The sequence below is a fragment of the Zosterops lateralis genome (genome assembly GCF_965231275.1).
Source record: "Zosterops lateralis genome assembly, chromosome: 11".
Taxonomy (NCBI): domain Eukaryota; kingdom Metazoa; phylum Chordata; class Aves; order Passeriformes; family Zosteropidae; genus Zosterops; species Zosterops lateralis.
In genome coordinates, this window is record NC_139771.1 from 4,224,359 (window position 1) to 4,295,486 (window position 71,128).

The 71,128-nt window shown below is 42.8% G+C and overlaps 1 protein-coding gene and 1 long non-coding RNA gene across 3 annotated transcripts; both read left to right on the forward strand.

Annotated features, from left to right (window-relative positions):
- Positions 1-505: 505 nt before the first annotated feature.
- On the forward strand, positions 506-48,018 carry MAPKAPK3 (MAPK activated protein kinase 3). 2 transcript variants are annotated; one of them, XM_083869140.1, is made up of 11 exons: positions 506-582; positions 1,319-1,677; positions 34,419-34,558; positions 35,398-35,462; positions 37,535-37,614; positions 39,003-39,126; positions 40,578-40,653; positions 40,833-40,957; positions 42,799-42,884; positions 45,499-45,579; positions 46,944-48,018. In XM_083869140.1, the coding sequence occupies exons 2-11, from the start codon at positions 1,444-1,446 to the stop codon at positions 47,100-47,102; spliced, it is 1,170 nt and encodes a 389-aa protein (XP_083725266.1). In that variant the 5' UTR covers positions 506-582; positions 1,319-1,443; the 3' UTR covers positions 47,103-48,018. The 2 variants fall into 2 exon arrangements, with proteins under 2 accessions (XP_083725266.1, XP_083725267.1); XM_083869141.1 differs by having other exon boundaries at positions 514-578.
- A 3,553-nt stretch (positions 48,019-51,571) lies between these two features.
- LOC310913874 lies at positions 51,572-52,839 on the forward strand. Its single transcript, XR_014590914.1, has 3 exons — positions 51,572-51,600; positions 51,828-51,916; positions 52,643-52,839. It is a non-coding gene; the product is annotated as an uncharacterized lncRNA (long non-coding RNA).
- The last annotated feature ends 18,289 nt before the right edge of the window (positions 52,840-71,128 follow it).

Here is a 71,128-nt window from a genome sequence, read left to right on the forward strand (position 1 = left end):
GACTGCATGTAGTGAGAGCAGCCTTTCGGTAAGCGAGCGCCTGCAGGATCACTGCCCGCTATCAAGTCTCATTGGAACAGCCTGTTTAACACCGCCTTTGGAGCGAACGTGGCGATTCCAGCCTGTTTAACACGGGGTTTGGAGCGAGCGGGGCGATTGTTCCCGTTCCCAGCGGAGCCCCCGGCGCAGGGCGGGCGGTGTCACCGCGCGGGCGCGCTGCGGTACCAGCCCGAGCCGCCGCAGCCTCGTTTCCCCCTGTAATCAGAGCCGTTTGCCCCAATACACGAATATAGTGCTTCAAATCACCGCCCTGAATCACCTTATGATGCCCGCGGGGGTTGTTCGGGGGAAGCCGAGCAGCGGAAGCCTCACCCGAGGCGGGTCCCGCTCCCCGCTGGGGCCCGGCCCGGTCCCGGCCGGCTGTCGGGGGCTCGGGCCGGTCCCGCCGGCGCGGCTCGGCTCGGCTCGGCGCGGCTCGGGGCGGGAAGGCGGCGCGCACCTGCCCGGGGCGGACCCAGGCAGAGCCCGCCTTCCCCGAGCCGCTCCGGGAAGCCTCGGCTGGGGCCGCGCCGCCACAGGCAGGTAATGGAGCTCCGGCGTGGAGCTGCCCCCGCCCGGCTCCGGCCGCCGCCGCCCCCCGCTCTCCTCAGGGCCTTCCCGCCCTCCGCCCCGGCGCGGCCCCGAGCGAGCGGCCCCCCCGCCCGGGGTAACGGCGCTGCCGCCGCCGGGCCCGCCCCGGGGATCCCCCCGAGTCCCCGCGGGACCCGCTCGGCTCCGGGAGCCGCGCCGTGCTGTCTCCGTGGACTTCAGTTTGGGGTGGTTTGGTGGCCCTGCCCCTCGCTTGTGGACCCCGGCAATTAAAGGACAGCCCCGGGGTTCGGTGCCTGCTCAGGCAGTGCCGATCTGGGGTTCAGTCCAGCTATTCGTGGGTCTCTTGCGTAATTTGGGAGTGTCGGCATGAGGCAGGGGACCATTGTGAGGATTTCTGCATGAAACACTGAGGCAACAAGTGGTTGACGAGGGTTTATAAGCTCGAAGCCCTGTTCTGTCGCACAGAGCTTAGCTGTAGTGTTACTCCAAGACTCAGCACTTACTCAGGTACTTTTTGTTGCAGTAAAAGCAGTGATTTATACCTGCAGACCGAGAGCCGTGTGCATTGGAACTGGAGTGACTGGTCTGTAAAGCCACAGCGTGCTTTCCTGAGGTGACCCTCCACTCCTGTTCTCTCTGCCACCTGCTCATCTTGTTAAGAGAAAAGTGAGGTGGGACAACAGTTAGTTGGCATCAATTACTAACACTTGTTTACATTTTTACTCAGGACTAAATGGCGAGCAAATGGACTGTTTGAAGCACTGGGTTTGATTGCTTAAGAGAAGGGGCTCTGCTGAGGATACCCCACAGGAATCTGCCGGATATCTCTGCCATCCCAGACTCTTCCCTGATATGGAACCAAGTGAAGGTGAATCTCAGGAACAGGAATCCCAGGCAGAGAGTCACGTTGAGAGCAAGAGCAGCGTGAAATCCTTGCCTGGGGGAACAGCCCATGTCAAACTAGAGATAAAAAAACATGCAGTTACAGACGACTACAGACTCTCCAAACGTGTGCTAGGGTTAGGAATCAATGGCAAAGTAGTGGAATGTTTCAACAGGGAGACAGGCCAGAAATGTGCTTTGAAGGTACGTGTGTTTTGTCTTTTTTTCCTTATTTGTGGTTTGAAGGCCATAGTTCACTTCCAGAACTCTGTAAAAGCTACTTCTTCTGTCACTTACCTTTCACAAAGAGTGATGTGTGAAGAATATGAATATGTGGAAACATTTGCTATTGCAACACTGGAGTCCCAGCTTGAGCCATTTCCAGAATATTCTGTGTAATTTTCAGAATCATGTTATCAGCTGTGAAATTCTTGTGTTCATATTTAAAAGACAAGCAGGGGTGAGAACAGTGTCCTGGTGTGTTCTGGGAGTAAACTTGCTAGATTTTGAATGAACATGTTATCCAGTACTCATGAAGGAAACTGTTTTGGATCTTGTGCAGCGAACAGGCCTAAGCTGTGAAATACGTTAGTGTTCATTGATCTTCAGTCCTTCCTCTGTTTGAAGACTTTTCTTAAGCATTTCTAGGGGTTCATTTATTTTCCTGCTTTATTTTTGCAATCCATTTACCAAAGGATATTTCCTGGGAAAGCACTGGTTACACCAGTAGGGCAAGTGAGTTTAGTAAATATTTATGGTGATAAGTACCACTTAAATAAATGGAGCAATAACCATTCATTAGAGAGCGTAAAGCTCACTTGCCTTTTGTTCTGCAGCTTTTAAACTTGAAAATTTCCCTGATGCTCTTAAACCACATTATTAGGAAGAAAAAAAAGCAGCCTAAATTAACCAGGATGGTTCAATACCAGAAGACTGAAAGTAGCTGAAATAAATGTCATGAGAATTACTTATGGGTGTTACAGATTCCTTGCTGGTGTTAATCTGATGGGTCCAGGAGGCTCTCAGGTATCCTTCCTTTCCCTAAACACACTCCATGTGTGCTGGGAGCAGAGTGGATCTGCCAGTGGTCAGCTGGAGGCTCTGCCAGGGCCTGGAGATGGTCTCTACCAAAGAGAACTGCTGTCCCCACCACAGCCTTTGCGCTGTGATAGAGAAGCCTGGAAATACCTGGCAGCTTTGGGTACTGAAAAAAAAAAAATTAATAGCAGAACTGGAAAAGCTTATAATATAATAATTTGCTGATTAATTCACATGTTTCCAACACTCTCGTGTTCTTTATCACACTCTTTTGTATTAGCTTCACGTAGCTGACTCACAGAAGTTCATCATAGGGAAACTGGAGGTTTTGACAGACTGCAGGTTCTGGGGTACATGCACCTGTCATGGGGAGTGTCATGTCTTTGCATCTCTGAGGTGATCCATTAATCAGGTCCTTCTGGAGTGATAGCAACACTAATTTCTAAATTTAGCATACTGTGATGAAGGATAATAAGTTAATGCTGAACCTGATCTGCTGTTTCTGAAAAGTTCAGTGGCTTTGTTGCTGGTTAGAGATCATTCATACTTCAAAGGGTTTGCAGTCATAAGGGCTGGAAACATTTTGAAACAGAAGTTGACTTTCCAGAACGTTATCCAGTAGCAACAAGTATGTTCCAAAGCAAATTTTGTAGCTCTGGAATGAAATAGAAATGCATTCGAAAGTATGTTAGCATCTGGAAAATCCTTTTTTATTTTAGCCTTCAGAGTGGGGAGAGGGGAAGAGAATGGAAATTGCTGTGCCCTGATAGAATGTCTTCTGCTTGATGGGTTGGAGGAACCTATGGTGGAACCTTCTCCAAAACCTGTTTGTGTTTAGCACCAATTGAGTTGGCTGATTTTTTTTTTCAGAACTTTTAATATATATTGAGGACCAAAGTTCCCGTTCTCCAGTCATTACAGGTCAGCAATAGCTGATGTATCACTGAACTTACCCTGTAAACGTGTTTGTCATCCTGTCTCCCATCCAGCTGTGGAATCCACTTTTCTTCTGAAAGGGACAGAATTATGGCAGCAATATTAAGATGTTTATGAGTTCTCTAGGGAGTTTGAATGGCAGATAATAGTCTGCTGCTTGCATGTGTGCATTTCTCATCGTTATGGGTTTCAGTGCTGAATAAAAAGTTAAACATGCAATTAAGTAAAACTGCCAGCAGCCCAGAGAGAATCCACTGCTCCCTGCAAAGATGGTCTAGTGAGAAGATTACCCAACAAGGAGGGATATAAACTCTGCTGGGTTAATTGAAGAATAGAAAGATATTTTCCCAGCCCTGAAGATATTTGCAAGGATGAAAACATTCAGAGGAAGTTTTTCCTTTGTTTCTTGTGAAACCTGAAGTGGGCCATACAAGTCCCAAACCTGCTCCAGGTGACACTTCAGAGCACATAATCCAGTCAAAGCAGTTATGTAAAAGCGACAATAAGCTTGGGAAAAAATATTCAGAAACGGCTTCAGAGCAGAATTCTCTGTTTAGGGACAACAGGGCCTTGCCACTGCTTGTTCTTCTCAGGTGTGATGGCAGGGTTATCATTCACTTACAGGAATAGAAAGTGGAGGCTGATGAAGCTGTCACAGAAAAAAACCCAACTGGTGTGACAGGGAAAGAGGAATGGAAAGACTGAATTGCAAGTCAAACATGAAAAAAGAGGGATGCTGGATGGATTTTTTTTCCAGAGGTTGCTTGCAAATATCCATTGAGATTTATGTATTTTTGTGGACAAATACTTCAGGCATGAGAGTGCTTTCTGTAACCTGCTCCTGGGAAAGGAAGAACATCACTCCTGCTGCTGAAGATAAAGTGTAATAGGCTGTTCCCCTTCACATAAAACTTGCCCATTAAGGCAGCTCCTAACTGGGCAGATGGCACTGCTTTCTGCCTGCAGGTTTTCTTTTAAATGGGAGCAGAGCCAGCACAGCCAGGGTCTGGATAAAAATTACTCAATGAGAGGAATTTTAGCAGAGGTACTCAAGAGGAAAAGGCTTGAACAGGCAAAAATATCCATCCCCAGAGCCATACATCAGTCAAGCACTTCATGCTGTAATTGGGAGGTCCCTGTTGTTGTTGTTAGTCCATATCCATAATTGGAACTGGTTAGAATTTCAGTAATAATTTTGGAGTGGGAAAACACAGGACATCCTTTTGGAGATACTGCAGAGTTCTGGTTATTTTCCTAAAATACGGTGTGGCATAGTTTACTGTGCTTGGCATTGTCATTTGCAGCCCAGTTTACAATGTGCTGTCAGCTTTGTTTCTGTTAAATTGAAATGCCACATGCATTGCTGTCCTGCTCCAGAAAATCTCATTTGGTTTCTCACTTAGACACATAATGACGTTTTGGCTGAGCAGCACCGTTCCCAAATAACGAGAACACGGGGATTTAGAAAAGTAGAACCATAAACAAAACTGCTGTGCAGGACTGTGGCCTTCTAGAAGGTAGCTATGTTTTGGTCTCTGTCTCCCTTACAAATAGAAAATCTTCTCAGATCTCTTTCCATAGTTGATCCAGAAATAGCTGTCAAGTGAAGTCTAGTCACTCTTCTATTTTTATCTCCTCTCTGCCATCATGCCCCCTTCTGTTCACTTTACCTTTTGGGGCTTTAGGGCAAGTTTAAGCTCCACTTCTTTAACACTGACATCAGCCTGAGTGTTCTCTGCTGGTGTTTGCACTCCTCACTGTTTTTAGGGAGTGGAGGAGACCAAAATAGCTGGTTACCTGTGAGGATAAATGTGAACTCCTGGGACTTGCCTTCCATTAGAAAAACCCCAACCTACAGCTCCTTGTTCTTTCTTTCCTTCTCCCTCATTTCTTTTTTGGCACAAATTCTTGCTAAATGGTGTCAAAATAATACTTCAATGTATTTGATAATCTCCTTTATTTTTGTGGAAGATGGTGGGAAGGGCTCAGAGCTGGGATTTAGAAATGATAAGAATAAAGAGAACAGAGGTAGAGACCCTCCTGCAGGGTATTGGGGCTTCTCTGCATCTGCAGCTTCAGGATTTTGGTGGATGTTTCAGGATGTAAAAACAGCGTTACACGTCACTGCCATACTATTCAGCTTCAGTAAACAGATGGTGCTTCTTTCCAGAAGGAAAGGAAGGACAATTCAGGCATCCCACAAAACAAAGACCATTGGAACTGTAGGAAAGCTGAGTTATGGTTATGGGTGCATTGGCACTTTTGGGATGAGCAAATCCTGAGCAGCAGTGGTAAAATGCTTCTCCCTTGAGCACTGGGCACATCCCCTGTGTTGTGCAGATGCCTCCAGCCACCCAACACTTCCAGGTTCAGGTGGAGTGTGTATGAATGGCCCTGCTACTTCATGGAATTGTTTAGGTTGGAAAAGACCTTAAAGGTCATCAAGTCCAACCATTAACCCAGCACTTCGAAGTCCACCACTGAACCATGCCCCAAGTGCCACCTCTATACAGACCTTATCTTCTAGAATAAATAGTGAGTTAAGCCATCCTCTGCCTCATGGAAAATGTGTTGTGTTGCTGAGTGCCAGCAGAAAAGTGATTGTAACTTGCTGATTTGAAGACAAATAGGCATAGCCCAAATGTTAAATAAAGCAAAAAACAAACACAAAACTGAACGCTTTCCTTGCCTTTTAGGTTTGAAGAATGTTTAGTGAATGATAGAGATGATAACTGTAGAGTAGGAGTCTCTGCTGTTACGCATAAAAGTATTAGCATAACTTTCTTCTCAAAAGGAAGGAAAAGAGGTAATGGAGAAATAAATTTTGCAAAAAAACTCCTTCCCAAAATGATTCTTGAGACCCATGCATAGGACTGTCCAGAGAATGTTGTTCTGCTTTCTACAGCTGAATTGCTGTGGACAGAGACAAGCATTCTGCCTCAGTTTCATTTAGTCTTGAGCTGTGATTCTGTCTCTCATTCAATTTTAATGTTTCTGATTACATTAAATAGTTCTGCATGACAAAAGCTAATAGGAGGATAGTCTGTTTTCAGTTAGTTTACCCTGAAGCCAGGTCGTGATTGCTCATAAACAGGAGACTGTACAGTCCAAAGTATTTGTTTTGCAAGTTATCTAAATAGCTGGTGCTTGTAAAATACCCTGCTTGCTGCCTGAAGTAAGATGATGACCAAGGAAAATGATGCAGCAGTGGAGAAGTGAAGGTTATTTTAGGCTGATAATTGCTTGTGGAATAGGAAATGGTGACAATCTTCTTAGATGCTGCAGATTGCATTTTTAGAAGAAAATTATGCCAGATTAGGAATGAAACATTTCAACATTTTTGGCGTGAGAAGGAATAATGGTGTGCTAAGCTTAGAACTGTGATGACAATTTGGGGAACTGAGTGTAATGGTTGGTTAGGTTTTATCCAGGGTGAAGCAGCTCTATTGGAACGATTTTGTGTTTCTGGAGGAAATTAGTGCTTTCCAGTGAAGTATTCTGTAGTTCCCTCTTACCTACCATGTTTCCGGCAGAGTGTTTATGCTGGTTTATCTCATGCTACAGTAAATTCAGTGTCAGTAACACAGCTTAGTCTGAGTAACAAAGTCCAGGAGCTGGATACAGCATAGAATGAATATGGATTCAGAAGAGTTCTAGTTAAATGGCAGCCCTGTCTACAGAGGAGTGCCTAGAACATGGATAGCACCAGGCTGGTCTTGAATTTTATCCTTCAGTGCCAGTCTTGGAGACTATTACGTAAATATGCATAAAATACCTAAAATAACTTCCAGTCGATTAAAAAGTGGGTCGTTTCTACTGCTAGAAGAATTGTTTTTAAACCAGTGAGTCATTCAGAGTCTTTGAGCACTTTGTAGTTATTGGGGCCAGACTGGCACCTTTCTAAGTGTCAGTTGGACTAGTTAATTTTTAAAACACGAGGACTTATCAATTTACTTTGAAGATCTGACATTCTTGGCTGGTCTGCTCTTTATTTGAAATGCAGCAAATAATTTAAAAACTAAAAAGATGGGCTCGCTCTGAAATAATGAAACCATATATAATAAATTATTTTTTTTCCAATGGCAATTCATTAAGCCTAAAAAGCAGAACCAGAAAGCCAAATGCTATAAACCATTAAGTCATCTTGAAAAAGCAAAACTATGTTGATGCTGCTTTGCACCTTCTCTTCTCCCTCAATCTCTCAGCAAGCTGGCACAAGTTATAGCCTGACTCGAGTGGCAACAAAGCTCGGGAAGATCAAGGCGCGTTCCCCGCCTTGGCAGGTTCAAAGACCTGATAATGTTCCAGATAAATGTTTTACTGCAGCTGCGGGGAAGGTGCTGAAAGCAGAGCACGTGTGTCGCCTAACACCCTGCTCGGACTAGAAGGCTCTTCTCTGTCCCCCCGTCCTCGCTTCAGAGTATAAATCCTCCTGTGCCATTTAACCAAAGGAAAACCTCGCTGATTTGTGCTAGTGGGAGTCTCGTTACAGGTAACTGGATTTTACAAATCAGCTTAAAGTCCAAAGGAGCAATATGCAAGAACTTTAAACTTAATTTACAATGCAAGTGTACTTCAGGTGCATTCACTTATGGTCATACCATGTACGGAGTTTCCCAAATTGGAAAAACCTGATAAAATTTAGGAAGAATCAGGTCCACTCCTGATTGTCAGGGCTCGCACACATCCCTTTTTCCTTAGTGTGTTTTCCTCTGGCTGTGGTAGCACCCTGTGGGTCATCTGGCCTGAGAATAAATGGCTTGTTGTTGTCATTTTTGCCAGTTCAGTTTCAGCAGAAAGCAGAGATTATGTTCATGCAGTGACAAATTCATGGGAACACAGAGAAGGAAGGTGTCACCGTTATTAGGAGCAAGAGCCAATGTGAATTTGAGGAAGTTAGTGGATCAATATCTTGCCTATGAAGACTATTCCATTTTAATCCCTTCACTATATACAGTGATTTATCTTTTTCTTTAAACAACTGATACAATCTTTGATTTATTTACAGCATCATGCAGCATTTTGCATCCCTAAGTATTTTTGCATTGCTTGACCCTGAAGAGAAGTTCTCATTTCTCTTATGACCTGAATATTTCCCTGTTTTGGAGGTTTTCCATGATAAATGTGCCTTTAGAACAGCTGACTTCAGGATGGTGTGTAATATTCTATTAGCAGCAGTACAGTTGTCTGCAGAGCTTTATGTCTTTTATGTCTTTAGGTCCTGCAGAGTTGTTTGAAGTGTGTGTGGCTCTCACACTCTCCGAAGATACAGTGACACTGATGGGAAGGGAAGTGGCCCGTGCTGGAGGTGCAGAGTAGATGACCTGCTTAATTAATCAGAAAGCCGTGAGAACTTCTCTCCATCAGCAGCAGTGAAAGCTGGTGGTGTGGCCTGTTTGGATTAGGGTATATAAACTGCAGGGATTGTGGTGTTTTACACAGACTTCCTAAGTATTTAAGATGATTCAAAGCTCCATAAATGAGATTAAGCTGTAACACTGCAGCATTTTAATACCACGGGAGTGAAGGGGGAGAGGATTCTTGCTCAGCATGTAAATCACGAGTGGCGTCCGAGTTCCTGAATCTTTGTGACACCTGGCATTTTGCACTGGAGCTTTCATGGCCTGTATTAAGAGAAAACCCAAATATTAAATTTGTATGAAAGTTAAATCTTCCTTCAGAGAAGTTTTCTTGCTGAATTTGTTTTAAAAAAAAACCCAAAAGCCAAACAAACCACTCTGAGTGTGCCATCTTTATGAGTAATTTCAGATGATCTGGATAAGGAGCCAGTCTTATTAAAGTTGCACTGTGCACAGATCTTAAGTCTTGCCAGTTCAAACTCTGGCTCTTCTCCATGAGTTTTTTCCCAGGATTTTTTTTCTTGAATACTCCCTTAAGGATGCTGGCATTCCAAGTAACAGGCCCTACAGAAGCTCCTGGGATCTGAGTCAACAAGGGCTGAGGACAGATTTATTTAAGACTGTTGTAAGGGGAGAAATCAGAAAAAAAAATGGATTGTTTATGGGTTTTCTGGATGGCATTTCTGAGATATATAAATTGGGAATGGCAGGGTGTGGAGCAGCTCATGATCTCCACGGGCAGGACTTTGTTGTGCTGAGGTTTTGGCTGGGTGGGTTTTTTTGCCCGGGTGTGAGTCAGTCTGTGCCTTGCGAAAGCCTCTCGGTGCTGGTTTGTACCAGCCTTGGCTTCTGTTGTACTGCGGGGTGGGGTTGGGTGTAATTTTGTTTTCAAAGGAGAGCAGTTAAAAACTGGATAGGGAGGAGCTGCCTCGCACACCTGCGTTCGGTGTTGGACTCATGTGTACTCCTTAGCCCTGAATCTACCTTCTATTTCAGGGATGAAATGTCCTTAAAATCCCTTTCCAGTGGCACAAGCCCTGGCGTTCACCAGCGTTCTCCTTGCCTGTTCTAACGCTGAGAAATACTCCCCTTTACTCGCTTCAATTTTTTAACCAAAATCGTATCTATTTTCACGTAAAGGATTAATTTCTCTCCGGGCCTTCCATTTTCCCACATGTTGCTTTTAGTCAATGTGGCTTTGTCAGAAGCAGCCTGGTTTCCACAGCAACGAGTTGTGAGCACCAAAGATGTCAGAGCTCCAAGGTAGGGAGGGGAGGGGGCCGCGTTTTCTGGCTCAGCCGCTGTGCCACGTACTGGCCTTGCTGCAGCCACGCCACAGCACAACGTCCCCATTGTCTTCGTGGAGAGTAAAAGCCTTTCATTTTGTTCCCCTCTTCCCTTTCCAATCAATTTACAGTCAGAATTTGACATTTGGGAGGTAGATGGGGCTTGATGGTTCCTTGATGCTTTTGAAGCTTCCTGTTCTTTCAAAGCCCTCTGTTCTAAGGGCGCTGCTGCGTCCTCTGCTTTTTAAAGAGTTTTTCTGTGGACAAAATAGGGCTTTTGCATACATACAAACCCTGGAGCAGTAGGTTTGTGATAAAGAGGAGCAGAGCACTATTCTTTCTAACCCATGTTCAATGCCTGCCCATGAATGAGAATGCAAAAAATTGTCAATCCTTTCACCTTGCCCAGTAATGTAAAACCTGCTCCAATTAAACCTGTTTGGTTGGGTTTTGAGAAGCGCCCATTTCCTAAGGGTGGGAACTGAGCCTCCATGCTATTGACCTTGGAATATTGCATTATTTAAAAGAAATTTCTAAAACACAGTTAACCTGTGAAATTCATTGCCCCAGGAGCTGAGCGGTTGTGATGCTGTGAAGATCTTGAAAGAAAACAGGGCTTCTCTGAGCATTTCAAATGTGAAGAAACCCCCTGTGGTTTTAATATACTGTACAAATTTGGCTGTGATCTTCCAGATCCTGTTGTTACAACTGATAAATACAAAACTGTCAGGATAAATAATGAAACTTTGAGCTTCAGAAGGGATATTATTGTTTCTCTTGTGTTAAGTGTACTGCTGCTGCAGGGGTACAATTTCCTCCTGTCTAAGGAGAGGGAAATGGAGCTGTGGCCTCAGCTCTGCTGGTGGCTGTGCCTCTGGGTAATGTCCATCCCTTGCACAATAGTTTCATATAAGGGTGTGTCTTCCGAGGCAACTCGTACTTGTCTAAACTTGGGTGTAAACATAAGGTGAAATGGGTTTTTTTTTTTGCAACAGCTGTTCACATTTAGATCCCTTCCCCCCCCACCCCCCGCGCTTCTTCTGAAGGGCAGGGCAGGAAGATACTTAATGAGACTTGGCCTGTGGAAATGCCAACAGTGTAATGTTTTTGAAACTTCTTTTCAGGTACATTCTACTCCTTATTTTCACCTTTAATATGAATTAGGGTAAAACCTAATTTAAAACCAGAAGCTGAAACTTTAGAGACATGAGTAGTTAATACTTTAAACTGGCTTAAATATATGATGAAATAGTGCACCCCAGTGTGGGTTTTAATTCAATTTTTACATGTCTGCCATTGATTTTAAAGGCTAAGCTTTGTATCTGGAACTTGGAATAGAATTGCAAACTCCTTTGGTAACTGGTTGTGTTCTTACTCTTTATTTGTCTTTCTTAACAAGTATCTGGCTTTGCATCAGAGTTCATGGTACGTTAAATTGTGATTACAAAGGGCAAGATACCTGCATAGCTGTTCTGTGTACTGGAATTAGGTGGTTTTCCAGGTTTATCATGTTTAGTTGAGAGGGTTCAAAGTTGTTGTTGGTTTTTTTTTAATGTTTGAAAACCTACAAAGTAGCATCTCCCAAGACTGCTGGCACTAGAGTGCAGGGAAGAGGGAAGCAGACTGCCAAAGAGTGGTGTATGGGGAAAGTCAATTAATTTAGAAACAGTCCCAGTTCTGGTGGCCTGGTATCAAGTAGATTTTTTCTCCAATCTCTTAGCCCTGTAATAACTTTTTCCTGGTGCTGAGATGCTGTTGTTAAAGGCCTCTTGAAGGTGGAGGGAGTGTGAGAGTGACTTTCCTTTCCAGCTGGATTTCAGAAGCCCTGCTTGCCAGGGTGTCTCTGTTGTGACAGGTGTGACTGCCTTGTCTTGGGCTGGGCCTCTGTGTCTGTTACTGTTGAAAAATGGGACAAGACACTCAAGATTTGCAAAAACTGACCTCTTGCTGCACTCTGGAGGAGGAGAAAACAGCAGTTTACATTATTGATAAAACACCTTATACAAGAGCAATTAGTTCTGAGTTTTCCCCACCTCTCTGCTATCTGAATCAGTTGTGGAGGTGTGAGGGAGGGTGAATGCTGTGTTTTGTGTGCACTAAAGCCAAGTCTCCCAGGGAAAATAAGGAAAAGGTTCTCACAAGCGTTGCTTCAATAAAACATCCAACACAGCAATAGTAATTTATTGTTAAATGGTTCTTGCTGTTTGTGGCAGTCTTCATTTTTGGCAATATGCAGTAATAACTTTGTAGGACTGCTTGGGTCTAGAACCAAAGCAGGATTTTCCCTCCATCCCACAAGAAGGGAGCAGGTTTCACAGGAGGGCAGTTCTGGGGGAGGAGAATGGCTCGAGCCTGGGCAGTCAGTGTGAGAAAGGGCTGTGGGACAGAAACCTCTGAGGGTAGCATGGGAAAGCATCCACGATCCTGCTCAGTGTGGAGCTCCTCCCATGTCTTCCTTCCATCTATCCCAAGCATCAAAGCTCATGAGGAGATTGGTGTTCTCTGGTTTTGTTTACGGAAAACCTCTAAACTCAAGCACCTGAGACCGCTCAGTGTGCTCTGGCTGTATTGTGTGCCCAACAACTGCTTTCTAACTCAGTCATGCAGATATTTATTTCTGCTTCTGGAGGATGCTGTGACTGGGCAGACCAAAAGGGAAGATTCTGTCTTTTAAACTTGATCTTCCATCTGTGTTTGAGCAAATTAAAATAGGGATGGCTTGGTAGGGGGAGGTGTTACTGTCACCACTGGCCACCAACTTTTCGTGTGCACAACACACCACCTTCATCACCGAGGAGCACTGCTCTGTTTATATTAAAAATTAATAACATTAATGTGTTCCATCCCTTGGTTTCCTACTGTGTAGGGGATTACCAGGAGACTAGTGCTTGTCATTCCCCCTTTATGTGCGCAAGAGCATTAAATGCTCTTTGGTTGAGATTACCACTGTTAATATAATATTAATATAAATTAAGGTTCTGGCTTATGTTGCCTTTTATTACCAAGGGCTCCTCACCTTCTCTGAAGACCAGTATCCTTTAAAGCTTCCAAGTCTACCAGATTTGGGTTTTTTCACAGAAGAGGTCACCAAGATACAACTCCCTCAGTTTCAACTTTTTAACTTGAAACCATTCATAGGAGGAACTTTTCTGATGCAATGACCCTACTGACAAATTAGGCTGCATTGAGGTTCAAGCCTTCAAGTAAAAAAAGTTAAAAATTACTTTAAATGATACCTAAACTTTATTTTAAAAATAAATTAACTGTAATAAGATAATTTACACCTTCATACCACATTTAATCTAAATCTGCAAGTTATTCATTGAGATATCTTTTACCTGTGGACTGTAGCAATCTTTAGATTCCTATGCAGGTTTTGTTGCACGATAATACAGAAATTTTGACTGGTGCTTTCGGTGTCCCTGCTTCAAAACTTGTGGGGGTTTTCTGATTTTCTGTTTACTTTTAGAGAATGGGTTAATTACATTTATAAAGCACTTCCCCGACCACACAAATAGAATCCTGTGCACGTTGTGAGCTATCAGTGTGTGTTGGTCACTGGTTCCTGCTGGGACACCAGGAGCAATGATCTCTCCCCCTTTGGTGGGACTGATGGCCATTAAAGGTCCAGAGCTGGCTGCTTGTTTTGTAGGGAGTATTTCTAGGGAGCCCAAAATCAGTATTCCTGGGAACTCTGACAGCCTCCCCCGTGTTTGAGAGAACTTCATCTGCAAATACTCGTGGTTTTGTGTTTTCATTCAGTTTATTCCACACTTTTTATCTTTTTTCTTCTGTGTAATCAGAGCAGAAGTTGATTCCTTTCTCTTCCACCCCCACCTTTTTCTGCTGTTCATTCTCTGGAAGGATTACATTTTAACTACTAAATGTCAGTAAATGTCAACTTTTGCTTCCACCCTAAAACCTCAAAATTTTTATTAAAAATTATATGAGGGGAGAGTGATCTGTAAGACATCACTCTTCATATTTCTCCCTTTTTCTTAAATTCATTTAGCTGTCAATAAATAGAAATTGGAGTTCTGAAGTATGATTAAATTTGCTGCTATTTTTTTCCAAATGACTAAATTCAGTATTTTCAATATGTAACTTCTTTTAATAAGGCACCAAAGAAGAGAAAAAGTAAAATTTCTTTAAAAATAATACCAGAATTTGCACTTGAACTTTTTCTGAAGCAAGATAGAACTGTATTATCTCTACTTGTTCTTTACAGTTGATATGCTCCCTATTAGTGAGGCTTTTCCCCCAAATTTTATTTTACTTTTACTAGTTATGTAGAAATATAAGCTTTGGTATATTATTTGCATGTTTCTTGTTTAAAGAAATCACGGACCTTGTTAGCTCAAAATAAAATACATTGGTTTGCCCTTTTTTCATGTTTTTATATATCTTTGTGTGAGAACATGAGAGCCAAAATTTGTATTATTTAGAGAAAAGGGAACAAATAATCATTAATTACTGGGAACTGTAGCCCACTAGAGGCTTGTTAGTAACTGCAAATATACAACAAACCCAAACTTGTAGGATGAGTAACTAAACCAAAAATATTAGACGCCTTTCTGCCTTTTTCCTGAAATGCCTCTTGGAGTTTGGCTTGAATTGGGAGTTCAGTTTTGGAGCTCTGTTTGCTCCCTGACTGTGAAAGTAGAAATGAATAAGCATTTTGGGGGATTCTAAGGCTTCCATAGATTCTGTAAATGAAGGATATAGGGAAGAGGAGTCCCAAAGCAGATGGTGCTGGTGCTGTTCCATGTCACTGTGCAGTCTCTGTGCTCTGACCCTCCAGTAACCCAAGGTTCTTTCCTTTAGCACTGACCCCATGAGGTCTGTGTTCCAACTTCAACACTTACATCTTCCTGTTTATCCACACAGGATTATATTTTACATCTTAAAAATTGCCAAAATGTGAGTAGAAAATTTTGGATATACAAGGCTTTTATTCAGCAGAATATGCCAAAGTTCACGTTGTTGTTTTGTTCAAGTGTTCCCACAGAAGACTTGGAGGAGCTATGAGGCATATTTAGTATTTCTGCTCTTTGGCCAAAGTACTTTTCACATGCAGTTGTTACTTTTCCATGCAGTTCTAGAGGTCTGGGGGAGCAGTGGGAGTGTTCCCTGTGCTGTTTCCCCCCAGGCTGGGCTGTGTTTTGCTGCTCTGAGCAGTGGCTGCTGCCTGTGGGGCTATTCTGGGGGAAGAGCACAATCACTGCCCCACAACGACTCAGTGCAAAGGACAGGCTTTGACTGCACAGGGAATATTCTGGGATGTGTCTATCCCCAGTGCACAGACTCTCCACTCAGGAGGCATCTCCAGTGCCACCTCCCAAATGGCTTCTGTGCTGAGGTGACCTGGGTACAAGGCTCAGGGCAGCTCATGGGCCCAACTCAGCCTCTCAGTGTGAGTGTTCCTTGTGAGGAGCAGCTGGGGGCAGCTGTTTAGTTCTGCCTGGAGGAGACTGAGGGGGGGCCTCACTGGGGTCTTCAGCATCCTTTACGAGGGACAGTGGAGGGGCAGGTAGTGATCTCTTCACTCTTGTGGCCAGTGAGAGGACTCCAGGGAATGACATGAAGTCAGGGGAGGTTTAGGTTGGATATCAGAAAAATGTTCTTCCCCCAGGAATGGTGGGGCACTGAAGAAGCTCCCCAGGGAATGGCCCCAAGGCTGCCAGAGCTCCAGTAGCATTTGGATAACACTCTCAGGGACAGGGTGGGGTTGTTGGGGTGTCTGTGCAGGGTCAGGGGCTGGACTGGATGATCCCTGTGGGTCCCTTCCCACCCAGGTTACTCTGTGATTTTACAAGGGCTGTAACCCAACATTGAATAGAGGTGTCAGACTTCAGTCGGTAACCTTCATTTGGGGAAGGCAGCAAGGATTTGTGTCTGCAGTTGGCTGACTGAAAACCTGATCCTGTTAGCACTGCACGGCTCACAGGAGGCCTGGCTGCTCCCAGAGCTGCCTCTGTGCACTTGTGCATCAGCCTGTTCCCCCTTCCCTCACACTGCTATTGAGTTGGGGTCTCTGCTGGAGCAAGAGACGTAAGTATTATAAAAGCCAAACAGTCTTGGACTTCTTTCGTTTGATTGCATTTATTTAATATTCTCTTCTTAAAATATAATGTATTATTTATTGCCCCACAAGTCACAAAGTGTGAAATAATTGTCTTCTAATTTCACCTGTTTTATTTTATTGATAGCTTGAAATGGGAGGAAAGAGGCAGCAAATTACTTACCCATAAACTTTGTAAGACAAAAAAGTAAGGTACACTAATGATCTGGTAAAACTGAGGAAAATAAAACCAACTAATAAGTATAGTGGGGCTGAAAGACATGGAGGTAATGACCCTTACTGAAAGAAGAGAGCAATCAGATAAATGAGTCTAGGAATTATTGATTTTATTATTTCAGTTAAAATAAAACAAAATCAGAGTGGTAGAAAATTACTTTTTTTTTTTTTTTTTTAAGGCAGTGTACTGTCACAATTTTGTGTAATATAATGCTGAAATGAAGATAATTCCTAGTTTTGATTGTTGGATCAGTCAGGCATTAATAAAGGTAGCAAGTCTTTTATTCAAGTCTTTGATTTTTACTACATCAGACAAATAAGGCTGTATTTGAGCAAAGCAAATGAAGAAGTTGCAGTAAAAGATGCTGAGGGTTGTATTAAGTCATTGATTCCTCTGCTTTTGTAAATGATTTTCAAGCAGAAGTATGAGGTACAGATTAATAACAGTAAAGTCATCAATATGACATTATGAAATCAAAACAAATTGGAAGACACGTACTTTTCCAGAAGATCTGAGAAATAGGCAGAAGTAAAATATTGAACCTAATGCATGTAAAATACTGAGCCTAATGCATGCAGATCGTTGAGTTTATCCCTTCTGAGGATTAACTAACGACAGCACAGCAGCATTAAAGAAGTTAAAGAACTTTTTGTGGAGACCCTCAGTTATATTTGGTGCATCAGGGTTGGTCTGATTTGCTGCAATAGAGCTGGAACCACTTAATGTGTGGCTGGAACTGCCTTTGCAGCCTGCAGATCTCAGCCTCAAGTGACACTGCCTATCAAGGAAACATCAACCATCTGAATTGTTCCAAAGCAGATCATTCTGGATAAGGGGTGTTTGAAGGGAGAGCAGTGATGAAAACTGAATAGATGTGGTTTGAAGACAGCATCAGGAAAAAGCATCTCAGAAAACTGATTACTTTCCTGATGTAATTAGCCTCTAGGGCAGTATCAGAGTTCATTGTGGAAAGAAACAAAAATAACCACCAAAGTCATTGTCCTTGCTCAGGCAAAGTATCTGTAAGTTGAGAAAGTGGTTTATCTTGGTGAAGACATCAGATCTGTGACTAATGTGATAAATTTTGTGTAAAAAGGTAAAAAATAGATGTCAGGAAAAATGATACTATTGTGAAGTCAATGTTATGAGTGTTCTTTCCAGGGAACTCCACGGTGCCTCTGGAAAGAGACAGAATTGGGCTGGACCAAGAACTTTGCTTGCTGGTGGGATTGCCTTGGTCTGCATGGCCTCACACATCTTAGTATTCTGACAAATTTGAAGAATGGTTTTTCCTGTGCTGAACTGAAAGAGTTATGCAGGAGTTGCTTGGGCAGAAATTTTCCAACCTTTTCCAGTAATAAGACTAGAGGAAAAAGTTGTTTTGACCACATAAAATACAAATTAAGCATCCAGTGATTTGCCTGTTACTTGGATTTGAGGTTTATTGAGGGGTGAATTTTGTTCTGGGTATGCCTTGCAGTCACCCTTAAAATTATCCCAAGTTCAGCCAAGTTCCAAATCTGTAATGATCAATCTGCTCTCACATGCACAAAGCTCCCCCATAAAGAGCAGTTTTGTGTCAGTAAACTGAGCATTCAGATGTAGGAGATGTCAGGATCTGTGCTGTGTTTATACTTCTGACTATCTTGCACACTTTATTTTCTATCCCACTTAAGGATTTTTTCAGTGGTAAATGATTGATTTCAATAGCTGGTTTCATTGTCATTGTTCAGGGTATGGATTTCTTTATTTTAGGTTAGCTTGGATCTGCTCTGAAAACAGGGTTTGGGTTTGTTTTGTTCATTTCCTGCTGGCTGTGCTTTGAGGAGTTTTCACTCTAATGGCTGGATCACTGTAATTTTTGCAAAGTGGCTTTAAGATAAGTTTGCATTGTCTCTCACTGTGTACGTGGAGCAGGCAAATAAGTTAAACTGGTAAAACTCCACTGAATTTTGTGAGCTGCATATGAAATATCTCAGATGAGGGTGGCTTGGTTTTGGTTCCCCCCACAGGTACAGATTGCACTTGATCTCAGTCGAGCTTTTTAGACCCAAGCTGTGCCCCAGCTGGGAGTGCCCAGGACTCTGGCAAAGCCAGCCACAGTCCAGGCCCTGGGAAATGAGGAATGGGCAATTAGAAAGTACCTGTGGCTCAGCTGACTTCCTGAGCTTTGCATGAGACAGCAGGAAGAACAGGAGGAGAATCCGGATTTCTGAGAGCAGCATTCAGCTGTGGCTGAACCACAAGACACCTCTTTCTTACACTGCACTTTCCAGAGTCTGTGTAGAATGCAGAGGGGATGGGAGGGGCTGCAGATGGCAGTTCTGTCACTCTGCATCCCAGCCTGCATCCTGACGGGGTTCAGGTACTGCTCTGGTGTAAGGATGAAGCTAAAGGGGGAGGAACAGTGTGTAATAATATTGTGTTTAATGCATACAAAGGGAGCAAATATTCAGGTTACTCAAGCACCTTAATCCTGAAGTTGACTAATGTTAGAAAGGCCATTTTAATCATATAAAATCTGTATTTTGCTTTTGGTAATTATCACAATGGCCTGTTCTTAACAAGTAGAAGATAGACAAGTGGTTCTCTTTTTATGTGTGACATTTTATTTATTATGTATTTATTGAAAGGGTATTAAATGATTCCGAGAAAACAATTTAGAGAAACAGCATAACTGATGGAATTGCTCAGTTCTGCCATGTGTACAGAATTTATATTATTAGGATTTATTACAGTTTCTGTCATCTATGTTGAAGATTGCCAAATAATTTATGCCAAAGCACCCCATTGCAGTAAAACATGAGAAAGTGACATCCAGAGACAGGTTTTGTCCCAAAAGAAGACCCAGAAAAGGATCTGAGATTCCTGGCTCCAGTCTCTTAATGGCAAGGGCTTAGGCTCTTGACCAAGCCATAGCAGCCCATGGGTTGCCTGTATGTAAATACATTATCTTGTCAGAAAAATCCATGGGGAAGCCTTCCAGGCAATTCCAGGACCATGAACTGCAGGAAATTTGGACTCAGTGCCACATGGAGAGAGTATCACACAACCACCTTCAAGGAGCACTGCTCAGGAGTTCAGTGGTGCTCAGGTTGTTGTTGATGCTGCTATCAGCCTCTTCCAATAAAGCCTCACTGTTCTTCCTTTGTTTCTCTGAAGCCTTTCCAGTGAAACCTGCAACCTGGGCCTTGTCTGCTTCACTGCTAATTTATTTATTTTTTTAGTTAGGAACATGCAAAGAAGATGATTCAGTTTTTACTTCTTCATTTTTCTTTACAAAAGTTACCTCATTTGCCTAAACTGGATCAGAACTTCAGAGTTTTGAGTTGCCAAAGTTTCTTTTTACAGGTGCTGCTGTGTGTGGTCACAAGACACACTGCAAATGGCCCTGGTGGAAAAATAAACTCTATAGGCTGGGTTTTCCTTTCCAGTTTTTATTGGCCTGGCATTAACAGCTCAACTGTGTTAAAGAATATCAATGTATCTGAAAAATTTAAACATTTCTGGAGTTTTGGAACTGGCAGCCCTGTGTCCTCTGAGGAAATGGAATCCTTTTGGGGGTATTGCAGGAGAGATGAGAAGGTTCAGGGCTGGAACAGAGGGGAGGAAGATGTGGGATCATGGATGTGATGTCTGCTCTCTTCCATGTATTAAATTGGTAGCTACCACTGTAAGTTCTATACTAACCTTACCCAAATAATAAAGACTTGGAAACAAGAGGTCTGAGCTAAAGGTATAATAAATAATAAATCCCCACTGAACACAAGAGATTATTGATAATAAGAAAATCTATGGTAGCAGTATTAACAGGCAAAGAGCTTGGAGATGGGAAAGATAGGGTGAGGAATGTGGCTATTGACTGTGTGCCCTGGATTTTAGGACAGGCAGGAACAAATGTGTTTTGGAAGGTTTGCATAGTCAAAAGAGATAATGTTATCATATGTGGCCTAGATAAAATCTGGACTGAGAAATATTGCAATAATGTACAACACTATAGACTATTTATAAATCTGTAATCTTTACATTTGACGGTATCTTTGCAGAATGCAACCTTTAAATTTCACCTTTCAAGTGCCAGAGAGAACTGGGATTTAAATATCTTTCTGTCTTTTTCTTCTGCCAGATGTCTGTTTGGCTTTGTACCTTTTGCAAGATATGTAAGACAACTGTGTTGTTGTATCCAGGAGAACAAAGTTACTGCACACATTGCAAAACATCCAGGGATTCAAGGCCAAGGCTTGTAGAGTTGAACAGAGCTCAAAGGTGGGGAGAATTTATTTACAAGCTTCCAAAAACATGGGCACTGTGCAGCTTTAAAAGTTGCAGCCAGACCTCTTTTGGGCAGAGCAAGAGGTGAGGTTGTGGTAAATGTTAGAATTTCCAGACATGTCTAAAGGAGGATGGCAGGCTCTGTGGCTCACTTCACTTGATTCACATTCTTGGATTGGTTTCTGTTTCATTTTTAGTTCCTCTAAATAATTGTTTAATTTGAATATGAAACATTATTTTTTATGACCTTTTTTTTTTTTTTTTTTTTTTTTTTTTAATGAGTTAGCTGTTATTCTGGGGTAGCCACAATTTGGGTCCTGAAAAATAGGCACTCAGTCATTTGAGTTAAGCATCCAGACTTCCTTCCCAATCCTGCAGCCAAACCTTATTCCATCTTTCTCAACAGGCAAGATAGTTCTTCTTTCTGATTCAGAGGCCAAATCACCCTTAATAGAAGTCGCCTGGGTAAGAAGGTTACGGAGTTATGAAGAGGCTTCACTTTCACATTCCGAGTCCTGAGTTCTTGTGGTCTTTTCACAGAAGGTTCCCTGGGATACATGAGTGAAACAGATATTTCTGTAACAGTCCTCTGGGAAATAGCAGGAGTGTTTTTCCAGCAGTTCTTGCTATGGCAGTGTATAATCTGGAAAGTAAATGTAGCTCTGGCCTGGCATCCCCTGAGAGTCCTGCGTGCAGCTCTCTGCTTCTGCCACTCTCATGAAATTTGCCTTAGGGTTGTCTTCCCTTTTCAGGCTCTCTTCTGAATCCCCCTCACCCTGTAATGAATCCATGTATCCCCGAGGAGGTTTTCTTGCAAAGGCTCACCTTTTCTTTTGTTGTGTGACAATTGGTTTTGGAAACACCTCCCTTTAAACTGAGCAGGAAATGGTATTGTGATTGTAAGAAAACTTTATTAAATAAAACAGTATCCCTCGCACTATGAAACACTCAGGAACTGTTAAAACTCCTCATAAGAAGTGAGAACAGCCACACCTTTCCCAAAATTGACATTGCTTCCCCCCTCAGCTGGGCTCTGAGGAATACAGGGCTATGTCTCTGTTTTGCCAGCTTGTGTTTCAGGTGTCAAAACTGGGAGACACTGCACACTTGGACATGCAAAGAGTTCCCTGCAAGAGCTGGAAGGACTCAGGTAGTGAAGTGGAAGACTCTCATCTAATTCAGGGAGGGCAAGGATCTGGAAGTAGATTTCTGCAGCCAGACTTAATAGGAATTTGGCTGTGCATTATCTGATCTGAAAATCCAGGGTCTCTTGGTGGTTTTCCATGGTGGTTCTGTCCAGGACCTATTGAATGCTTTTCTACCAAGCTGCTGTATATTTTCATGTGGAATTTTCTAGTTTTGACTAAAATAGTTCTAATCTTGCAGTTGGAAATACAGATAGTGATATATCATTATGAATTCTGGCAGAGCACCCCCCCATGTTCAAAATATCACAGCCTCTTAGTTTAGAATAGTCACTTCTAAGAAGAAACTGAGACTTCAGGAGTTTTAATACTTTATGGTTTGAAAAATGTCTCCAGATCCTGCAATAGTTGATATAATAATTTAGTATTTAGGAGTGTTTTGAAAGGGATCGCTTTTGATGATCTGGTTGAGCTCGCCCAGCACAGTTGTGTGATGTGAACAATGTATCACTGTCTTGATGTTCTTTGCCTAGACCTTCAGGGATTCTCCTCCCTCACCCAAAGCAGAACACTGGGAGTGGAGAAGCCTGTGGTGGCAGAGGCACTGGGGCATTCTTCGGAGCTGGTCTCCTGCTGGTTGTGAGCAGCCCTTGTAACTTCCATTAGAGACTAATGGAGGGCAGGGGGGTAAAATATATATCTAAATTTACAAACAAATAGCCCCCTCCCATGGTCATGAAATGATGAGGATGGATCAAGGTTTCTAAAGGTTTTCAAAGCAGCCCCTGCTTGGGAAAGTTTATTTATATGGCCCCATATAAATAAACATAAAGCCTTTTTGGTGATGGGAGAAGGATTAACCCATGGAAGTTGAAATTACCACCATCTGACAGGTCTTGGACAAAATCCTACATATTAAGCAGGCATCATCCAGCTCTTCTGGGGTGTGGCATGATGTTCAAAATCTGCAAATTCCCCTTACCCTTGCAGTCTCCACCTGGGGATCTGCCTTCCCAACCAGAGGGAAGAGCATGATGGCTGAGTGCCTTCTCCCCTTGCCATGCCTGCTGTGAAGTGTTGGAGCAGCTCTGTGGAGGGAGCAGAGGCTGCACGCTTGGACAATCTGTTTCCCTGTTAACATGGCCTTAGTGCAGGGATGTTTTCCTGTTTCCCTGGTGGGTCACATCCAGGAGAATGAGACTGGATGAACACTCATTGCTTCTGTGACGGCATCACCTCAGGAGTCAGGAACACTTCCATAGGGCAGCTGTTTCCAGGGTACTGATGTTAGTTGGAAGCAGGCAGGTGGCTCCTGAGTCCCTTTTCTGTTGCCCCAGCTTTGTCACTCCCTCCTCCCCCTGCCTCAACCCAGACTCTCTCTCAGACACACTGACTTGTGGAAGTGAGCCAGCATTGCAGTGTGCCACAGGCAGCTACTGCTGCAGGGAGAGGAGGGGAAGGACAGTGCCTTAAGAAAGGGAAACTGATATGCTTCAGGTTGGAAGGATGAAAAGGATCTGATTCCTGGCATGATTCTTGTTTTTCATCAGTGCTTTTGCTACATCTCATTTTTCTGACCCCTGTGCAGTCCTCTGAGCATAGACGAGACATCAAAACATCAGACTTCCAAATATTCCTGAGATCCTCCTCTTCCTTTTCCATGTACAGCCAACACAAGGCAGGGAGAGAAAGGACATTATTTAGGAATGTGAAGGAAATGCTCTTGATTTTGGGAAGAAAATCACCCTTCCATTTAAGCTGCTCTGTTCTACCTTTGTGGTGTCTGACTGCTTCCTGTCAGTTGGTTGCAGGGAACATGAACCATTCCTCTATAACCTCTGTCAAAGAAGTGGAACATGGATGTTGGGGAAGGAGCTCTCTGCTCACACCTCTCACTCCCACAGCATTTCCTGGTATAGGGAAAATCTTTAGAGTGAGGCAATGTAGCTGAGAACTGAAATAAAGTAAGCAGCAAAATGGAAAGATGTTCCCTTCCCTTGGGATCACTGGGCAGTAAAGTCTGCTTGCCTGGAGTAGCTGAGAGCTGTGACTGACCAGGAGCAGGAGTTCTCAGTTGTTGCCGGAGAGTCTCCAGGGCTTGGGTGCTCAGACAGGCAGGGTGGGAGCCTGGATGGGCTGGGCAGATGCCAGGGGTGGATGGAGAGGGGAGCTGTGGTTAGAAGGATGGGGCATTAACCTGGTGAGGGGATCTTGATTAATGGTGTTTGGCAGGGTGTTTAAGGTTTCTGAAAGGAAATGGGAAGGAATGTATGGCTGTGTATGAACTGGCAGATCCCAGCTGCATTCTAAGAAGTTTTTTCCAGCGTTGTGGGTATTGAAGAGTTCTTAATCAAGTAATGAGTTCTGTAAGGCATTAGCTGCTCCAGGAGTGTGCTGTGGGGCTTGAAAGGAAAGTCGTGCTGGATTCTGCTGCCATTGTGGCAAAGCAGAGCTGTAACCAGAGGTGGCTGAGCCAGTGCACCCGGCAAAAGCCATCAATGAGAATTGTAGCATAAATAACAGTTTTACTGCAGTGTCACTTCCCTGTGTTGATTTCATCTGTTGAATTCCCCCTCCCTCTGGAGTATTTTTCTTTTCTTTCCTTGCCTTTCCTGGGTACTGGTTTACTTAGCTTTAGAACATATATTCAGACAAAATAAGGACAAGAAGTCTTGGGAGAACAATCTACTTTTTCTCTTAATGGCTTCTTTTGCATTTCTAGCTCTGCTGAATGCCACAGAGTTTTGTTCCTGTTCTGTTCACAGTCACACAATTCTTTATCATGTCGTGGCTGTACACAATAAGCAGTTCCAGGGATCTTTATGCCTGGAGGACCATTAAGCTTCCATCCACAGAGCTATGGACTGAGTTGTGCCTTAGATACAGATCTTTGCTTGAAAATGCCAACGGCAGAGCTTGCACAGACACGAGTGTGAAAACATATAGCAGTGATTTGAAGCACTAAAGAAATCTTACAGATGTCTTTGCTGAAGGCTTTAGGGCTTTGTTTTATTATTGCAGACGAGCTAAGTTGCCACAGGTGACAGCTTTTAGGATTGAGTGTTTGACACTGGCCAGAGTCACTCCAGTCAGATTCCCAAGAACTGGGTCAAATCTCAGTATCTCTTCTGTGAGAGATGTGAGGTAGAGTTGCTGTCAGTGCCACTGATGTCAGGGATTTAACAAGTCTCCCCTTAAGGTAATGCTTAAACAAAGAAGATGAGCCCCATGGAATGGGAAGAAGGAAGATTTGGGAGTTTTTTGTTTATTTCTGGGTTCTTTGGATGATTTAGGAATACTTGATACAGACTATGCAGCAGGAGAGAGACGCTGCTTGGTCATGAGACAGAATGCACAAATGTGGGTGTAGAAGGTGTCAAGGAAGAGCCAGCTCTGTCTGAGAAAGAGCTGGCCTGGGGTGGCACGTTGCCCAACTTTGCATGCATGGATGGCAAGCTGAAATTCATATGGAAGGGGATTGGAAGTCAGCTAAAAGGGAGTTTAGGTGTGTGGGCAGTGGCATGACAGGACAGTATCTTTATTCTGAATTTCTCTGCCAAATGGTGGGGCTGTGGAGGAGAACAGAGCTGCAGGTGTGGGGGGAAGCTCATTAAGCTCAAATGGGGCTGGGGTGCAGAGTAGGGTGAAAAGACAGACACGTGGCAAATGGCCACAGCAGGAATCCAGTAGGCAACCCAAAGAGCCTCTGTCAAAGCCTTCCTGGGAGTTCTCTAGTGATTTAATCTTCATGACTGTAGTCACACATGCAAAATATACAGAGAAAAGCTGGAGGACAGCTCAGGTTTCTCTTGGAGCTACTGTTATCTGTGGTTAATGAGATTAAACATGTTCCTGATTTCTGTTTCTACCTCGTTTGGTATTATCACATCTGTGTTAATCTTCATACTGCTGATTAGTGTGAAGTCAAGGAAAGAGAACATCAGACTTAGGTCTTCTCAGTGCCTTCTGCCACGTCCTGCTCCAGCAAAGCTGTGCCATGACTTACTGATGTTGGTATCATTGCCCTGCTGTCCCACACAGGTGATTTTCATGGCAGTTAGCACTGAAATTAGAGCACTTGGAATATCATCCACATTTGCTCTTTCCCCTTCTTTCTGTGGAAAACGTGTAGAATGTTACTTCTATTTAGAGTAGTTTTGCTTGTATTATAAAAAAACAGAGGTGTAAAACAAAAAAAAATAGCAAAATATAACAAATGGCATGGGATAAAATTATTGGGAGGAGAGGGGATTAGGGGTGGTTAAAATAGAGCTTAGGAACTGTGACTGTCAGTACTGGGAGGTGTGTGAGGGGTTCACATCCTGGCAGACATGGTCCACCAGCCCATTTCATGGCCACAAAAAGTGCTGGTGTGTTCTGGAGGTGTTGATGTGTCACAGTTATTGCACGGAATAATGCCAAAGGTAAGGACATACAACTGGCACTTCAGAAAATACAAAGAGTTTTTTTTGTGATGGCCACAGTTCTAGTGGAAATCTGTGCCTCAGTCTCAGATTGGTCCCGAGGCAACTCTGAGTCCTGGACATGCAGGATGTGTCTTCATTGGGGGAGATTCCACTATGGCAGGTGTCAAAACCGTTTTCTCTAGGGTACATCTCAAAGTTTTAAGTGATCCTTTATTTGATTTGATTCAAGGCATAAAGATCTTGGATATCTGGAAGATCAAGACTGTAGTCTTGAATTTGCTTTAGTATTTTATGGATAGCTGAAGTCATAGCAGAGGGAAAGTTTGATTGGCTGAAGATGTGAGGAAGTGCTACAGTATTTTGTACTGCTGGAATTTTCTTACACAGCAAAGTTTCACAGGCAAGGTCCATTCATTTTGCTCAGCCAAGGATTGAGTTGTATCAATTACTGAAGCCAAGTCAGCTGACTCCTTGTTATCAGAATTTATGAACTCATGGCTGGTGGAGTGAAGTTTGTGTTGAGGTGGGGTTTTCTTTGTTTGGTTGGTTGGTTGGTTGGTTGGTTGTTGGTGTGGGGGTTTTTTGTTTTGTTTTGGGTTTATGTGGGGGTTTTTTGTGGGGTTTAGGTTTTTTGTTTTTGTTTGATATCTTGGGTTCCAATGTAAGCTGTAACCAGCAGTGTGTATTCTGTTACCATCTATTGAAAGTGGTTGTGGAGGTGTTTTCTTTATCTCTTCCATGGCCCATTCCTCATAACTCCAGGGGAGGGGTGGGTGTCTTCTGTTAATGGGCAGCTGTTAAACCAGCTGGGGCAGTGTTCTTTGTCTCTGCCACCACCCATCCTCCCTCCAGGGGATCTCTGCTGTCCATGGGCCATCCAGGCTCACTGCAGGGCTGATACAATTCCATCATCCCAGGGGGAGGAGCCCAGCATTCCCACCTGGATAAAAACTGAGATTCAGAACAGCAGCACAGTCTGTTTGCACTGGATTCCCAGAAGAAGAGCAGACCCATCTCAGCACCACTGGACCTTCAGAGGGAAACTACACTCTTCTACAGAATTATCTCTGCTCCAACAGAACCACATCTGTCACTCCAGGGGGACTTCACTGGACTGCTCCCAACACCCTGACCAACAGGGTGTCAGTCTGTGTTCTGATTCTGTCAGTGTTTTCTTTCTTCTGTTTGTTTGTTGGTGTTTTGGTACTACTACCTTTTTTTTTTTTTTTTTTTTTTTTTTTTTTTTTTTAATTTTCCTAGTAAAGTACTGTTATTCCTATTCCCATATCTTTGCCTGAAAGCCCCTTAATTTCAAATTCATAGTAAGTCAGAGGGAGGAGGCTCACATTCTCCATTCCAAGGGAAGCTCTGGCTCTCTCTGGCAGACACCTATCTTTCCAAGACATTTGGGTTTTTTGCTTGTTTTGTTGTTTTTTTTCTTCTTCTCTTATTTCCCTTTTCAAAGGCAAACCTCATATCAAACACTTGAGTGAAATTATAAGGTAAGAAATGTCAGAATTTTCAGCTGGGATTTTAGATTTTGTTTTCCTCAATTTGGAAATTTAGGAAGAGTGAAAATAGTGGCAGAGCTAGAGATTATTTTATTTTAATCACAGATTAGCATGTCTGGGTTTTGGAAAGGTCTTTACAGCAGGTCTCCCCAGCTGCTGAATATTGGCTATAAATGCAGTTGTCAGTGCTGGCTAAACAGCATTTTGTGATAGAATTTGTCATCAGGAGAAGGTAGAAAGAGGAGCTGATTTCTAGGCCTTCTTGTATAAACAAGTGTTTGAGGCTGTTCCTGTCTGGTAGCAGCATGTTAGTAGCTGTTGGTGATTTGTTTTTCTTCTGAAATCCATTTGCAGTGTTTTGAGTACAACAGGAGCCACGTGCAGCTGTTTTGTAGCCTGTCACAACTGAGAATAGCTGGAATCTTACAGTGCCAGTAGGAATAGTTTTCTATCCACACAGAACAAGCACAGTATTAAAATACAAAGTAATATGATTCTAGCAGAACACGTAGCATGCTTTTTATTTAAATCTCTGTATACCCCACGGTATTGAATGTACAGTTGCATATGTTTGGTACTGCAGTTGAAATACATTCATGTAGGATTATCAGTGTATCAGGAAAGTCACTTTTCTTTGTGGGCATTTTGGCTCATTTTTGTTCTTCCTTTTATGCCAACCTCACGTGGGCAAAGGGATACCTTTGAAATGTATCCTGGCCCCTAGCTTTGCCATTTCAGTTGCATTCCCTGTATCTCCACTAACATTTATGAGCAAAGACAGCTGACCTTTGCAGAGTGAATGGCTAGTTGCATGTGTAATTAGAGCATTAATAGTGCTATGTCTCATTTATTTACCTCAGGTTGTAGAGTCATAGCAAGTGCCTGGTGGTGACTCGACTACAATAAATAAAATTCAGAAATCACATCAAGATATTTTTGAGAGACCTGGTTGATTCACTGCAGGAGAGAGGCTTGGAGCAAAATAATATTTATGTGGTGTGTGCTCTCTAGGGATGGAGAAGCAAAGGAGTGAGCAAAGTTCTTCAGCTGCCTTGCCTACATCCAGTGCTCAAACTCTAAGGAGAAAAAAAGAATATCTCTGTTAACCTGTTATTTTTATCTTTTTCCATTCTGCTCTTTTCTCCTGTTTTCCCTTTCAAACACGTGCATAAGGAATTTGAAGTCCTGTGTGTCAGCAGGGAGCTGGTTTCAGTGTGGCTTTGATTCCATGTGCAGAGAATCCTCCTCGAGTCCTTTGCACTTTCACTTGTGCTGGAAAGGTCCCGAAGATCTGCTGCAGCTTTTGCCATTTCCAGGGTTAGCTGGATAGAGACTGGAAGAGTTGAGGGGAGAGGTGGATAGAGAAGGGTTCTTCAGTGCAGTACAACCCTGACACTCAGTAGGCTGAGGGAAAGGATTCAATACCCCAGGCAGGAGTGATGGGAAATTGTGCTACTTGACTGTTGTTCCACTTATTAGCCTGGAGAAGCCCACCTTTGGGACTGGCTGTCTGTCTGAGCCCCCATGGAGAGGCCAGGGAATGCCAGCTGTGGTGGCAGCTTGGACAGCTCTGCAGGAATTGGGATGATAGTTAGTTTCAATGAAACCTCCAAGCAGGTTTAATTTGATTTGAAATAACAGCAGAAAAGTCAAAGGTTTACAGATGACCCTCTACCTGTGCCTGTCCTGGCCCTTAGCTGTAGACTGATGCTTCAGTACTAAATAATTCAGGCAGAAGTGTGTTCTATAGTTTTCATTTTAAAGAACAAACTTGCTTCTTGGAGATTTGTGCAGGAGTGGATTCCCCACTCACTGGGCTGCTATGGCAGGCACAAGTGGTTTGTGCTGCAGCTTGACTGGTGGGCACTGCTGATGTGTGAGGAAAGAAACCCTGATCATTTCAATTCCTTGAGTATTCTAACACAAAGGATGGCTTTATCCCTTCTGAAGAGACCTGGAAACAGATAAAAGTTTGTTCAGACAGAATTAAAAGATGTATTGGAAATAATCAGGATGTAATAAAAGACAAAATGTCCAAAGCCATACTGATAGCTCTCATTTCTTTTTTCTTTTTTTCCTCTTTTCTTTTAATAGCATAGGAGAGGGAGAGAGTGTAAGAAACATTATCCATTATCCTCTTTTTGCCATCAACCCCTCTTGAATAAAGAGAGACTGGAAGAACTGCTCTGCTGTAAATGGTGTCAGATTCTGTGCATCAGTGTGAGTTCAGTTCCCAAGGCTTATTTGTAGCATTCACCATTTTGGTAACAGCCACACACAAAGAGAAAAGCAAGCAAAAAACTGCTTCATTTAGCCCCTTAGACTTTTTATTTCCCAGCTAGAAACATAAATAAGCTAGACACAAGTGCCTATGTGTCAGTATTGTGTGCTGAGGACCCTTAGGACTGAAAATCTCTGCAGGTTCCATTTCTGCATTAATAATGGGATGCCTTCTTGTGAGGAAGATAGCATAGAGATTATAAAACTGATTGTCTTGTGAAGGGGAGTTCAGATATTGGAATTATTGTATATAAGAAATATATGGTTATAGTGTCAGATGCTGCTTTAGTGTAGCACATGGAGTAGATGAGAATTGAGCCTGTAACACCTCTAATCCAAGCACAGCACCTGTTTGGAATTAGGAAAAATGATTGAAGTTTAAAATAAATTTTAAAAGGCACAGTGGAGGTCTTAATTTCCTATGTAGGGAGCAGATAGCAGGTCTGACAGGAGTCTGTGTAATCGGGCAGTGCATATTAAAGTGAAAGTCACTGAGAAGTGGTTGTTTCCTGTCCTCAGCCTGTTCCCTACCCATGCCCATGGGTATCTTTCCTCTCAGTTGTTACAGTTTCAGAGTACAGAAGATCATTTGCCACTCCCTAGAGCCCTGAGGTTATTTCCTGTATAGATCAGACCATTAAGGTATGAGGGTTCCTGCTGTCCTTCCTTGTGTACACCACACTGAATCAATGGAAAAGCTATTAGAAGACACTGTGACACTTCTTAGCCTTTTTTTTTTTTTTTTTTTTTTTTTTTTTTTTTTTTTTTTTTTTTTTTTTCTTTCTTTCTTCTTTTCTTTCTATCAAGAAATTCTGCGCAGGAAGAAATTCCACAGAGCCAGCCTTCCAAACTGCAGTTTAGAATTTGTTTGGCAGGTGCTCCCCTACCCAAGTTAGGCCAATGCCCCAGAATAAGAGTTCAGTCCTCCCTGCACTGCCCAGGCCCTCAATTGGCAGCACATCCTGGAGTGTCTGCTGGCATCTGCCCCGTCGTTCCTCAGGAACAGGCTGAGCACTCCCACTGTGCTGCTCTTTTCCCTCTTTAGCTTTTTCAGATATTGAGGACAGTTGTGTCAATCACATCCTATACTTTCTTGCCTTCCATCCGTCACCCCTGTTTTTGGTGACCTCCCTGTTTCATCTGCTGCTTTTAGGCAATGGTTTGGGAATGCTGAGCAAAACTCCAGCTTTGTACTGTGCAGCTCCTGGTGTAAACTGTGTTGTCTGACCACACACTCATGGAGTTGTGCAAAGGCTGCCATGCTTTGTGTCATCTGGTCTCATGAAAAATTGGGAGATGGGGCATTTCTCTTGGGGTTTTTGTGCTTTTGAAATTGTGCTGTTTGATGATCCTGCCCACAGCCTGTCGTGACATGCTGTGACTCAGCTGAACCCCAAGGGAACTTTAGGTCAGTGGCTGGGGGCTCCTCTTCCCAAAGCTGCTTTTCCCTCAAACCACCAGGAGAACTGACCTGAAATTCTGGGTTTGTTCACAGCTCCCTCTGCACTTTTGCACAGTATCAGGGAACTCAACTGAAGTCTTATCAAACCCATTGCAGCAATAGAAGTACAGTCACTCTTTGGGCTCAGGAAGATGCAAAATACCCATTTAGATTCTTTGCAAGTTCGTGATATTTAATCACAAGTTCTAAAATTTTAGACTGTGTTTTTAAGTCATCACCTAAATTTTGCAGAAATTGGTGCTTTCAACCCTGCGCAGCTTTCATTTTACAAGTGTCTGTGTCTCAAAAATGTCTTAAGAGGTACAGTTCTGCCTTCCAATTTTAGACATAAAGAGAAGATTTAATTTATTCTTAAAGTTCAGAATCCAAAGGTAAACAGTTAGTTGGTGTATCAGATGTTACTTGATATGTGTATCTGCTCTTCATTTTTGAATTTTCCTTTCTCTGCTCCTCCAGGTGTCATCTTGACATGAGTACATTCAATCTTGGCACAAAGAAGTGTACAAAACTTACTTGAAGGGTGGAGAAAAGAAACTGCAACATCCTTGTGTGCATCAAAACGCCTTGTAAAAAGCTCTTCAGAGAGTGAGAATTCAATTCTCTGAAACAATTTTCATAAGCACTTGGTACAGATGTGAAAAACAGCATCTCTTGTGCACTGTGCAAGCACAATAGACACAGATTATAGTGTAGTTACAATAGTATAGAGTATGGGAATGTCTGATCAGTAGCACAGGATAGAGGAGAAGCTTTTGGAAGTGTCCTGCTCAGAAGTGGCATTAATCCAGTAATATCCAAGCAATAAACACTGCAAGGCCTGGTTAGTCTTGAGGATGTTTGGGCTTTATTGTGGCACACATCATTTAATGAACTTTTGAAGAGACCTCTAGGCAACAGCCCAAACTCAGAAAGGCAGAGGGGAAAATTCTGATGGACAGTCCTACTGAGCTAGAGCACAGTGGCTGTGAAGGAAAGGCTGCTGAATGGGCTGATGGCTGAAAGAAGCAAAGCAACCGCACTTGGACTCACTAGTGGGCTCTTTGTCCCAATTGGAGCCATCTCTTTCTTTAGGAAGTTATTTGTGTTGGAAATGAGGCCATAGCCAGGCTGGAGCAGGAAGGAGGAGGCGGGCAGTGATCTCAGAAGGGTGTGCTCTGGGTGCCGAATGACAGCCATGCAGGAGCTTGGCTGTGAGGGCAGTGAACTTGGCCAGGGAGCTCCTCCGGCCCCTTGCTCTGCTGAAAACCTGGTGCTGCGTGGGAGCTTTGGAGCCTGGCTGAGGGACCTGGGCTGGGCACGGTGTGGGGTTCCTGCACATCCAGCTGCAGAGCCAGCTGCCCTCCTGAGCCCACTGGTCTCCCCCCTGCAACTTTCATGTGCTTCACAGAAAGACAAAAATGTGCACTCAGCAGAGGAGTAGTTGTCACCCTTTTCCAGTTCCTGGCCTGGAAGAGAAGCATTTACTCTCTTTCCAGTTGTTCCTGAGCACTTCCCCAGCATTGTATGAAGGGCTACAGACCTTTCCTGCCATGTTACTGTGTCTGCTCTGCTCAGAGGGATGCTGAAGCAGCAAAAAGGTGTAAGATTTTTTTTCCCAGTGATGTAAATTGTCTGTATTGAAGTCAATAAAGTAAACAGAATTTGCATCTTCCTGCCTGTGACCTTTAATGTTTGCCTGTATTGAAGGTGCCTGTGACACCACTTTTGGCTTAACTTGGCTATTGGATAGAAACAATTTCAGTTTCCTGCTCTGATTCATAGGTCCCTAATGACAGGTTACATGTTAATTCTTGTTTTCAGCAATTATCATGCAGTTGTGTTTTCACTGGGACCTGATAGGAGACGTGAGTGGAAAGAGCTGCACACTAGGGCCTAATAGTGCAGCAATGGTACTTTTTATTTGCCTGTCTGAAAACAGTTCCCTCATAGTTGTTGTGGGCCTTTTCTAACACAAATACATCAGAGGTGATTGTTCTTGGCTTGATTTTTATTGTTTTACTACCTTTAACAATGCTTTATATAGCATCAGTTTTGTTGCTGCTCCATCATCACCATGATTATTACCATAGGGCATAAAGTATCCAACTCAGATCACAGCTATATTGTGCAGGAGCTGTACAAATATGCAGTAAAGGGAATCTCTGTCACAAAGTGTTAGTAGTGTCTGGAGAGCTGAGGCAGACAGGAACAGGCACGATTCAGCAATGTGCCCCTGCTGCACAAAAGCTCAGTTGTGGTGTTGGGTACAGAGCAGTACTGCAGACAGGAAGGGACACGCTTCTTGTGCACAAGGTTGCAAGATCAGGAAGGATGAGCTCTTGCTGCCCTTCTAGAGATCAGTGCCTTTAAAATAAACTGACCTTGCATGTGACAGAAAAAAAACTTCAAGCATCTAGAAAGCCAAAGGTCCCTTTCTTAGCTTGGTGGGGTCAGAAGTGTGTGTAGTGTTTAAGAAGCACATTCAGAGTCCCTGTAAAAGTCCTCATTGTTTCAAATCTCACTTAACTTACAGGATTTGCACTGCACCCACTTGAAAATCTCTTCTCCCAGCAGCTGGGGGCAGGTGCGAGAGTTATTGTCCATAGCAGGGGGATTCTCTGTTGAAGAGTTTTGCAAACACCTAAGAAAAATTTGCTGTTTCCCATCCAGAAGTGGGTAAGGTAGATCTGCCTCCATCTCAGATTCAAAATCCCTCCTTACTGTCATTCAAGGCCCTTCCAGTTCCAAGGGACCAGTTTTTCTCTGTGTTCCTCAGTCTAACAAGTTGGACAGCCCAGAGAAGGTGAAAATGTTGTGATGGACTCTCATCCTTTGGCTGGAGAAGGTTTTCTCATCTGGAGCTTATCTTTGAGCCCCAGTGCACGTTGGTGCCAGTTGGTGGCAGGACGATGGTCCCTCGCTGACTTTGCTCTCTGCTCTTTCTGCACAGCTCCTGTACGACAACCCCAAAGCCCGTCAGGAAGTCGAGTATCACTGGAGAGCCTCAGGGTGTCCTCACATTGTCCATGTCCTGGATGTCTATGAGAATATCCATCATGGAAAGAGATGCCTGCTCATTGTCATGGAATGGTATGGACCAGCAGCAGCTCCTCACCAGACACTGCCTTTGGAGGGATGGAGGGAATAGGGGAATGTGTTGGCTTAGGTGGCAATAGGAGGGATTTCCCAGCAGCACAATTTTGGTTTACACAGAAAATCTCTTGTTCCCTTTATGGGACTGGTAAGGAAATGTGCAGCTGCTCCAGGCATCCTGTGTGCTGGAAGAATGAGGAACCTTTCCCAGAAAATAAATTGTTATTGTGCTCCATAGCAATTGTCCTCATTAAAGCATTGACTGGTTAATACACCTTTGAAAGTTGTCTCTACCAATACATTTTGCTTTGGTTGTGATCAGCTTCCAACTCCAGATGTAAATCCAATGACCCAATGTGATCTGTCTTGTCATAACTACTTCAACTCTAACTTTCCCTATTCTCTCCCTAGTCTCCAATACCACAGTTACTGTCCTTTTAACTGAGGATAAATTAATAATTCTTTTAGGTGCCTTTGCTTTTTTCTTTTCCTTCCTCTCCACCCTTTACATGAAACAAGATTATTGCCAGCCTCCCAGTGCTGGCAAATCTGAATTCCCATCTTTGTGCATCATGTTCCCTGTGACACAGGGTACATTAAACTGAAAGCATCAAAACTCACTGGTCTTATTTTGTTTTCTATTTATGACATACCAGAATGGCTTTCTGCATTGATGTGAGTGAGTGTGGTTGTTTAGGAAGCACTGGCATAGGAGGCAGCCTGTAATCTTTATCTGTTCCTGCTGGAGTTCCATGAGATTATATGGATGCACAGTCAGGTGGTAATTTTGTCCTTTCTGCTGATATAAAGTGGCTTTTTTGTCTTCTTTGTTTCAGCATGGAGGGAGGAGAGTTGTTTAGCAGGATCCAGGAGAGAGGAGACCAAGCTTTCACTGAGAGAGGTAAAACATCACAAGTTTAATTTTAAATTTTGTGAAAGATTTTTTCTTTCTTCTCCATTTCTCCGCCCCCTGTTTCCTTTTAGGATTTTTTCTTTTATTGTATTTATGATGGTGTTTGTTGGTCTTCTTATTCTTATTTATCCCACTGTGTGTTAAGAGTGATTATGAAAAGTTCCTGAGAACCAGGAATTATGACAATTGGCCAAGTTCAGGCAAAATGTGGAAGGTTTAGAGAAAAATCTTTCTACAAATCTGCTCAGCTTTTTCGTTTCTGTACCATGAGAGCATCTGTTCCTCTGCTCCCTGGTCTTGTGCCAGACCACCTCTGCCATGATCAGTGCAGCTCCTGCTGGGATCCCTCTCTGCCTGTCCCTCAAGTTGGGTCATGAGTATAATGAGCAAATCACATCTGATGAAACATCTCCTATTCAAGGGTTTTAAAGCACTGCTTGAAAGAAAGTGTTATTAACCACACTGCAAACAAACTTGCCTTCTGTAGGAGGGCTGAGCACGTGTAAAGCCCTGTCTTGAGGCAGGGACAGAGCTTGCACTAGACCAGTCTTGCCATTTTTATTGTCTTTGCTATTTATTATTAGCAGAGAAACCACAAGTCTGCTTGACTAGGGTTTTCCTTGCCCCCTCACAGCAGACAAGAGCTTATTTCTGCTCAGAGTAAAACCATTAATGCTTGTAAGGTGATAGTGTTTGTAACTATTGGCCTGACAAAATGATTAGAAGCAGAAAATACACACCTAGGCTTGTAAATTACTGTGAGTAATTTTGCAGATCTGGTGTAGAGGCCAGTCTGTTTTCTCCTCCTGTGTTTCCTAGCCTGGGATGAATCCTTTATAGCCCTATAAGAGACTTGTGCAGGGAAAATGAGCATTTTTAGTAACTTTATTTGTTCTTCTCTAAAATACAAATTACAGGGAGAAAACTGGTTCCATAAACATTAGCAACTGCACTCTACTAAAAACATTATTTTTCTGTGTTATATAGCATTGTATAACACTATAAATACTTACTCAGAAATCACCTGCTTAAACAAAAAAACACCTTCATTCTTTCCTGAGGTAAATGAGCCCCATGCCACTGGCTTCCCCAGGTTCACTGCCTATTTATATAGCCACAGCTTCCCATTAGGACCTGGAAGGAGGAGGTTGTGCAAGGTTTTCCCCACAGAATGGGCGTGTTTCTGCATTCTGATTGTCCTTTTCTGAGATTGTATAGTTTCAATATCAAGCCATGTGAAAAAGGATTCCAGGTTGCAGTACAAGTTCTGCCTGTGCAGAACCCAGAGGATCAGGTTGAAGTTTCTATTGTTTCCCTGCAATGGAGAGGTGATATAATGCTCACATGGGAATGGCATTCCTCCCTGCTCTGAAACCCCTCCCTGTGTAACTGAACCCTTGCAGACTCCCAGAGCACTGCTGTTGCAAGGTGGCTCCACCACTAGAATTTCCCACTGGCTCTATGTTAAATTTTTGAAACATATTATTTCAAAGGTAGCAGTTTGGGCTTTGCTGAATAATACTGTTGATTTTGTTCCTCCTGATGAAAAACTCCTAAGACAGTGAGGACTTAAGATGTGACCTATCCTAAAATTACTCTATTGTTATGTAGCTCTATTTTTAGAAAATCTGATAGATCATCCTCCTACCCCTGAACTAGAAGCTGAAAGTTAAATTTTTGTCTCAAACAACCAAGGACATGTCCTGGACAATTAGAGATAAGGTTCTGGTTGGGGCTCCTTTCTTAAGCAGTTGCTGCTTGTGTACCTGCTCTGCTCTTGCTGCTTTTTTTTGGTAAGCAAATTAAAGCACAAATTTCCAAGCTCCTGAGGAGCCTGAGCTGCAGCGCCTGCTGAGGAGGAGACTGAGCAGCCAGGCAGTTGGGGGCTTGGTGCCTGCAAACCCAAAACACAGCTGTTAGGGCTAATTTTAGGGTTTCTCTAGTCTTGACGCTTGCCCCGTGCTCCAGCAAGCTGTTTGTAGGCCATAAGCATTCCCAAGCATGTCCCTGAATTACAGTGGGAAAGTTAATGTGACCTTTCTCTAAAATTATCTTTATAGAGGCTTCTGAAATAATGAGAGACATTGGGACAGCCATCCAGTACCTGCACTCCATGAACATCGCACACAGAGACGTCAAGGTGAGGCCCCAGGGGGTGTGGGCTGGGGATTAGAACTGATGGCAGGGAAAAAACTGGGCAGCAGTGATTTTAACGGAACTGGGAGTGCAGTCAAATGGTCAAAGTGTTCCCGTTCATCTGCCAATGTGAGAAAGGATTTGCTCACTAGTTTGCAACTAGTCCAAGGTTGGAAAATTCATGTGGGCTAATGCCTTCCAGTTGTGTACAGAATGCAGAAAAAATCTTATGATAGTCAGATGCTTAGTTAAAGAGATACTGCCCACTTGCAATCCATTAATTAGCAAGAAAATAGCCCTGCTTCAAGTGAGCCTGTAACTTATAGATGCGTTTATGTACAGTCTTTGCCAGTTATTAGTTACTTTCAGCATCATACTTGTATTAAAAAAAAAAAAAAAAAAAACCACAGCAAAACCCTCTTCAGGAAAAGGAGAAACTTCTGAGAGGGATAATATCAAGTTCATGCACCTAACCCACTTCAGTGTGTGAATATTCAGGAAAATAGGAAGATCTCAGTTCCTGCCAGTGTTTAAAGAGGTAAAGTTTGAACCCCAGTCTCACTGTAGGGGTTTGACAGAGTTTGTAGGGTTATATTTCGTGTTCATGCCCTGAAGTGCACAGCACCAGCAAAGCCAAGCTCGCTGCACCCCAGCACTTCCAGCACAGGGACACAGCAAGGAATGGAATGTGCTGGAGAGCAGGATATGTAATGATAGACTGAGGCATCAGATCAATTCCACAGCTCTGAGCTGGTGGATTTTCTACAGATGTTTGTGTGTTTAGCTGGAGGGAGAACTGACACATCGTGGTGTCACCAGGGGGTAAACTGAGAAATGAATTGAACTAATTGTAGATAATGGGAATACCCTGTTGTCCCTGTTCTTGGGCACAAGAGCTTGTATTTCCCTCTGTGCCACTTCTGCCTGTATGGAGTTACGGAGCAAGAGTGGAATTAACTCAGGTTTCAGGAGACAGAGGAGGGAGAAGCAGCAAAGGGACTGTGTCTGTATCAGTTAATTTTGATGGAGTTGTCAGTTGCTCATGGAGAGTTTGGCAGAGGATTTCCTTTGTCCTGCCCCTCAGGAGGATCAGCTGCTGTCACCACACAGATCAGCCCCAGGAAGTGCAGAAAACTGGGAGAGGTTCAAGAAGCCAGACTGGATGCCCACTGGACAGGGTCTTGTGGTTAGCTCTCCCAAATCCCTTGCTAAGAAGGATGTTGATGCTTAGTCTGAGGAAAAGTGCTCCATGTTGGGAGGGAACAATGCTGTGTGTTTGGTGGGGTTGTGATAGAAGTAAGAAGACCTAAATGTTGGTGGTGGATTTGACCTGTCAGCTCATTAGAGACATCTCTTCATTGTCCTGTTTATGCTCTTCTGGTGGCCTTCCAGCCTGAAAACCTGCTTTACACATCTAAAGACAAAGATACTGTGCTCAAACTCACAGACTTCGGCTTTGCCAAAGAAACCACTGTAAATGCACTGCAGACCCCCTGTTACACTCCGTATTATGTGGGTGAGTTATCCAAGGCACGTTTCCTCTGTTTCAGCCATTCCTTCCCTTACAGTGGGTGGGAAATCTTCTATTGTGGATGTAATGTGAAGTGTTAGCATCCAGGATTTAAACTGGGATCCAATCCAAACCTAGTCTTGTTCCAGTACAGTTCAGTGCTCCTGCTTTCTGCCTTGGTGGTAGAGGAACCAGCCTTCACAGGAGATACAAATGAGGATATACAAGGAGAGAGAGGGAATTCCTCCTGATTACAATTGAAGTAATCCTGATGTTTCCTCTGGATGATGCAATAAAAACCATAATTTGAATTGAGCTTCATGATATTTGGGTGTTTCTGTGCAAAGCTTTCCTTAGCTTAAATTAATGCAATAAAAGAGTAGAGTATTGCCTCAGCTGTAAAACTTCTTTAAGTTGGCAAATTGAAGAATTAGTAATAAAGAACTAACATGACTTAATTGTAGCAGGATTTTTCATTCATTTTGTCCAAAGCTGAAGAACTGTGTAATGAATGCCACAGCAGACTGTCCTTTATGCACTCTTTTTAGTCTTGAGTTAATAGTCATTCATCATATGATTTGACTGGGGCAGTCCATGCTTGGAATTTCTTTGCTGGAAAAAGGACTTAATTTGTTGGAAAAATTACTTCTCTGATTAAAGTTTGTATAGTTTTCTGTATTGAAAGAGACTTATTCTCTGGGAGCAGATAATCATATTAGCAATACTCTTTTTCTGATGCCTTCTGTATTTTTGTAAGCTGGGCTTAGTGATAAAATGTTAAGGAGTTTACACACATATGTTTTTATTCCTTTATATTTGTGTATAAACAAGCTGACATTTCCTTTCTCGACACCTTTTTATAAACCAGCATGACTGCTCGTATGTTTAAAGAATAATTTTCCTTACAAAATCAAGCTCTCTGCCAGTTTACCTGCCCCAGGGGACAAAAAAAAAATCCCCTCTAAATGTATCTCTGTCTAATTTTGTTACTTAGTGGAAAAAATATAATGCTCTGGAGGCCAAAGAAAAATGCAGTGCCCTGTAGCTGCTGGAGCTAAACACACCACTCAGATATCATTCAAAATTTTATCACAGCTCCAGTAGGGCCTTTCTATTCTGATTGCTGGAACATATGCTCCTGCCTCTTTCAGTGCAGTGTCTCCCTGTACACATTTAGCTGTAGCTCCTTCTGCTTTTTGGTAATCTTAGTACTCCCTTGAGCAGAGAGACACCAAGGTGAGGAGCAGGGCATTTATCCAGCTCTGTTCCTCCTTTTTAAAGCTACTTTAGATGCCTTTAGGAACTTGTCAACTGAAAGTGCTACCCAGTTCCTCAGTGAGCTGCATTATTTTAATGCCTCTGATACCTGTTGTTGAAGTCTGCTGCTACTTAGAAGGTGATAAAGATGAAGAAAAATACTTGTTACTCTGTTTACTTGTGGTTTTCATCTTCCCCAGCTCCAGAAGTCCTTGGTCCTGAGAAGTATGACAAATCTTGTGACATGTGGTCATTGGGTGTCATCACATATATTCTGTAAGTATCCAGGAAGGAACTTGGTGGACAGAAAGAGAACACAACTTGTTAAATCTGCACTCACAAGTAAATTGTTCACTGGGATTGTGCAGCCTGCAGTAGAACACAGGCTTGAATAAAACTTTTTAAGAGGTGAGAGGACTTCCCTGGTTACAAAATTCTTTTGTCCACTCTTCCAGCCTGTGTGGGTTCCCTCCATTCTACTCAAACACCGGTCAAGCCATTTCTCCAGGGATGAAGAGAAGAATTCGGATGGGGCAGTATGGATTTCCCAATCCAGAGTGGGCTGAAGTATCAGAGGAAGGTAAAAATCTTCCCTGATGTTGATGAGTGTGAGCATGGTGGTGTGAAGTGCTGCAGTGCTTACAAAGAGGCTATTTCTAAAAATCTGTGAGCTTTTGTTTCCCTTTCTTCTGCAATTTAAATCAATTTTTTGTAAGGTGCTGCAGAGAATGACTGGGAACTCAGATACCAGCCAGCAACCTCAGTGCTACAAAAGTAAATGGCTACTGAAAACTTGATTCAAAATCCAGCTAGTGCTAGTGAATGCTGATATTAAACCCTCTGGAAACAGAAGTCTCTAATCCTGAGAAAGAGAGACAGCCAGGACAGCTTCAATGCAAGCTGAACTGGAAGAAAAGCAAACTGTTTTAAGATCTTGTTCAGTTTTTGCCCTCCTTGGTGATCCAGCCAGCTAGCAAGTTTTCATGGTAGCTTTTTGGGATGTGGGAATTTGCCAGCCACTAGTTAAATCAAGGTCAACAATTTATTTTGTATAAGTCATTGATCAAAAGCTGCTGGGCTCGAATCAGTGTCCTGAAAGTAGTTATTTTTGATTCCCTCTTATCCTGACAGTCTCATAAGCTGGAAGTCTCACCTGCCTGTCATATTAAAGAGAGGGGTCAGCAATGTCTGGGCTTGTCTGTTTTTCTTACAAGCCCTTTACATTGCTGTGATCCTGGTTTGGTCTGCTGTTTAGCAGTAAACAATTATCCTTGGACCCTGCTGTGCTCTGTGGCATCTTCACCCCTCACTGGATCTCATGGCTGTATGTGCAGCACAGCCTGCTGAACATTGTTGAGGGAGATGTTTTAGTCAGGGGTTCCTGGCTAAATATTTTCTCTGCTTTGGGTTTTGTTCATATTCCAGCAGTTGAAAACAGATTAGAGTAGCTCAGTGAGGGAACATGCACTGGGACTGTGTGTGGGGTTTTTGTATGCTTGCATAGATGGAGAAAGGGGCCCTCTACCTTCAATCCTATTAAGATCATCTCATCAGTGGGTGTTCTTTAGGCTAATGAGGCACCTTCAGCAGGTTGCTGCTTTTTTCCCTCCTTTGTCCTTGTCCTTTGCAGCCTCTCTCAACAAACTAAACTTGTACCTCTGGCAGCTTCTTACAAGCATTTAGTCGTCTTGCATGTGATGTTCCTAAAAGAACACTCTTATATAGAAGTTTTTATAGGTTCCCTAATGAAGTTTTGTGTAAGTCCTTCTAAAGAACTTCCTTTGGGTGTAGTGTTTCCAGTCTGTCCACCCACGTTAATGAAACCCTTGTCTAGACTCTCAGCATTTCATATCTCAGTTACTAGTGCTCTTGCTTTGGCAGATCCCATGGTCACAGAAAGCTGCTGCAAAGCCTGTTTGTGCAATCCATTTATTTGACTTTTTTATCTTTTTAGTGGCCTCTCGGTTGTAAAAGTTCGTTGTCCCTTTTTTCCACAGCCTGTGCTAGTTGTTATCTTCCATCATTTCTCAAAACATCAATTTATGTATTCAGTCAGCCCACAATACCCAGCTTGTTGCCATCTTTGAGGCAGGCAGCTTAGCAGCTTTCTGTTCCTGTGCTTCTCTTTTCCTCTAGCTGTTATTCTCAAAGCAATTGGTTTGGTGATGTAGAGAGTATAGCCGAAATCCCCAGTCCTTTTCTTTCCTTCTTGCCTCTTGTTTTGGATGTTTTCCTGTTTTTTCCCTTTAAACTCAATAACCTGCCCCACTGTACATGGCTTCTTAACACAGTCACAGCAATTGGGAGGAGTTTTCACTTCTGCAAAATTGTGTTTCTTCATTCAGCAGGTCCTTGTGTTCCCAAGGTTATTTGGGAATGCAGTCCTAGACTACACCATGCCCTGTTGGTTCTGTTTTTCAGCCAAACAACTCATTCGCCATTTACTGAAGACTGACCCAACAGAGAGGATGACAGTCTCTCAGTTTATGAATCACCCTTGGATTAATGTGAGTCTCATATCTCTTTTTACACCATGAATTGATTCTTACATGCAGAACTTAGGTGTAGCTGCACACAGCACAGCAAGAGAAGGATTGTTATTACTGTTGGTCCCTTAATTAACCTCCTGTGCCCTCCACAGAGAGTCACCTGCCCATAAAACCATAATTCTTCTTGGTGTTAGCAGAGGACACACAAGGGGAGACACCCACAGTCGTGTCCTTGGAAGCAGCAGCTGAAGATGTCTCTATATTTTGTGAGCAGGCAGTCTCTGTTGACTCTGCAGCATATGCATGTGTTACTCTCTTTAAAAATATAAAAATAAACTCTATGTGCTTACTTCATCAGTGCAGGATTTAAAGAGCTATTATTAGTGGTCGCAGGCACCATTGTGCATAGCTGTGTTAGGGTGAACATGCTCCTGTGCTCAGTGGGAATTCTCATTCTTGGCAGAGTTTGGAAATGCATGGGGGAGGAGCAAAGGGTCCCTTATTACTCTGTGAGAGATTGGCAGGTAGGGTGGTACACAGTTCAGGTTTCATTCTATGACTTGATTGAATTTGCTTCTCCTTAAAAGAAATATTTTGGGGAAAAAAGGAAAAAATTACTTTATTAAGACAATATGGACTCTTCCAAATAAGAGACACAAATCCCAGAAGTTACAAGACTCAGTTTCATACCATCTCTGCTCTGTAGGTGTCCCTCAAAATAGTAGGTTATACTTCTCACATTTGTGTCTAAAAAAATACCACTCTTCTTCTTGCTGCCCAAAAAACCGTCAGCCAGGAACAGAATCACTTCTGCTGTAGATTGCCCTTTGTTTCCATAGTGCTGGTGTGTCTGTGCTGATCCTCAAAGGATGGGGCAGAAGTGTGGCTGATAGTCCCCGTTCCTACAATGCCTGCTGCAGGATCTGAAAGCCCTTGGAAGCAAATGAAATGCAGCTGTAGGACATCCTGATGAAGTAGAAAGGTGTTGTCATTCAGAGTTGAGAAAGCTGAGAGACTGACTTTGTAAAGGCTCTGTAGAACAGACCCCAGACAATGTTTCTGAGTCTTTTTTAACCAAATAAAAGCATTATCACTGCTCAGAATAAATACCTCCAGCTTTGAGTGTCTGAAGCCCCAAGAAGGTGTTTTAGAAGTCAGCAGGTGAGGAATTTCATGAAGTGATGCCTAAAAGCTGAGGAAGCTACCACCTACAGCAACATTTGTTACTTGGAATATGCACAGAGCCAATTAATGAGGAAGAGATTAAAGACAAGGTCTGCAGACTCTGCTGCACCTGCTCCAATTGGAGCCCCGCTCCAATACTCTTCCTGGAAGAAGGCTGCAGGTTGGCTTTTTTCTCTGCTGAACCTATTGCTCACAGGGAGCAGAGGGAGGGAGAGGGAAAGACCAATACAGTGGATGTCTGTGTTCTCCCTTCTCCTAAATCCCAAAGTGGAAACATGTCTGGGGAGTTGCACAAGCAGCGGAGGAGGCTGCTTATGTCTCCTTTTTTTTTAACTTTCCCCTCTTTTTTTTAAGGAGATGGATGGCAGAAGTATTTTGCTGTGAACTAGGCAAAAATTGTCAGTTTAGATGGACTAAAGACTCATTTAGTTCCTTCTGTATAATATATTTTTTTAACAAGCAGCAGCTCACAGTAGAAAGGAGAGCACCTTACAGAGGGACAGGGACACCACTGAAAGCAGTCTGTCTGTTTTCCATTTCTCTTGTCCCAGCTGTGTTTGATAAAACTGTACCTTGGCCAGCTGGGGTCCTTGTCCAGAGGATGCAGAAGTCAGGATTTCTGCTTCACTTCTGTGACTGCTGCACTGCAGCTCTGAGCACTGGTTCTAGTGTAGGGTTTGTTTTACAGGGATAAACAGGGATCTCCTAGACTTCAATGACATGCAGCTGTAGGATGCCACAGCAGCAAACAGCAGGTTTGGGTAGAGAGTATAAGGAAAATAGAGTATCCAAATGCAATTACAGATTGAGTTATGGACTGGCAAGAATTACCATGATTCTTGCTGAATTTAGTCAGGGAACTGTGCTTCATGCTTTAGAAATTGTCCCTTATTCTGATGTAAAGTATCTCTCCTGATCTTTCATGGCAGGTGAGCAGAGATCTCAGTTTCATGTGGATGCTCTGTCTTCTGAGCTGTGCCTTGCTCAAAGACTTGTGTCATTTCCTCTTTGGGGCTCACTTAGTCTGATGAAATGGTAATCTCAGTTAATGCATACGTGCAAGGAAATGTCTCGTACAACAAATCCTAGGAGATAAAAGTCAAATTAACCACTTTAAGGCATTGACTAATGAATAGTGAAATGACAGTTAAAATCTAAAACATACATAAAAATTTATCTAACACTGGTTGGATAAATTGTTTGGACTGGAAAGGAGTAGAGTGAAAGAAGCTCAGCACTGATTTCTCTATTTTGTTCTTTAAATGTTGTATGAGGAATGTAGTTCTTTTCTCCTACACACAGGAGTTCATTTCTGGAGTGATTGGAAGCAGGAATAATGAGGGCCACTGGAGGACATTAGAGCAAGTTTTATGCCAGAGAAGAGCAAGAAATCATTTCCTAAATGTCGTTTTTCAGAACTTCTTTTGGTATTTTTCTTTGTTCTCAGAGATCAATGTCAGTGCCACCAACTCCTCTTCATACTGCACGGGTCCTGCAAGAGGATAAAGACCACTGGGATGAAGTTAAAGTGAGTCAATCTAAATTCAGATTTCTTTAAATCAAGTGTGATGGGAGATGAAATGTGCTGCCTTCTCTGGGGATGTGCAGTTCCTTGGATACTGTGGCTATTTTGAATACAATCATGTCAAACAAGGGAGGTATAAACAGTCTTGGTTAGAACAGTAGTGTATATGATGACTGTTTAAAAAAAGAAGGAATGCTGTTTGAGCTTCATCTGGCAGCCTTACAGCTGCACCAGATATCAACAAAGATGGAGTTTATGATCAAAGACATTAATGATGCTCCTGCTGAGCCGCTGCATGTACCCAGGGAGGAGAAGGACAGTGCTGGGGCAGTTTGAACTTCATTACAGTGAAGACCATGATGAAAATGTAGGGGGACAGGTGGGAGGGCTGAGCTGCATTCTGGTTTTCTGCAGTGCTTTTGAATTGTGGAACAACACTGAATAACCTTAGTCTTGTCTTGGTGTGATATTTGGTGGGGGAGAAGATGAGAGGAAAAAAAATTGTCTTTTCCTTAATCTAAGCAGGTGCCTCACCTACTGTGTGTACCAATGACTGCTGAATGCTTCCTGCAAAGTGAAACTGTAGGGCACACTGAAAGTCTTAACTCTTTCCTGCTGGCCTTTAACAGGTTGGCATGCTTTTACAATTAATTCTGAATTTTCTGCACTTCAAATTCCTAGAATTTTGACAGTTGCAACATTCTTGTAGTGTATTTTAATTGATTACTGATTTTATTTAAATCACTGATATGTAGTCTCAGCTGTTGAGCTATGTAATGGTAAAATTTTCTAGGACTTAGGCAACATTTACCTTCTGAGTCAGAGATCAAACAGATATTTTCACTTAGCTGCCTTATTTTCCATGTTTCTGAGAATTTCTTATGCTTGTGCTTTTGTAAAGGTCCCAGAGGTATTCCCTGGAGCTACCAACATACCCATGATATTGAATTGTTTTTCATTTCCAAATGCTTAGCCATTTGTTTACTTAAACAGATTTTTCTTTACAACCTTATTAAAAAGTTGAAAATATTCCTGTACTTAAGCATTAACTCCAGCTAAGGAGATGTGTGAATTTGAAGCACAAACTTGTAAAGATCTTTGTGTGGGGGCGCAGAACCAGCCAAGGAGCAGTGCTGGGCACAGGGCACGGTAGGATTTAGGCCAGCAGAGCTGGTCCCGTGTGCTCCGGTGTGCAATGTGGTGTGAGCAGCTCCTGCTGACCGAGCCCCGGGGGAAGGCAGCCTTTGTTCCCGGTGCTCAGCTCTCTGCCCGGGGCTGACTTGTGTCCCTGCTCTCTGGGCTGCAGGGCTGGGTGGCCGTGCACTCGCTGCCTCAGGGCCTTCACTGCATTACTTGCTTGCTTTCAGGAGGAGATGACCAGTGCTCTGGCTACCATGAGGGTGGATTACGATCAGGTGAAAATCAAGGACTTGAAGACATCCAACAACCGCCTCCTGAACAAGCGCCGCAAGAAGCAGAAACAGGCGGGCGCCTCCTCGGCCGCCCCCGGCTGCAACAACCAGTGAGGGCTGAGGCCAAGGACCTGTGGGTGAACAGTAAAAGTTAAACTGAGCAATTAAAAATCATATGATCGCCTCAGGCCACACCACAAAGGCAATGAGATGGTGAAGACGCTGTCCTGCAAAGAGGGAACAGTGTGATAACGTTTTGATAACTTGAATCAGGGCTTTGCTTTTGAAGACTAATGGATCTGACATGATTGTGTTGCATATTGCAAGGAAAGGTACAGTAATGCCAGGAATGTTACAGCTTTTTGGTTTGGCTTTAACTGTGTAGGACAAGAGGAGAGAACAGGAGGCAGTCTCAGCATCCTAATGCACTGAGGCTTTAACAGCCATCTACAAGAGTAACTTCTGCTGCTGTTTTAATCTGGGGAATAGAAAAATGCCAAGTGTTCTGCTAAGAGTGTTTTAGTAGTTTAGTAGAATTGGTAATAGTCTCTATTTCCAAACTTACCTCCTCTAGTTACAGAATATCACCTAAACTGTAAACAGTTATTCTTGTTACAGGAAAAAGCATCCATACATTTCCATTTCCATAAAGTCTTTATGTAGTCTCATGTGAAGATCTGAGTTTGTCATGGATTCCCATTTGATAACTTGTAAATTTTCTGACCTGTAGCCACTTTGTTGTGTCTTTGCCACTGTCACACCCCTCTCTTGTAATGTTTTCAATTTAACTGGTACTTCATGTGAAGAGTTTCAGGAAGGATTTGAGTAGTTGAAAGTATCCTGCAGAGAATATTGCTGTTCTCCTTGGATCCACAACCTCCAGGGCATGCAGGTGGACATGCAAGGGATTGCTTTAGAAGAGAGACTTGTGAAATTCAGGAAGTGGCAAATGCATGTTCTCTGAACCCTTCTGGTAATTATCTCCAGATTCTGTGCCTAAGACATGCTGATCACAGCAAATTTTGGGGTGTTGGGGTTGATTTGTTTCCTGGGTACAGGAGGGGTAGGACGCTGCTTTATTTATGGTGATTTGGTGGTGTTTCAGGATCCAAAGATTTTCACCACGTAAGGAAGATTACTTTTAAGTACATCCACCCATTGTTTATTTCCTATTTTAGTTCTTCTTATATCATGGGAACCTGGCCTTGGTTTGCTGGTATGTTTTATTTTGTGATCAAAATATTTTCTCTCACTGTATTTTGGGGTTTGGCTTTATTTTTAGCTTAGGTGAAGCAAGTATTTGTGAAAGTGTTATCAGATCCTGGGATGAAAATGATGTACTTCCAGTGATGCAGGCAAATACACCTTTGTGGTAGGCACACAGAGTAATGGTGTGTTAATAGGCTTGGAAGAATGTAAAAAGACAGAAAGGAAAGCAGGGCTCCACAGTGGATCTGAATTTGTTAGATCAGAATGACACAAAGCAAAGCTCAGCTCGAGGCTTTGGACCTCATCTGGGGAGCCCAGTTCCCATTTTCAGAGTGGTGAGTGAGACCTCAATTCTCCTTTGTGAACTGGTCCTAGGGTTTTGTAACATGATTTATTAAAATCAGTTTTCAACATTCCTTCCTCCTGTCATCCCTGTTTTTGTTGAGTTGTTGCAGAGTTTGCATTGCTTTGCAAGATACATCTGTGCTGAAGGTGACAGGGAAGGGGAGAAGGAAAGTGTTCCATGATGTCCGCATTAAAAGGTTGCCCAACTTTGAACATTTTTATAAAATCACAAGGTTTTGGTTTTAAATATCGATCTCTGTAAAGTTGTATTTTTTAATTATTTAATGTTTCAGATATCTGTGATTATAGCATGTCCTGTATGGTTTTGTTTTGCCATATTATTCAAATGAATTATGCAAATATTATTCACTACCAGCAAATGAATACTGCAAATGAAGAGTTGTGATGTGTTCAGGTTGCAACAGTTGGATTTTGAGCCACGTCCAAGTTTCTGTCCCTTTATCTAAATTTTTTGAGGGAGGTATGTACATTATTGCTGCCATTCCATCTCTGTGCCCATCAGGGTGATATATGTTCCCAGGGCAGGCAGTGGATGGTGTGCTGTCCTGTCTGCCTTCAGTGACTGCCACTGAAACTGTTGCAAACCAGCTTTTCTCCTCTGCCTAGGCCAGGGTTTGAGCAGGAGCTCTCAGTTCCCACCTGGTGCCTCATGGCTTGTCACTTCAGTCTGGAGCTCCAAGATGTGTCTCTTCCTCAATAGTTCCCTGTAGAAAACCTGCAAAACACACCTGGGCCTGATTCCCTCCTGTGGGATTCCAGTGTTTACTGCAGATCCAAAGCTGGAACTGAGGCACCTGGCACAGCACCTTCAGCTTTCTGTCCCTGTGTGGCAGGACAATCCCATCTCATTAAACTCAGCCTAACAGTTCTTGCCTTCTACACTGCAACAACAGCAGCCAGGAATGCTGTAACGCCCTGCAGGAGCTGAGAAGGGCCTCAAAATGGCAGACATGGAACTCTACGCAAGTATTGGACAAAAAGGTTTGTGTTTATTGCACAGAGAGAAGGGGGACATTCCTTGGGAGCTGGGAATCAGCTGCCCTGTGATGTTTGGAGCCTCAAACTGCCCCCAGCTCCAGGCACCACTGCCTTCTGCAGCCCAGGGGAGTGGGACAGCTCGTGTTTTACCTGGCTCTGTGTTACCTGGAGCTGGGAGGGGCAGCCACGGACAGGTTTGGGGTGTCAGCATTCCCCCAGCAGAGTCTGTGTGCTCCATGGGGATTGGAGGGTGTGGGGGTGTATGGAGCATCCCATGGACTTGGTTCTGCCTGACCCCACTGCACCAACTGCTCCCTGTCCTGTTGGCTCTGAGAGCTCCCCAAAACCAGCTCCCTGCCCTCAGCTCCCCAAATCTGAACCTGCCCTCAGCTCTCCATAACCAGCCTGCCCTCAGCTTCCCAAATCTGAACCTGCCCTCAGCTCCCCAAGTCTGAACCTGCCATCAGCTCTCCAAATGTGAACGTGCCATCAGCTCCCCAAGACCAACCTGCCCTCAGCTCCCCAAAGCTGAATTGGCCATCAGCTCCCTAAACCCTGCAGTATCTCAGGCCCTGCTCTGGGCGTATGGCTCTGCTGAAGTTGGTGTCCCTCTGGCAGCCAGCAAGGCTCCTCCTCCCTGCATTCACACGCTTTATAAAGAGCTCTGGTGAGCTGGTGGTGATGTTTGGGTCTTGCCTCTTCCCCCCAGCCATGTCATATAATAGTCTTTTTAGAACCTGCTGCTCAGGATCCAAATTTATAGCCTGTTTTTAGAAAGGATAGGCTATTACAGAACTGATTAAGCATTTGCATATTCATCAGCCATATAGAGGAGGTAAAGAGCCGGGGAGGGACAGAAGAAATGAATGGTCAATAGAGAAGGCTTCAAGGAGAACACAGATTAAAAGGTCTATTTATTTTTTACAGCAGAAGCTAAAAACAGGACTGTGCACAATTCCCCACCCCCATCCCCTTTCACAGCGATTGCTCATGGGCCACTGCCTCCCCTTGTGTTTCTGTGCTCTGTGCTCCTCACACACGTGGTTCATGTGCTCCTGCTCTGATCCACACACAAATGTGTGCCCAGGCACGCAGGAAATTCCCTTCCTCTCTTTCCCAGCTTTTGCACTACACGCTTTCTTACCTCTTTGTCCACATGTGCCACATGGTGAACCTGGGTTTGACATGGTACAATTAAAAACTCACATTAATGATAAGCTCTTGGCCTAATTCTGTGTTTTTCTATTTGTCAAAACCCAGCATGCAGTCCTGGGATTGCTTTTCTGTCTTAACATTTCACTGCCTTGAGTCTGGAGGCCCAATTACGTAAGTGCTTCTGACTTGTCTGACATGAGGGATAATGAGAATGCTACATACTCAGTTTGATCTAATTTCCCTGCCCTCTTTTCAATTCACATTTTATTTGGCCCATGTTTAGACAAAGGTGCTTTTGAGAAGAGGAAGGTTTAGTGAGGAGGAGAGAGCCAAAGGTTTTAATTACTTGCAGGGAATCATGAGCACTTGTACTGTTTCAGACCTGTGCTCCGGGTGGGGAGGAGGTGTTAATGTGTGCTCAGCTGCTCTGATGAGTTCTGCTTAGCCCAAGGATGGAGCCAGCTCAGCTAACAAACCTCAGGGACAAAGAGAAGGGAGCAAGCAGGAAGTTCTCACATGCATGAAAATTCAATTTTTTCTAGGAATAAATGTTTGGGGGAGTTTTATTGTGGAGATATCAGAATCTTCTTTTTTCCTAGGTTCCAGTATTTCTCCCCTTCACCCAGCTGTTCTCAGTAATGGAGCTGGCACACCTGGCAATGGACATAGTTAATTCTCTTTTAGAGAGCCTAGAAAGGATGAAGGCAATGAAGGAAACTTAAGAGATAGAGAACACATCCTCAAAATCTCAAAACAAAAAAATCCTGTTAAAAATTCTTGCAAGCTAACAGGCAAGTCTTCACCTTCGTACTTAAATGTATCTCACCTATGGAAAATTGAAGTTACAGCAAGCCTAGGTAATAACATTTGCTAAAGAAATATTTCCCTGAAATCTTTGCACCAGGTAAGAAAACTCTTTTTGAAAATTAAGTCCAGCTTTAAAATAGGATTATTTCTTTTCACTTTGTGTGGTTAGAGGAATCTAATGGAGCAAAGGGAGCAGAAATGGGGGATAATATGTCATGTTGAAGAATAAGATAAGAAATGTCTGCTGTTGTGTTCTACTCCAACTTTTTACTGCAAGTGCTACCTCTGTACAGATATAGCAAGATAGATTCAACTCTTTATTAGTCTTTTTTAGCACTGAAGAAGGAGGATGTTGCTGCACTCTAGGGAAATGTGGAAGATAACCCTGTGACTGTAGATGAACATCTATTCTGGTAAATCTGTAAATGATGCCTAGCATTAAATTTATTTTAAAATTTCCTGCCTCATGAATCTGCTAGATGCCAGAGTCTCACAGGTCTGCTCTAACTGCATTATGGCACAGAGACATCACTGTCAGTGGGTTTCCTCCTTCTATTTGGGACCACAAAAAGAAGCAGTTGCTGAAATCTACTGCAGTGGTTTTATTTTCCAGGAGCCAAAAGAAGCAAGAGTGTCTTTAAAATAGCTGGAAATGACAGAAAGGGCCAGGCTCTCTTTTGTGTGGGGAAAGGTGTCTTGACCTTCAGTTCAGCTCCCAGAGCTGCAGATAACAACCATGTTTTATCCATGTGGGGCTGTGGGCCCTGCTGAAATCTCTGCTGCTTTGACACCTGCGGGGGCCTTTCCCACTGTGAGCCAGGGAAAGGCATTCACTGGGGCCATGTTTGCAAACCATTGAGAATTCCTGGTCCTGGGGCTGCAGGGAAGCTCAGTAATGCCAAAAAGGAGGAGCTGCATTGTTTGCTCCCATGTCAGGCTTCTAGGTAAGTGTCTGTTGAATTTTCCTGCCTCCAAGGTCCATCCCAGTACTGCCAGTGTAGCAGCTCTTTCTCCATTTATTAACAGAGAGCACAAATGCTTCTTGGGGGACTGCATTTCTTTCTCTGAATTTCAAAGCTGAAATGAAACTCTTCAACAGCATGGTTATTTTGCCTAATGTGTTCTCCCCATACTTCCAGGCTAATCCATTTGGGAAACATGGAAGCTGTTCCCAAGAGACTTCTTATTGCTTAGCTACTGAAGCACCTGCTAAAACTGAGCTCTTCTAAAAACTGAAAATTATTCAAATGTGAAAAAGAGTGGGTTGATCTGGAAAAAAACTTCTCAAAAGACTAAAATTAGCATGGAATGTGTTAGAAGAGAAATACTGGTGGGGGAGGAGGACTAAGTTTTTTTTTTTTTAAATAAAAATGCTACTGCTTGAGTAATGATCAAGGAAATTCTGGTTAGGATATCAGCTGCTGCTCCAACCCAGAGCAGTTCTGGATTCAGAAATAATTATGTTTTCCTAAAGATAGATCTACAGTACCGACTCCTGGTTTTTTTTCTAAGTTAGTCTAAAGCAAGGATCAGCTTGATGTTTATAAATGAAACTTTTGAGTAAATGCTGGTAATAAACCAAATAAATAGAGCCTTTTTTTTTTTTAGAGCAACTAATAACCGAATAAATAAGCTTTGCAGATTAACTTCTGCTCACCTAAAGTTGCCTGAGTGAGCTGCTAGCAGAAATCTTGTAAGGTGAAGTTACCTTTCATTTTTGCTTTTGGAATTTTGCATTTCTATCTTGCACTTTACCACTGCATGTTTGATATTTGTCTTGAATAAAATTCTAGTTAGTTGTCCCAAGGCTACCATTCCATGATGCAAGGGTTTTTTTCCCTTTTCTTGGTTCAGTAGCAGTTGTACCACTTCTTTTATTTCTGACCTCCTTGTGGTGTAAAGGATTGGAAGAGTTTCAAGGAACCCCATTACCTGGCTGGAAGCAAAAAACTTCATTGTCTGTAAAATGGTGAGGTGGCAAGTTCCAAGCAATGGCTAATATTAGGGGAAAAATCACCCCCTGAGGGAAAAAAAAAAAAAAAAAAAAAAAAAAAAAAAAAAAAAAAAAAAAAAAAAAAAAAAAGGTCTCTACAAAGAAATTTCTTCTCCTTCTTGATTTCAATAGTTGGATGTATTTTACACTGCTTGGAAGTCATGAGTGCTTCCTTTAGACAGACCTGACTGCAGTATTTCAGTTTCTTCCTTAAACATTAAAAAAAAAAATCCCATAGAAGTTCTATGCTGTAGGATATTTTAAATCTGAGGAGTAGGAAGGAATTGCATTTCCTGATTTAAAGTGACTCAGCTTGGTCTGCCTCCTTGTTTCGTAATAGATTCTCTGCATCCAGCTCAGACCTTGGCTGGCACTCAGGAGAGGTATCAGATGTTTTCTCCAATGATTTGTCATTCCTGCACAAAGTCAGTTTTTAAGCTGTTCCTTAAGGATGCTGGAACAGCCATCTAGTAAGCAGTGATTAGCTCAGGAGGTGCATGCCTGTGTCACAAGGCATCTGCTGCTGTTCCTTGAAGCTTCCGTCAGCTCCTGTTGGACAGTGACGTGCCTGGCCAGCAGGAACTCAGCAATCATCACTCATTACTTAATTAATACTGTTTGGTTTATAGACTCTGCAGCCACTCACACACATCAAACCTTATTCCCATAACCACAGTCCCACATGAGGTGTTACTTTTATTTCTGTGCAAAACCTTCATGGTGGTCATGTTCTGTACTAAGTGAATTATTTCAAAGCATTTTCTTTTAAGCTTGATACCTTTTTTTGCAGGATTCTTGAGATTTTGGTTTTTCTTTGGAGCAGATATTGTTCCCACCACCAGAAAATTATTTCCAGTGAGAATTTGAAAGGAAAGTCCATATTTGTTGAGAAGAAAGTTGGTTATTTGTATGCCATGTATGGATGCATATGATGAAGTCATAATGTGGAAGAATCTAATTAGTACTATCCAGGCAACGGAAGACCTTGAGCTTGCTTGATTAGAATTAACTGCTGCATACATGAAAGGAGAAATTGAATTCAAATTCCTATTAATCAGAAATACCATCCTGCCTAAATGATTAAAAAAAAAAAAAAGCCATGCTAATTTTCTGTTTGAATGATGATGATGTCCATGTCAAGAGTGATTTTTGTGTTGCTTTGATCTTTGAAGTTATATACTAAGGTAATGTATAAACAAGTATTTCAAGTTTTGTGACCTGAATGCTTTCAATTCAGAAGCACAAATATATATTTATTACATAGAAGTAGGTACAAAGCCTCCAAAAATGTTCTTGTCAAGTTCCCTTTTGCCCTTTCCCACAGCATCGTGCAGGTAAGGTTCTCTCTGCCAGTGAATGTTGTGTGGTTCCATTGCTCTGTTTTCTCTCTCCCCTCTGCCCCTGGGCATTGCTTTGTCCAAGGAAGAGGAGGGGAGCAGCAGAGGGAAAGAGCCTTGGCTGGAATTGCCTGTGTTCCTCAGCACACGCAGGTGAGGCCTGGCAGGACGGGGAGTTGTGGCTCTGTAAATGTTGCTCAGTGTCTGCACCTCGGCTCTGTAGGAAACTTCAGTGTTGTGGGAAGCTGCCTGGCAGATCATGACACTTCTGTCAAATTTGGGGGTTCTTCTGGTTTTTTCTGCAGCAATTGGATAAGAAAACCATGCTCTGTTGAAATAGTTTTACCTTAGGGAAAGGTTGTTTGATGTGCTGAATGCCAGCCTTGTGTTGGTTCATGTGTCACAAGCTATCAGAGAGTGTGGTGAAATTGTGTCTCTCGATCTCAAATACTGCCAGCCACAAGGATGCAACATCCTGTCTCAGATAGGTTTGGAGGCTCTCTGTCCATCTTTGTAAGCCTTGAGAAGTCCAGGTGACACAACTCAATGTACTGTGGCAATATCACAGACCAGGAATGTATTTTAGGCATATCCATCTGTTTGTGCACAATTGGGTAAACCTCACGTGTGACCAATTGTCACAAAAATGGAAATACACCACTCACATGAGGAGTCATGTACAAGCTGCTGTCCTGATATGGAATGGGAGCAGGAAAAGAAGTCATCAGGACTGGCCAAATGTTGAATTTCATGTTCTGTTGGACTGTGTGTTTAGCTGAGGAGTTGAACATCACCCTCCTTGATATAAAAATTAATGGATTCTCTTTGAAAGTGGATAAGAGCAGGGTATGTTCAACTGTTCATCAAAGTGCAGAAATATAAATGTTAGACTAAATTCCAAAATCTCAAGCACATGTAGCAACAAAGGGGAAAGAATATGTAAAGTGCACAAACTTAGCTTCATGCCTTATTTTGAAAATAATTAATGGTAATCTGCATGTTGCTTAGAGTGCCATCTCTGGGCATCAAACACTTGTTTTATGAAGGAAACATTCTTATCCTTGAAAGTTGAAAGGGACTTACTAAACACCTTACAGTGTTTGAAATAATGGTCCTAAGGTTTAGCTCTGTCTGTGCTTTTGTGGAAGGCTCATTGATTCTGTGAATCCCAGACGAGCTGGGATGGAACATGGGCTGCACTGAGCATCAGTTCATCTGTACCTGCAGCTGCAGGACTGCAAGGGACAGTCAAACCCAGCCTTCTATGATGGCAAATAGATCTTGAATTCCTGTAATTGGGAGGGCAAAACTGAGGCCACTCTAATTTGTTTCTCATTTAGTCCTTTATCTTCTGTCTTTATCCATGTCACTGGAGATAGGATGGCTCTGGCAGCTCTGGAGGGGGAGCAGGACATTTCAGGTGGCTGCCAGCCATACCCATGATAAATGGAGACCCTGGCCATGTGCATAGAGCCAACCCCAGGAGCTGGAGCATGGGCTGAGTTCCAGCCTGGTTCACATGAGATCTGACCTTGTGCTGCTGCAGGCAGACCCCTGTGTCTGGCATCAGAGCTGTTTGTGTTTCTCACACCTTTTTTTTTTTTTTTTTTTTTTTTTTTTTTTTTTTTTTTTTTTTTTTTTCAGCTAGGAAAGGCAAAAGATTCCTATGCTCTTCTTTTTGATTTGCATGTATGTTCCTTTCCACTGTTTGTGGGATTAAGGTCCCTTCCAACCCATACTGTTCTCTGACTGCTTTGTGATTTACAGTCATTGCACTCACTGCGTGAGAGTTATAAAGAACATGCAGAGATCATCCTCTGATCCTGCAGTGCAGTCACTGGCTGATCCAGGCACCAGCCATTGACAAAGAGAGATAATGTCCCTTTGAATGTCCCCAGTTAGGATGATTCTGCTTTTCAGCTGTTCATTCATTAGCAGAGAAGTAAACAGTGCAGCAGAAGGTTGTGAGCAGGGTGTTTATTCACTTGTTTTCTGGCCTTCTCTCTGGATTAATGAAATGACTCATGGACAGTAATAACATGCTTGGAGAGGAGAAAAAAAAAGGAATAGAAATATCTGGAGGTGGGACATACAAGGCCAAATCCTTCTGTCAGGACACCCACAACTCACCTTACATATGTGATCTGGTTCTCTTTGTTACATTTGTTAAATGTAAAGAATGAATCACAGCCAAAACCCCAGGGCAAAAGAATGAAATGATCATCTAAAATGTGCAGAGTGGTTTAGATCTGTGTGGAAGAAACGGCTGGTGGAATGTGAGGCTCTGCAATTGCTTGTAAATGTTTCTGTGCAACTTGGCCCTTTCTCATACCATGTTCCCCTCTGCCCAAGAGGAGGGACACTGTGTGTGATGTCCCACAAGACAGTTGACCTGGTCTGGCTCTCGCTGTTATCGTGCCACTCACCCCCTCTCTGCTTCCAAAGTGCCATCCCATGGTGATGCTCAAACCTGTACCAGTCTCACAAAATGGTGAAAGGAGAATGGTGAGACTGCTCTGCTTTCAAAGATACTCAAAGACTCACTGTTCTTGGAGAATTTGGAGCTGAAAGACTTGGAAAGATGACATGGATTTTGGGCAGAGGAGGAAACCAAACACAGAACCAGGTATCACAGATGCACTTGGAACACCCATCTATGTCTTCTCTACTACAGCTTCCCAAGGAACACTCAGACCCATCTTTGTGAAGGTGATTGTCTTAGTTTGAAAAACAGGTGTCTGCTATGGAAGGCAGGAGCCTCCCTTGGAATGGAGAATGTAAAACTTCCTCCCCCCCCACCCCCACGCACACATTATTACAATTTTGAAATTAAGGGGCTCTCAGGCAAGGATATGAGGGCAGGAATAGCAGGTCTTTACTAGTATGTGTAACAAGGCAAACAAACAACAGTAACTATGGCATTAACAACAAAACAGAACCAAGAACCCAGCAACAGCCTTCAAGGCCAAGATGGGAGGGATGGAGGAGAGGCTTTGCTTCCCAAACCCCGGGGCAGTCTGATCCCAGTGCCCCTGCAGGACTCTGAGGAGCACCAAGCTGGAAGGGCAGGGATGAGCAGGGATCCTGGGCTGGAGGATGAGGTGTCTCAGGAGCTCTGCAGTGTTAGCAGGAAGGGCAGGGATGAGCAGGGATCCCGGGCTGGAGGATGAGGTGTCCCAGGAGCTCCGGTGGAGCTGGAAGGGCAGGGATGAGCAGGGATGAGCAGGGATCCCGGGCTGGAGGATGAGGTGTCCCAGGAGCTCCGGTGGAGCTGGAAGGGCAGGGATGAGCAGGGATCCCGGGCTGGAGGATGAGGTGTCTCAGATGTCCCAGGAGCTCCGGTGGAGCTGCGGGAGGTCCTGGCAGGGCCGGGGCTGCGGGGTCACAGCGCAGCAAAGCCCCCGAGCGGGGCAGGAGCAGCGGCGGGGCCGGGACAGCGGCGGCCCAGCCCCGGCAGGGCAGGGCAGGGGAGCTCAGGATTCCCGGGACGCGAGCAGGTGGTGGCGGGTCCCTGGGACTGGACTCTCGTGGTGACAGTGAATTCTCCTCGCAGTCAGCAACAGTCTCACCCTCCTCCTTCTGATGCCAAGAATGAACGAGAGCAGAGCGAGCAGCTGCCTCCAGCCCCATCCTTTACCTGCCCCCGAAACTCTCAGTATCTCCTCCCTTGGAGACAAATTCCCAGAGGCAAAAGAAGTGCAGCCAGGTGCTACATGCCCTTCCCTCTTTTCCCCCTCTTTTCCCCCTCTTTTCCCCCTCTTTTCCCCCTCTTTCCCCCCCTCTTTCCCCCTCTCTTTCCTCCCCTCTTTCCCCCCTCTTTTTCCATCTTTTCCCCCCCTTTTCCATCTTTTTCCCTCTTTGGCCTCTTCTTTGGTTTTGCTTAAGTATCCATAAGTATCCAGTAGTTAGTTTCCTAGCAACTTATGGGAAAAAATTCTGTAAGTAAAAAAGGAAGAAATCTAACAGTATCACCCCCAGCAGTGATATATCTGCTTCTCAGTTTTTTACTAATAAAAATTTAAAATTTTCCGTATTAAAAGCTGCATAAGCAATGAAGCACAGGTATCTTTTAGTTTAACAGCAGAATTTTTTCAGCAAGGTTCAACAAATAGAAAGCAGAACAAGAGAGGAATAATAATTGCGGAATCCTGAGAAGAATTAATTTATAGCAGATACTACCAGGCAGTTCTGATGTTGGACAAAATAAACTGAGCTGCACCTATGTGATACTTCCAAATACAGAAAATGCTGCTCAGCATTCATATTAGAATTTATCAATTCAGAATCCTTGTCATCTGAGGGAAATGATGTGTGAAATGCTGTCCTAAAGACCTCTTTGGTTCTGGCTTTTTCTCCATGGGAGTACTGATCACATGGAAACCTAAAGCCCTCAGCCAGCTCCTACTCTGAAAAATGTTTAATTTATGAATTCTAAAAAATCAGTTTATAGCCAAGATGTTCTGCTATTTATTGTTTATTTAAAACTGTTTGTTGGTGGTTTCTATGTTGTCTCATTCTGAGAGGAGCCAGTATATTTAGGGTGGAGATTTAACCACACAAGGTGAAAAACAGGGATGAAGCTGGAGAAGGAGAACTTGTCAAAGCCTGTAGAGAAGAAGTGAGGATAATTAATCAGACAAATGGAGATAGAGAGCAGGTGTGCAGAGGGAATAGTCTGATGGAACAAAAAGGCAGTGGAATGAAAATGAATGTCAGAAGAGGTGAGTCTCTATTTTATGCATTACCAGCTGTAACAAGCTTAACAGGTTGAATTTTTATTTTTTGAAAAACAGTCTTACAAACAATCAAAACATAAGCATTTTAATTTTTTATTGTTAATTGCTTAATTAATATAAATAAATTAATTCAATGCTGGCCACCTAAACAGTGAAGATGGAGTCCCCTCACAAGCCTGTGAATTCCAGCAAATGACTAAAATACATTATGCAAAAAACAAATTTCCATAGTTTGGATAAGGGAAATATGTTAAAGATACTGAACTGGGAAGAGAAGGGGAAATGCAGGGCAAGGCAAAACCAGTTTTCCCTTGATATGTTTGTAAACCAAACATTTTTCAGTATTTAGGTCAGCACAGGAGGCAGGACAGTTTATAAACTGCAGTGGAGGTTCACTCTCGAGCAGGCAAGGTCAGGTCCCCTGTTTCTCTGAGCAACAGAGCAGTGTCACCTCCTTCTCCAGGGAGCAGGATGTGGCTGACAGCCCAGAGTCCATCAGAAATGGAAATCCATTCACTGCTTTTGCAAAGAGAAGCAACTGGTATCACTTCCTGCTCGGAGATGGGAGGGAAACACTCCGTGTTTTCTTTGCTGTTCTCCCACAGAGCCTGTTGCTGGATTACAGGATTTTGGGTCCTGCCTGCACTTTTCCCCTTCTCAGGGCAGCACTGAAGTGTTTTGTTGTTCCCTGGAGGCCAGAGGGCTGGGAAGGGATGAGCACACCCAGAAGTGTTGGCTTTCTCAGATGATTGAAAAGGGAAATTTGGAGGAGTAACTTAAAATGAATAAAAAGACCCAGGAAGGAGGGAAACTTGAGACCACAGCCCTACAGATTTGCAGATGGGATCATCTCAGGTGATAACAGACCCGAGCTAGTTATCTGTGGTGCCTGCCCAGAGTGATGTTCTGATTCAGATAATTTCTCCCTTTCATTTGATCCAAGTTCTGCCTTCATCCTAAAATTTAAACTGACACTAAACAACAACAACAAAAAAACCCGTATCTTGAGCCAGGTGAATGTCAGTATCTAATAATTACAATCTAATAGTGTGATTTTCTGTGCTCACAAAGATGATGGCAGAGGTCCAAGGTAGTTCTCTATGTGTCCCCACCGTGCATAGAATTTTTATTTGTAAAAATACTTGACATACCAGATATCAGAGTGTTCCAATAATCACAAGTCAGCTTTCTGCATGAGCAATCAAAGGCTGTGTTCTAGATAGGAAGGAAAGTTAAAGAAGTTTTCTGGTTTAGCTGGTTTAGCAGAGGAAGCCAACTACCAGAATTATTGCAATTGTCAGCCTTTTATTTTTCTTTCTTTCTCCTTTTTTTTTTAAGGAGTTTTTTTTTTAACAACTTTTTCAAATATTATTTTAAATTAGAGAAAATACCAGCAGAGACTGATCTGGACTGAAAACTGTCAAAATTATCCTGTGTAATATAACTGTCTTAATCCTTTCCTCTGTCCCTGTGGATTTGATCAGGATGCAGCATCCAGATCCTTGTTCAGCACTGACTTCCTTTGCCCTGAGGGTCACAGCATCTCAGGAATTGGTGTCAGGGGGAGCAGGACAGAACTGTCAGGCATGGTTTAGTGTGGCATTGGCAGTGATAGGTTTACAGTTGGACTCAATGATCTTAAAGGTCTTTTCCAACCTAATGACTCTGATTCTATGTTTAGATCCAGGTTTAAGGGAAAAAAAGAGGGAAGAAATACAGTGGAAACACAACTGTGATATTTGCAGCAGTTTGCCTTCCCTCAGAAGTGCAGTGAGAGTTCTGCATGGAGATTGTGATAAATTTCGGGTAAAAATTCGTGTATAAAATAATAACCTGATGTGTAATGGGAATAATGTTAATAAAAATTGTGAAATCCAGTATAGGGCTAATCGTTCCCCCCCAGCCTGCCAGTCTCAGTTGCAAAGACAGGATGAACATCATCAAGCTAGACAAAGACACTGGCCAACCTCGATAAGAATCACTTCCTTGCCAATGCAAGGAAGAAATTCCTTCGTGATGACAATGCCAATCTCATCAACCCGCTGGCGATTTCATCAGTTCTCCGGCCGCAACAAGCAAAATCAAATCAGCATAAGACTAACACATGAAATTGACATAAGAAAGAATTTTCCCGGAATGAGACAATGAGACCTGACAAGATCCGGGAAGGCCATCGAAAAGAAATTCGGACTATTCAGCCCATCCTGGACACCTGGACTGCCTAAGGGCAGAAAAACCCTATAAAATGCTGGACTGAAAGCTGCATCGGCGTGGATTTGGGAGTCTTGTACCCCGGTGCGGACCCCTATCCACCCAGCACGGCGCTGGTATTCTCCTAATTTGCGGCTTTCTCATTTTTCTGGTGTTCGATATTTTGTTATTAATAAATTGTCTTTTATTTATCCGATATTTGCCATTGCATTTATAACAGAGATGACAAAAGGTAAAATCACCATTTTTCAGTGTTAAAATAGGCTGGCCAGCACAGTTTTTCCAAGGTCATCTGTTCTCAGACTCTGTAGGGCAGCTTTTCTGCACATAGTTGAATTTTGTACTCTTCATTAGCTGGTGACCATACACAGTGCATTAAAACAAAACCAAATTCTTCCAGGCTTTTCATTTCTTTCATGGCAGGTGCTTTCTTAACCTCTGCCATGTCTAATCATGAACTTAACACTATGCTGATGAACTTTCTGAGACGAGGGAATTTTTTAATGGTGTGTATTCCTGGAGTTCTTAAAAATAATCAGACTGTGCATGCTGTGCTAACAAATCCAGAGCCTTGAGAAGGGTTTCCTCAGTTCCCTGTAATGTCAAAGTCCGGGAACATTTTCCCTGGATTAAAAATAAATATTAAAAAGAAGTTAAACCATGTGAACTGTACTTGTGCAAGAAGCAGAGTCAGCAGCATCAGTGAGATGTCTTTTGCTTGGCTGTAAGGCAGAGCTGTTGCTTCCTTCTGTCTGCTTCAGCCCTACCTGAGACTTTCACAAAACCCTTCAAACTCATTCCTGGTGTAAAATATGTCTGAATTCCACATCCAGCCTTGGCATCTGTAGTTGTGCCATCCATGCTCCAGGAGCTGTGTCAGAAGCTCTCTACACTGGCATTTGACACTCCCTGGTGGGAGGGTGACAGCTGTGGCAGGGAATGCACTTGCATTCTGAATATCCTCTCCCTTTATCCACAGGCATGGATAGACATAGGGTTTGCAGTCCAGCTCCCCTTAAGAAGTGAGTAGTATTTGTAGCTTGTAGATTAGCACTTTTCTGTTTACTTTATCATCAGTACCTGCATATTTGGTAAGTTATTTAAAAGTTTGTCTGGATAATTATTTGCGATTTACACACAGGACATGCCCCCAAACCAAAACAAAATATAAAACCTGCAAGGCCTCCATAGACATGCTGGTGGATGATCTTTTTTTCTGGTTTTCCAAAAGGAAGCTATAAATCCTTGGTTCTGATCCAGTAAGTTAATACTGCAAATGTTGAAAGTAGTCACGAATCATTAATTTGAGTAACCAGGAGCCCACAGAAATACCAGAATAAGTGCATGAGAAAAATGACTCCCATAGAGAAATCTGTTGTCTGTCTCTTTTCATACATGGTCCCTACCCTAATCCAAGGTGGATTTCTTTTAATTCTTTAGAGATTGAAAAATCAGGAGTCATCTTTTATCTGCTTGCTTAAGATAAAATTGTGCCTAGAAAAGTTTAGGGCTGTTGTGTGCTGCACAGTCTCTGTTGTGCTCTCCATGATGTGCTTATGGCTCACCAGGGCTCTTCTGTTATGCCTTCAGGTTTTTGTGAGGCCACCTTATTTTTAGAATGGGTTTATGCTCTGCTGCAGAAGCCCCCAAGTTGCATGGATACACAGATGGGAGAAAATTGCTACCAAAAATCAATCTCAAAAGCAAGAGATCACAGAAATAGGACAAAGTACCAGCTCCAGATATTAGAAGGAAAAACAAACAACAACAACAAAAAACCAGATGGGAGATTTGATTTAATCCTAAAATGAATGTCTAGATGGTCTCTTGGCTAAAGTACCACTGTGACTTTCATTCACCTGTAGGTAATGCATTTCCATGGTGTGCAGCAGGAACAATGAAGAAGTTGGTATTGAGTGATGAACACTGACCTTGGTAGCACAACAAGCCAGCCAACACTTCAGGGATACCTCTGGCAAGTTGTGCAGAGCAGCTCCTGGCAGGGAGCTCTTACCTCTAACACAGCAGATCCAGATGTGGGTGACACAGGCAGAAGCAGACTGGCATTGCCAGGGAGGGAGAGAGATCCATGTTCTCAGGTAATGGATCAGGAACATGCTGGAGATGGAGGGAGAGATCCATGTTCTCAGGTAATGGATCAGGGACATGCTGGAGGAGAGAGGGATCCATGTTCTCAGGTAATGGATCAGGGACATGCTGGAGATGGAGAGAGATGGGAGGATGATGACGCAGCAGTAGAGCTCCGTGGGGAAGCACCAGGTACATGTCAGTGATGGCGAGAACAACTCACTGCTACCTGCAAGAAGCTCCCATGAGAGTCACTTCTTTTGATCCACACACATTCTTCGGTATTGTGTGCAAGCTCAAAATAACTCTCTCTTTGAGATTTTATTTATTGTGTTTTTCATTTTGTTTTGGTTTGATTTGATTTGGGGGCAAAATTACTCATGGAAGGAAGTAATACTTTAAAGTTAGTTCTCATGCCACAGCTTAAAATCCATGAGTCTGTCATGCCCCTGTTGTTTTCCCTGATTAGAATGGCTTTTCTCCCCTGGCTGGCTGCTGGGCTGGAATTCAGCTTTACAGAACAGGCAGTGTTCGGTGACCACAGGGGTATAAAACATCACAGGACAGGCAGTAACAGCACACAAATCTTGGAAATAATGTCTAATGAATCTCAGGGAGCAGGCAAGGTTTGCTGAGTTTGTCTTGTTGACAGGTGAAGTTGGGAGGCTCCTCCATGCCTGGTTCACTCTTTCTCTGCAGTGTCAGGGGGAAGATTTATCTGTGTGCTCAGGAACCCTGAGCAGTGATCTTACAGGCTCACCCAGAAACAGCAGGGGTTGCCAATTCCTCTCTCCCCACCTTGTCTAACCAATGAATCAAAGGGAGAGTTGTGTTCCACTCTGGTAGATTGTGTTCCTGCCCACAGGAAGGAAAACTTATGCTGATTAATGAGAGTTGTGCTGCGAGCAATAGAAAAATAGGATCCCAAGACTTCTAAATTTTCTAGACCTTGCACTATTTCTTAAAAACAAAACAAGATTTTGGAGAAAGCCAGGCAGTAATGAGGAGCACCTGATGAGATCTGAGCAAATATGTTAGACTAGGAGACACAATGCCTGTTGCCAACAGTGCACTGATTTGGATATTGGTCAGTATATTTTTGTTTTTCACCCATTTCAGGTGTTTCTTTGTGTAATGTGGGCAGTTTTGTTCCTCTTAACATCTCTTACTTTTTATCTTCCTCTGACATAAGGTAAAACTGCCAAATTTCCCATTCTGTTTTATGGTTTATATTTTCATTCTCTAAGAACTCAGGATTTTAGATTGTGTTGTCATTTTCTCAGTTAAATTCAGGAACCTGTGTGTTTGTATGTCTGTGTTCACACGTGTACACATAAACAATTATTGAATTCCTGAGAACTCTTGAGACTTGAATTCTTGCTGTAAGTACATGAGAGTTGGCAGGAACTAAGTGAAGAGCTGTAGGAGCAGCCACAGCATGTGAGTGTCCTGTGTTCAGCAAAGGAAGGAGACTTCCAAGGCCTAAGAAAATTTGAAGAGTAGCCCTAAAGCACAGCATAGCTGAATTTGGGTACCCTGCTACTGAGAACTCAGCAAGTCTGGTTCTTTCAGCTTAATTCTCTCTAAGTAAATTCAATTCCCCTGAAATAAATGTGTGTAGGAACAGTTCTGTTTAAAATTCAGATAGTATTTTAATCTGATTTAACTTGCCAGATAGACAACCAATAATTTTCCCCTTATCTTGAATAATTCTGTATGTGGGTAACACTGTAGGGTGAAATAAATAAGATTACTTTTTTAAATTTGACTGGGTTCATTTTAGGATAAAAAAAATCCAATTGTTATGAAAATACAGCATGCTAGCACCTTTATATGTTAGCTTTCTGCATATTCCTCATCCCCAGTATTAAAAGGAAATGACTATGGTTCCTTTTCTGCTCCTCTTTCAGTGATTATTTAGAGCTAGGAGATTATTCAGCTTGATAGTGATCCCTTCTTGTTAATCTGCTGTGCTTGAAAATGAATTAGGATTAGGAAAGTAACCCTTTATCATGAATGACAAAGACTCAAAGGTCACCAGTGGGTTGCCTACAAACCTCTCTGTGGTCAGTCTTGCAGACAGCTTGGGCTGTAAGGATTTTGCTGATACATTTTTCTGAATCCATTTGATTCAGCTTTTCTCTTATTGCTGTACCATAACTCAAATCATCTGCAAATCCTTTCCATGTTATTCTTTCTTCTAAATTTCTCTTTTCTCTCCTCCCTCAGTATAACTCAGTCTCATCTTTATTAATAAGCCTCTAGTAGCTTCAGAGTACTTTGAAGAACAGTAAGTTGTTTGTAGAGTGCAAATCATGCACCAATGAGGCAAATTAAATTAGAAGAATTAAGTGATTTTCCCTGGGGGAAGCTGGGTGAGCAGACCAGGATTAGAAATCTGTTCCTAACCTTCCATTTTGTGATTGAAGTGTCTCTTTCCTCTTTCTTTGCTGGTTTCTCATCTTTATTTCTCTGACCTGTGTTCTTTGTTTCCTTTCCTCCCTACATAAATCCCCTCTCTGTTCATTGGGAAAGCAGCACCTCAGAGCAGGACCTTTGCCTTGTGTCTGCTCATCCTTTCCTCCTCATTAGAAATTGAGATTATGGTTAAAGAGGTCCCTTCTGCTGTAGTTTTCTCATGAAGTTTTAAAAGTGTTTTTGAGTTATGTCAGGGAAAATAAGATTTTAAAGCATTCAGTATTTCCTTTATTCATGTTTGTTTCATTAAAATTTCACAAATTTAAAATAGAGGTTCCACATGAAACTTACTTTCTCCAAAATAGTTCCTGGAAAATGGTATAAGCTGTCTTCCACTTAAGTGGCATAAAAAGAGAGGAAAACTTCAAGTGTAATTGAAATTTATCTGTTTTTCTTCTACATTTGGACAGACAGCTCCATTACTGTAAATTGGGGAGGGAAAACTTTTAAAGACATTTTATGGTCCAAATTCTGTGTTATTAACTGAAGTCCATATGGCAAGAAGAAAAACCCCAAGAATTATGTACCATATATTCTATCTGTCCTACTGTAAGGCAAAAAGGATGGAAATTGGTGTGTGTGAATGTAGAGCTGACCCTGCAGCTTTTGCAGCTGGAACTGATGGGTCTCAACTCTTAGTCATCCCAGGGGGCACAGTGGGATGATTCCAAATAGGAATTGCAATTGAGACAAAAATTGTGAGAAATGGAAGTCCAGGGTCCCCTGACTTCAGACAGTGGTGGAACCAAATCCAGCTTTTAAAGGGCAGTGAAAACCACTGGAAGAGCTTCCTAAGAACAGACATCAGAAAAATGGAACAAGAACCCATCTTGTTTGTGTTTATTCTGTTCATACAGAATGTTTTGAGTAAGAAAATCCCATATTTGATAGTAAATGTATAAATATTATTTGCACTTAAACTTCTGTCCAGAGCACATTAAGAGATTAATATAGTGGCTAGTTTAAAAGTTCTGTGCAAGTTGGTCCAGCAACAAAGCAAAAACTATTCACTTCAATGACTAAATAGAAGGGCTGTGTGAGGAGGAAGGCAATAATTTGTAATCCATTTCAGTCCCCAGGTCTCCAGCCTGTGGTTTCTAGAGACAGAGGCCACGTTTCCTGCCTCAGAGCAGTGACCAGTTTGTGATCTGGGGATTTCCGAGGAGTTTAGGGCTTGTTTCTAAGGATACTGCTAAAAGAACAGTTACAGGCTATTGTAGATCAAACTTCAGAATTCTATTTGCATTGTAAAGTCTTTCTGTGAGCAGTGTGCAGGAGAGTGTTAGTGAAGGGATGTGCATGCTCAGGGAGAAACAGGAGCTCTATGAATTAAGGAACTGAGAAATACTCACAGGACACCTGGTTCCTGAGCACTGGAAACAGCAGCTCTTCCCTTCCAGCCTGAGCTCATTTGGCTGGGACCTGGGCCTGGGGGGCTGCTCTGAGGAAGGTGATGTTGCACAAGGGCAGAATTGGCTTCAAGGGCTTCTGAGGAGCAGGAAAAAAAACTTTTGTTCCTTCCTCCAGAACTACTGTTTAATTAGTAAGTGGGATTCTTTGGGCACTTCTTGTGGCATAGCTGGATGTGGTTTTGCACACTGCAATGTGTGAATTTGTACTTGTGTTTCTTTCCTAAAGCAAACCTGAATCTCCCATGAAATCTGCCCAAATCCCATTGATGTTTAGAAGATGACATTGAGTATTCCTTGTGCTCTAATGCAAGGACATTGCATAGTACAGCTTCAGAAAGTTAATACGAACACAAGAGAGTGCTCTCTCTGTAAACTGCTGTTTCCTTTTTGGAAGCTGGGAAAAGCAAACTCTATAACTTGTTCTAAAATACAGTTTTTACTGATCCCCTGGTTTTCTGCATGGCATGTTCAGAATGTCAATGCATAGAAAAACCAGACACTTTCTGGCCTTCCTGAGACTCTACTGCTTACGAAAGGACAGCAGCAGGGCAAGGGGATTGTAATTATGTGTTGACCTCTCACTTCCTGAGAGAACTTCATGAAATTCAAAATAATTGCCCAGTGCCCTAGTACACATATTGGTCTCCCTTTGGGATTAATAAACTCAGGGGTCTTTGGCCTCTGAGGTGCCTGACCTTGGTGGGGCACACACAGAAGCACTATTAGGATCAGCATGAAGAAGGATCAAAGCTGAGAGGAAGAGCAGTGGTGGTCAGTGCCCCACATGGCAGTGAGAGATCTTGGTCCATGCACTTCAAACCTTTGTCACTCCTTTGCCAGGGAAGTGCTCTTGCCATGAGATTACAAATTTGCCAGTGGCTAGGAAAAAAACCCCAAAAAACAAACAACAAATCGAGGAGGCTGAATAGAATAAGAAGGAGAAAAACTTCACAGAGTGATGGAGAGGCCCTCCATGCAAGGTTTGAGTTTCACTTCAGGGCTGGTGATATTTGGTGCTTTCTTAGAGGGATAAAATCCGTAACCACTTTTCTGCCAGTAAAGCTGATTAGTGTTTGTGCCACCCTTGGCTGTTTCCAGTTCTAACTCAGCTCTTCACCCTGTGGGCCTCTGTGCAGTGAGGATTTATCCTGAAGCCAGACATCCCAGGTTTGAAATTCTTTTGCAAGTGGGTATGTTAGTCCAGGGCTGATTTGATTTTTGAGAAAACTCTTCAGTCTCTGCTGTTGCTTGGCTGAAGTGTTGCATCACTCTCCATATTCTCTGTTGTCACACCTACTTTTAGAAGCCTGACTTTTTTGGGTGAATTGCGCAGAAAGGTCTTTCCCAGGTATGAGCTACATGATCCCAAGTGGGAGCAGGGGTGATCACCCTCCCCATCCCACACAGAGCTCTCCTCACCTGGGTCCAGCCCAATGAGAAGTTTAATCAGCATCTCTCCTGCTGGTAGAGTAAAATCAGTCAAGTATTTCTGCAGGAATTAAATTATGGCTGCATTGTATACCACACAGTGAGGTGTGGGGTTTTGCAGTTGTCTAAAAATATATTTAAATGCAGTATTTTACTGATAATTTATATGGAGACATGAACAGAGGTAGTTCTGTAAGTTCTGCTATTAATAAAAATATTATCTTCTTATTCCCATCTCACTTGAATGACCCCAGTATCTAATGTGGTGCAGGTTCAAAACCATTTTTTTTCCCATGTGTTTATTTATCAGGACTCACTCTGTTGTTCTGAGAAGGTGTGTTGTATCAGCGCTTTCCCTTCAAACTGCCTCTTTTGTGAATTTGGAGGACCTGGATGAGTTCTCGAATCAGTCAAGAAGTTATGGGTGGAACAAAAGGAAAAGACAAAAGATAGGAGTAGTGTTTCAAGAAAAATCTGGGTTTGTGGTTCATTTCCCTGATGAAAAAACTGACTAAAATTGCCTGTTCATTATGTTTCCATAATTTGAGATTTGAATGCAGTTTGGGTTTTGGCTTTTTTGTGTGTGTTTGTTCTCTGTTTCAATAAGAACACAGAAAGGCAATTTTACTGTTTTCATGCTTAGGAGGCTCTGACTTTGGACAAGTAGTCTTTGTATTTTTTTCAAATCTTTCACCTGAAATGGTGTTTTTCAAGCTCAAAAATATGTTTTCATCTTTGTAATGACTTTGGCAATCCTGTGACTTCTTTTCCTCCCCATTAATTTGTTTTATTATCTGAATGAATGTGAATATACACCACCAGTGAAGTTCCTAAGCTGCAGTAAAGTGACTTTGTTTTGTTTGGGTTTTTGTTGCCCATTAATGTTCCCTGCTGAGGGTTGTACTGTAGAAAGGTTTATTTACTCTGTATTTACAGACATCTCTGACAACAAGAGTTTAGCAAGTGCAATTCTCTTTCACAATTCCTTTCTCTCAGAAGATGCACACCATTTATTACAATTGTCATGAAAAGTCAACTTTGCACCTAGTTTGATTAATTTTTGAGGACTTGTAATCTTGTAAGATCCTTGACACCAAAATGCAGACAGATGACTTGATCCACCAAGGAAAATTCAAGTGGCACAAAACTCCTACTTTGCACCCCAAATCAAGCTGTACCAATCTTCTGACAGATCACATTTTACACCTTTTATCTGAAGAACCCCAGAGGGTTTGCCATCCAAACTATTTACCTGTAAGGTGAATTGATGTTTATCAATGTTTTATACTAGGAACACCATGACCAATACTGTGTTAGCCTAAAACTGGAAGTCAATCTGATGGGCTGAATGTGACCTTTCTAACCACTGCTTAAGGAGAAACCAAAAAGCCAGAAATTCTGCACTGGGCTTACCAACTAACTGATATTCAATTAACTTTAGGATTAAAATTAAAGAAATCTGAGTAGTCATTTTAAATATTCCACTTCTGACAAATCTCCCTCAAATCCATTTTAAAAAACTGCAGCCTGACATGTGAAAGGAGTTTAGGAGCCCTCTAAAATGGCAGTGTGTAATTGAAATTCCAGCCATGTGTCATCAGATTTGAAGCACCACATTGTCTTCTGTCTGATAACACACAGTGATACCGAGCCAGCCCTGAGGAAATCCACTCTCTGTTAAAGCTCCAAGGAAATAAATGGAAGAGGCATCACTTGGGTCAAGAGTCCAGGCCATTCCTATCATGAGCAATCATATCAGTATAAATCCTTCTGGCAAGTGGATTAGGCTTAGTCTCAGAAATCTGAGTTGCCCCTGAAGCTCTTCTCGGAGGACTGTAACAGAATCTTATCCCAGCTTTCATTTTACTTCAGCCAGTTTCTGGCCATTGATTTGGGATGCGGATGTTTTAGCCTTTCCTCCTCACTTGTCTGAGTATTTGTC

Bases quoted from the DNA above. Each gene is read 5' to 3' on its own strand.
- MAPKAPK3 (XM_083869140.1), top strand. From the start codon at position 1,444: ATGGAACCAAGTGAAGGTGAATCTCAGGAACAGGAATCCCAGGCAGAG. The intron at 34,559-35,397 runs GTATGGACCAGC...TCTTTGTTTCAG, and splicing joins CTGCTCATTGTCATGGAATG to CATGGAGGGAGGAGAGTTGT. The intron at 45,580-46,943 runs GTGAGTCAATCT...GCTTGCTTTCAG, and splicing joins ACCACTGGGATGAAGTTAAA to GAGGAGATGACCAGTGCTCT.